At 54.0% G+C, this 69,351-nt stretch overlaps 2 protein-coding genes across 5 annotated transcripts; both read left to right on the top strand.

Annotated features, from left to right (window-relative positions):
* Positions 1 to 3,464: 3,464 nt before the first annotated feature.
* On the top strand, positions 3,465 to 6,398 carry IFI6 (interferon alpha inducible protein 6). 3 transcript variants are annotated; one of them, XM_075538688.1, is made up of 5 exons: positions 3,465 to 3,670; positions 4,192 to 4,289; positions 4,724 to 4,792; positions 4,888 to 5,040; positions 6,212 to 6,398. In XM_075538688.1, exons 2-5 carry the CDS (start codon positions 4,223 to 4,225, stop codon positions 6,316 to 6,318), a joined length of 396 nt encoding a protein of 131 aa, XP_075394803.1. In that variant the 5' UTR covers positions 3,465 to 3,670; positions 4,192 to 4,222; the 3' UTR covers positions 6,319 to 6,398. The 3 variants fall into 3 exon arrangements, 2 of the variants coding, with proteins under 2 accessions (XP_075394803.1, XP_075394809.1); XM_075538694.1 differs by having other exon boundaries at positions 4,888 to 5,044; XR_012781109.1 differs by having other exon boundaries at positions 3,467 to 3,670; positions 4,888 to 5,322.
* A 42,697-nt stretch (positions 6,399 to 49,095) lies between these two features.
* FGR (FGR proto-oncogene, Src family tyrosine kinase) lies at positions 49,096 to 59,139 on the top strand. Of its 2 annotated transcripts, none has more exons than XM_075538673.1 (11): positions 49,096 to 49,315; positions 49,888 to 49,990; positions 50,724 to 50,822; positions 54,292 to 54,395; positions 54,596 to 54,745; positions 56,087 to 56,242; positions 56,344 to 56,523; positions 56,927 to 57,003; positions 57,483 to 57,636; positions 58,294 to 58,425; positions 58,517 to 59,139. In XM_075538673.1, the coding sequence occupies exons 1-11, from the start codon at positions 49,096 to 49,098 to the stop codon at positions 58,723 to 58,725; spliced, it is 1,584 nt and encodes a 527-aa protein (XP_075394788.1). In that variant the 3' UTR covers positions 58,726 to 59,139. The 2 variants fall into 2 exon arrangements, with proteins under 2 accessions (XP_075394788.1, XP_075394777.1); XM_075538662.1 differs by having other exon boundaries at positions 49,870 to 49,990.
* Positions 59,140 to 69,351: the final 10,212 nt, after the last annotated feature.

The raw sequence follows: 69,351 nt of genomic DNA, 5'->3' as shown, positions 1-69,351 counted from the left end.
TACGTGCTCAGCTAGTCACCACAAGGTTGGTGGTTAAAACAAACCCAGTAGCTCCACAAGAGAAAAGACCTGCAAATCGGCTCCCTGTAAAGATGACAGTCGAGGCACTACGACGGGGCAATTCTATTCTGTCATATAGAATCACTATGCATCGGAAATGACAACTACAGTGCTGTTTGTCCGAGAGTGAAAGACAAACAGCATGAGGATACAGGGGCCTGCCACCTTGGTAACATTGTTAGGAGTGAGTGATTTGGAGCATGACAAGACAAATCGCTTCACCTGATAGTTAAGGTTTTGCATCAACTTGGCTGGGCCAGGATTCTCAGTGGCTTGACAATTAAGATATGGTAATGCCTCATCATGTGATCTAATATAATGTCATGATCTCCATGATGAGATCGGCTAGGAGCAGCCAATCCATTGAAAAACATTTCCTCAGGGGTGTGACTTGCTTCCAATATATGTGGATACTATGGGAAAGCTTGCTTGCTTTTTCCTGGGTCTGGATCCTGCATCTGGCTCATCAGCTGACCACTAGTTCTTTGGAGTTTGAGCCATCAACCTGTCATATTGCTGCTGACCTTGGGAGTCATCTTACCTGTTGACCTTGGATTCATTCACCTCTGCAGCCAGGAACCTGTCTTACCTGCTGATCTTGGGTTCATCAGCCCCTGCAGCTATATGAATCAGGAGAAGCCTTCATCTGACACCTGAACCATGGACTTGGAACTTGCCTACCTCTACAACTGTGCAGGCCATTTTCTTGATATAAACCTCTACACGTGTGTAAGCCACTTCCTTGTATCTATAAGCTTCACTCTTGTTTCTCTGAGAACTCAGCCTAAGATAGCCTATCACTTAGAAAGAGACAAAGTACTTGGTGGACCTCTTTGGATTTTGATTATACGCACTTACAAATGTCGCTCCCTTATTGGGTGGTTTGGAGGGATTCCAATTGTGAGCAGGGTCCAGAAGGTTTAGGCCACAAAGCAAAGTCTACTGCCACTTTGTGTCAAATGAGACAGCAGGTGCAATGTTGCTGGAGGTATCTGTGAAGGTTACGATGCTGTAGGAAGTCTCTGAAGGCTGAACTGAAAGAGCTACAGCGAGAATCCTTAGGATTTTACGGTAAGGCCGTGGTTTGTTTGCAAAGAAAGGTGCTGTTCCTGGGCCCCAGGAGTGACTAAGCCTCTAGACATTGTCTTGAACTGGGTGTTAGCAGACAGGTACTGTAGCAGTCCAATCTAGGGCGGAGGTGCTACCTTCAGACCTGCACTTAAAAGGATCCAGAAGGTGTGATTCCATTAAATGAATCCTGTTGCTCTTACCCCTCTCCATCGATTTCCATCTATAGCCTCACAGAAGACTACCTGGAACCAATTGATAAAGGAGACCCAATTCACCGGTACTTCAGTATGATATTTTGGCACCAGCTACAAATGGACCACTCTATTATAGCTCCAGTTGTGGGTAACCCTGCAGGACAGGATGATTCTCTCAGCAGGCAGAACCAAGAGAGTCTCTCATAAATTTTATCAGCCCTTTGTATGGAGGAAGCAATAGGCTGAGATACAGATCTACACGAATCCTTATTAAGAGGCAAACGTCTAAGTAGTTGGTCAGTAGGGTGGAAAGAACAAAGCTGGAAGCTCAGAGATAAGCAGATCTGTGGAAGAGATATAAAGGCCAATCCTACAGGAGTAGGAGCCCTGGAAGCACAGTGCTGGGCTGCTAACCTAAAGGTCAGAGGTTCAAATCCACCAGCCACCCTGCAGGAGGGAGATGTGGTGGTCTGCTTCCATTAAGATTACAGCCTTTGTAAGATATAACAAAATAATAATTTATAAATTTTCAAGGATTCATGAGGAAGGGGGTAGCGGGGAAGGAGGGGGAAAAATGAGGAGCTGATGCAAATGGAGAGCAGATGTTTTGAGAACGATGAGGGCAACGAATGTACAAATGTGCTTGACACAATGGATGTATGTATGGATTGTGATAAGAGTTGTATGTGCCCCCAATAAAATGATTTGAAAAGAAAGTAAATGTCTAGAAAATGATGATGGCAACATATGTACAAATATGCTTGATACATTTGATTTATGAATTGTTATAAGAGTTGTCAGAGCCCCCAATAAAATGACCTTTTAATTAAAAAATAAAATTACAGCCCTGACTCAAGTAGAAAGCCAATGGTTTGAGAGTGACGAATGGCAACAAACGTACAAATGTGCTCGACACCGTGGGTGAATGGATATGTGTGATAAGAGCTGTACGAGCCCCCAGTAACATGATTTTTAAAAGATTACAGCCCTGGAAACCTTCTGGCACGGTTCTGCTATGCGGCAGTCTACCTACAGTAGTGAGCGTAGAGGTGGGAACGAAGCACACAGATCCTTGTGTCTGGACGTCATGCTCCCTGGAGACCAATCACTGGAGAAGAGGCTTTACAAGCAGACAGTCAGGGCATCCCTCCTGTGGGTGTCGGACACCCCAGCCTCCAAACTTAGCAACTCCATTGCTTTGTGAAGGAGCACCGCCCACCCCAGGGTGGCAGGCTCACAGGTGAAGCACTCCGCTGCTCATCACAGGTCAGCTGTTTGAACTCCCCAGTCGCTTCACAGGAGAAAAGACCGGGCGGTCTGCTCTGGGAAAGACTCACAGCCTCGAAACCCTTTAGGGGTCCTAACCCTACCTTACAGGGTCCCTGTGTGACCAAACCAACTTGATGACACACCACACTGACACAAACTGCTTTGCAATTGACCCATGAAAGAGTGACCGAGATGGCAAGGAAGAAGCCTACAGATGGGCACAACCTCGTGGGCACTCTCTCCAACAGGGATCTAGGAGCTACCAACCACTAGCCAGCCTGCCACAAGTAGGTTGCAATAGGGCAGCCTTACTTAGGGAGGGCAGTCAGCCACCAGGTGGCAGGTTGAAGACATCAGACCCTTCCACTGTGGAAAGAGCAAGGAGTCGTCCTGCTGAGAATTGCTATGCCTTCCGAATGTGGGTTGGATTTCTTACCCATAGTGCCTCTGCAAGCATCCCATCCAAAGGCTTAAAGAATGATCGATCCACTACTATGGCCAGGGGTCCTATTGGATGGCATGACTTCTCTTTCCACACCCTGCACCTCGGGAAGCAGCCATCCCGAGGGAACAGTGGAATGGGTCCATTTCCAAAGCTTTCATCTCCTGAACTGCAAAATGGGAATTAAAAATAGTAAATGGTACTACTTCACAACGCTGCTGTGGGGTTGAAGAGAGCGAATGTTCAAGAGCGCCTTGTGCAAGCCCTGACATGTACCTCAAGCAGAGAGGATCTTAGGATGAAATGAATTGACACGTCACAGGCCTCCACCCCCAGGGGGGACTGGTGCTCCGGTTTCACTCAACCGACCAGGGCCTCACATGCTCCTTGGATGTGACCTGCTTGGAATATGCTTGTCTGTTTAGAAATTCCCAGTGTGCATTGCTCCTTTCTGCCTCTAGGCAGTGCCAATGCGCAAAGGGAAAAAGAAACTCAAACTGCAGTCAGTGGCTGGGAAATGAAAACTGAGCTCAGCTGCCTGGGCTGGGGGAGGGAATCCAGGGGTTATAAAAGTGGCAGCCTTCAGCCTGCGAGCCGATTCCTGGTACTTGCTCCATCCATCCACAGGCTTCAGGTAAGATTCTTTCTTTTCCCTACTAGGATGGGTGTCATCCACAATGGTGACGCCTGGTGCCCCACACCCTAAACGTATTATCAGTTTTAACCATGGAATAATAGATGCTGAATATAGTTGTGAATTATTTTCAATGTAATTATTTCTTGTATGCGCCAGGCAGCTTCTCTAAAGATTACAGCCCTGGACATCCTTTGCATGTACTCTGAGTCTGCGTCCACTTGATGGCCACGGGTTTGTTCGTTTGGTGAAGTGGTAGGGACACAGGATGGACAATTTCTAAACTCCCACCTATCCACTGATACACGCTCGATTAAGAGCCTCATTTTAAAGATAAAACTCAGAGACGTGAAATACCCACAGCAGCCGCATCTGGGAGGATTCACCAGGTGCAAGCCCCGTGCCCGCACAAGATTCCCCCATTCGCTCGGAGGGGCCGTCGGGGCTGTGAGGACTCTGGTCCCTGGCGCAGTTCCCCCCTCCCGTGGTCTGAGGACGTTCTCCCTCTCCCCCATCCCCAGAGCCCGCAGCAAAGCCCGCTCGCAGACCACCATGCGGCAGAAGGCAGAATCGCTCTTTCTGTGTTACCTGCTCTTCACCTATTGCGGGGTCGACGCAGGTTAAGAATTCAGGACTGGAGCGGAAGGCGGCGGACTCACCGGGAGTCAGGGGGTGGGAGGGGTGGGGGGAGCGATAGGGGGTGGAATTAAAGGGAGGGAGGCTTTGGGACAGTTTCGGGATCTCTGGTGTGCCTCGGAACTCGGGAAGCCGTAAAGGTAGACCGCACATGGGTTGCTGTAACCAGAGTCCCAGGTTCGAATCCCTTCTCGGCCAATTTTTCCATTCTTTCGAAATATTTTCATTGCCACCTATGCTTTGGGGAGGGGGGGAGTCTTTCCCTTATTTGAGAAGCTCCGCAATAGGAGAGCGGTTCCCCCTCTCCACCACCCCACCCCCACTTCTGGGAGAGTGAGCTTAACGCGGGCACAGAGTAGGGCGCCCCGGGCCCGTCCCCCCTCCCCACTCCACGTGGCTGGTCGGCTCTCCGCACAGGAAAAAGAAGGAACTCGGATGACAGTGATTCAGGAAGCTGGGGCGCCTGGCCCTACGTGATCGGAGGAGGTGGGTCTGGGGGTGGGTCTGGGGGTTGGGTTGGGTGGGGCGGGGCCAGGGGCGGGGCCGGGGCGGGGCCTGAGCTCCCTTTCCTCTCCCCGCAGGGCTCCTGGTTGCCGGGCTGCCGGTGGCGCTGGGCTTCACCTCCACTGGCATCGTCGCGGGCTCCGTGGCCTCCTGGATGATGAGCACGTCTGCGGTGATGAACGGCGGCGGCGTGCCTGCCGGGGGCCTGGTGGCAATGTTGCAGAGCGTTGATGAGTGGGCACCTGAGGCAGGGGCGCCAGCCCTTTTCTCTGGCTAACTCGGGCCCTCTTGCTATCCCCATTGCCCAGATGGGAACACTGAGACACCGAGAGGTTAAGTCATTTACTTAAGTCCTCGCCACTAGCAGGACCGGAGCCAGCATTCAAACCGCCTGTCTGATGTCGCAAGCCTTGCGCAGAGTGTGGAAGGCAGGGCTAGAGAACCGTGCGGCCCGTGAAAGCTAACATCACACCCCTCACCCAAGAGAAGCCCGTCCAACCATCACATTAGGAGTGAGTGCGTGAAATGTTTGACCAAATATAGCAGGCTAATTTTTAAGTTGATCTTTTGTCTGGCCTGCGAATGATCTTCTAAATAGCCAAATGGCCCTGGATGGAGAAAGCTCTCCCTGCCGCTGCCCAAAGGCCGGCGTCCTGCTGGTGCCAAGTCTCAGCCTGGTCAGTCATCTGAGTGTGGCATTCACGAAGCTGCTCCATCTCACCGAGGCCCAGTGACAAAGCAGCATGGTGGACCAAGCCAAATCCATCTGCCTGAAGGGGATGGCGGCAGAATGCTCCCTCTGCCTCTCTGCCCCTCCTCCTCCTTTCCCTCCCTCCCTCCCTGCCTCCCTCTTCTTTTTCTTCCCCATGGTTTTCACAGTTCTAGAGAGAACCCCCCCCCACACACACACACACACACTGTGTTTCTGAACCGTTCATCCTCTCTCAGTTGTGCACAAAAACCCCATGAACCAGCTCAGAGGAGGCCAGTGGGCAGAGGCTTAGACCAGCCCACAGCCCTGCTGTGAGGGGTGGTGACGGGATGGACCAGGCTAAGAACACTCTGGCTGTAAGATGGGCTCTGGCACGTCCGAGCCAAGGCTTGTTGGTGAGCCTCCCAGCACCCACACGGCGGGGTCTCCAACAACGCTGCGGTTAGCATCCTTAATAACACCGTGTGTTCTTTTGTGGCAGGCCTGAAGTGCCGTGCCACAGAATGAACCCTCCGGGAGGTCTCTTTCATCTTCGAAGCACATCTCTGATTTGAGATGGCAAGCGAGTGAGGGAATGAGAGTTGAAGGCAGCAGTTCCCTCCCCCCTTGGAGCCTTTTAGGATTCGACCAATGGTTTCCAGACATGTGGATTTCCAGAGGCCAGTGACCCTTCTGTGCTTGCTTTACAGGCGCGACCGGTGGCAGTACCGTCCTGGGCAACATTGGTGCCTCTCTGGGCTATGGAGTCTATAAGGCCGTCAGCAGTGGGGATGAGGAGAAGGAGGAGGAGGAGTAACCGAACAGCCGAGGAGCAGCCCCCTTCGTGCTCCTCAATGATCTAGCTGAGGAAACAAAATAAATCTCTCTCAGAAAACACTTTGTCTTTCGATGAATCCCTCTTGCTCCGAGAAACCCAACAAGATCTTGCTCTGGGCTGCTGCACCCCTCCCCCATACCCTCGGTTTCCCCTAAAACCCTCCTCAGCTTGTCTGAGGTTTAGCACCTGTTGTTCTCTTTGCCTGGAATGCCCTTCTGACTCATAGTGACCCTGGAGGACCGAGGAGAACTGAGACTGCAGCTTTTTACCGGAGTCCAAAGCCTCATCTTGCCCCTCTGGGGGGCGCTGGTGGTTCCGAGCCACTAACCTTGTGGTATGCAACCCAATGTGTAACCACTACATCCCCAGGGCTCCGAGTCACGGGGAAACTCCCTTTTGTCCTTCCAAATCCAACCTAGACGCGCCCTCTTCTGAGCTGCTTCCCCAGAAGAGCCCCTGCTGCCCCGTCACAGCAGGAGTGCTTGGGCTCCATTTTCTAGGGTGCCTTGGTCTCGCTCCTAGCTGCTTCTCTGATGAGGCAGAGAGAGAAACCAACTCTCCATTATCTGAAAAGCCACCAGAGGGATCTCTCTAAGATGGGGGATACAAAGCCAGCTCCCCTTTGTCCTGGGGAATGGGTGTGGACCACCAGCAAGTCTCTTCCTGGGAGAGCTCTGGGGACAGGATGACCATTGACACTTCAGTGCACCTAGGCCTTGATGGGACGGGAAGGATGACCCCGACCTTGTCTGGGACATTTGAGCTTTGGAAGTTTCAGTACCGGGTGGCCTAGGGTACCCAGCCCAGGGCAGGGGAAGCCCCAGAAATCCAGTAACACTGAAGGTGGGGTGAACCCAGCACTGATAGAGATTTTGCTGGGTACACAGCCTCCTCAGTGCTGGCTCAGCCCTCCTGGGAAGCCCTGCACAGTGGGATATGACTGTGAGTGAACTACAAACACTGCTCACAAAAGGGCTATAGTTTGGTCCCCTCCCCTGTCTGCTCAGACACACACATGCACACACACACACACACACACACACACACCATGCACTTCTAACTAGCCTTTCTTAGAATCCAGAAATTCCTCTACAGTTAAGTGTCGGTGTGCATGCGGTTCCATTCTGCTTGTTTGCATCCTTCGCTTTAATGTCAATTGTTTGCCATAGCTCATAGCTTGCCCCAGAGCCCCAGAGAAGTGGTTTGTAGCAAAGGTGCACAGGGGGACACTGATCCCCAAACCCTATCTCTGTGACTTGTGTCCCAGAGCAGAAGCTAGGGCTGAGTCCCCAACATGATGCTCACTCACCATTCAAGCCCGAGCAGATTCCAGCTTTGGCCTGGCTGTCCAAAGACAGGCGGTCAGCAAGGATTTCAGCTTGAGTCTCAGTCATCCCATCTCGTGGGGACCTGTTCATTTCACCCCTGGCTGTCTGACAGGGCTCCATCTCAGGGAGATACGTGTGTGGCACTATATCCAGTTTATCTCTAGACAGCCCTAGTTCTGGACACATACCTGGCAGGCAGTAGGTACTTATTCTATAGGCGGCATCAAAAAGTTCATGGGAAACAGAACAAAAAGTTCACGGGGTGTTTTGCATAAACTTTTTGAAGCTCCCGCCTATGTGAGAGTTGAGCCCAAGGTCAGCCTCCTTCACTCCCATCTGCGTGTTCCTTCCCTCTCCCCACTCCCCGGTCACCATGGGGTGGGCAAGACTGGGCCTCTTTTCTTCGAACCTTTCCCTAAGACCCTTTGCCACCCCAGGATGCCCACTCCAACCCCCTACCTTTGAGCCAATGGCTGGCTGTCATCTTCATGGAAGTCGACCACCCCATCTTCCTCTCATGGTGGGGCTGGTGGCCTTGAATATCAATGTTTATTTAGCAGCTGCATACTTTAACCACTGTGCCTCCAGCGCCTCCTCCCACCCCCCACCCCCCATTCTTGTCAAGTCAGTTTTGACTCATAGCAACCTTGTGTGTAACAGAATGAAATACTGCCTGGTTCGGTGCCATCCTCACAATCCTTGAGTGGTGCCAACAGTTAAGCACTCAACTCTTAGCCAGAAGGTTGGTCTTTCGAACCCACCCAGAGATGCTCAGAAGACAGGCCTGGCACCTGCTGTTGAGAGGGTCCCGCTTTGACTCTGCACACCCAGGCTGCTGGAAGTCGGGAGTGACCCCACGACATCTGACTGCCCAGAAGCACGCATCTTGGAATTTTCTTCCCTTGAACATCAGGCCAGAGAGGGGTGGCTGTGCCCTCAGGACTTGAGATCCGAGGCCCCAGCAACTCTCAAGATGAATGACCGGGAAGCCCAGCCTCTCTTTGGGCCTGTGTGGGAGGACTCCTTGCCTGTTTCTACAGCCATTTATGGGGTAGTCCTCTGCTCCTAGGAGCCCTGGACGTGGTCAGCAGGTCAAAACCACTAGCTGCTCTTCGGTGGGGGGGGGGGGAGGAGGGGAGGAGAGGCGGCTTTCTACCCCCACACAGAATGAGTCTCGGAACCCCACAGGGCAGTTAGCATGGACTTGGTGGCAGGGAGTCAGTCTGTGCCCTGTATCAGGCACTGGGCAGTGAGAGAGAATCAGCTCCCACTCACTGGGGGCCCAGTGCCCAGACAAGGAGCACCCACACAACCACTTCCCCCCTCGCAGCCTTCCCCTCCATGTCCTCTGGCCGATACTGCAGGAGGCAGCGAGGGGCACAGCTCACGCAACCAGAGACGCAGAGCTGAGTCTGGGCGCCCGCGGCCCTCTCGGAGCCCCAGTGTCCCCACCTGCAAGTGGAGGAGGTGGGCTGCACAGTCACCAGGCCCATGTTGTTCTAAACTCGGCTCCTGAATTCCCTCTGAAGGTCAGATCCTGGCCCTCTGAGGCTGGATTTTATTTTTGGGCACAACCCAAAGCCATCTTGTGGTGCCAAGTTTGGTGACGAAGGTAGGTGATGGCGCCGGGAGATGCCGTGTTTGGTCACAAATGAGGGTGACTGCAGCTAGCAGGCCAGCTCCTCACCACACCCTAAAAGGAGGTCAAAAATAGATCCTGTCACGGTGGCTGGCTTGCTCTAAAACCTTGAGATCCTCCGCCACATCTCTGGGCCTCAGTTTTCTTGCCTGTAGAATAGGGGAAGAGGAGGAGTTGGACTCTCACTCAGACTTAGAAGAACGTTCCTGAATGTTTAAGTTAGAGGTCTTTCTCTGGTGGCACTGTGGGTTAGGCATTCGGCTGCTAACGGCCGAGTTGGCAGTTCAAATCCACCACCTATTCCCAGGGCGACAGATGAGGCTATCAGTGCCCGCACAAACCCTATGCAGGGTCACCAAGGGTCAGAGTCCACGTGATGGCTGTGGGTTTGTTTGGAGTTGGGTTTTCCGTAATAAGCGCCTCCCCTTTATCTAGGGATTTCCCGTATTCTTTCAGGATCTCTCCGTTCTCATAACCTTGAAAGTCAACTCATTCTCTTTCCCCTGCAATGGCTCCCACATCCCTGAATGCTATGCACAAAGATGTCCACCCGGTGGCAGTCAAGGCCCATCCTGGGAATCTCCTCCTTCCAAGACTAGCACGCAATTATACACAGCCTGCCTGCCTCCCTGGGGCGGTGGGGATGGGCTTCCGAGAAGCGACTGAGATGAATTAGACTGGGCCCCTGCTCTGCTGTAGGGGGTCCAGAAACTCTCAGGAGGGGCTCCATCAGTTCCAGACCTTCAGGCCTACAGCCTTGGAAACGCCAAGTTCCTGGGCCTGGCATTGGAAGCCCACTGTGATCAGTTCCCATCTCTGTCTGTATTCGCAGCCCTGCGCCACAGGGATGGAAAGGAAATGAGAGGGGCACTCCATATACACTTCTTGAGAGAGCCGCAGAGCATGACCTGGCAACAGAGAACTGCTGGGGCCAGTCTGGAAGGGGCTTGGGGCCAGTGGAGAGCCTGGGTCAGCAGGAGCTGGTAGGAGCTGAGGCAGAGGATGCTTGTGGCTTCCTGTGAAGAACTGAGAAGCCACTTCCTTTAAGCAGATGGCTTGGGGGAAGGGGTGGGTATTTGGGGAGCTCTGGCTTCCGGACTTGGGGGGTGGGTCCTAGGAAGGCCAGATGGAGAGCCCCAAGGAGCCTTTCTTTCCCTCCCTCTGGGGTCTCCATGCAGTAGGCAGCTCAGAGGGCGGGAGGTAAAAGCTCAGAGGCCACCCAGAGGGCGGGAGGTAAAGGGACAGGCTACCAGGTAAGAACGAGGAGCATCAGTTAGTCTTAGAAACAGGCCCAAGTACCCTCGTCCAGCTCCTCAGCCTGATAACTCACCACCGGAAACCCAAACACTTGGTCTGGTTAATCCAGCCCACGCCTCCATCTCCAAACAGCAGCTGCAGAGAGGTGTCCTGTGCCCACCAGCAGTTGGCAGGGGCCCACTGAGTCCTTAGCTGGATGCAGATTAGCCTCACAGGCGGCCTCATCTTCATTCTTTCTCTCAAGATCTATTCACTGGATTGGCTGAAGCCAGTATCAAGGGAAATGCCAGTCCAGCTACGATGAATCATCACAAAACCCAGCCTGCATGTTTCCTGCTTTGTTTCTAGTTATCCACGTTTAGCTGGTCCAGCGTGGTGCCCATCCCTCAGCTCCCCCCCCACCACCCCTTACCCACCCCACCCCTCAACTACACCCACTGGAGGATGAGCTCCAGCCACTAGGGCCAGAAACAGGAGGTCAGAGGTCAGGACAGGAAAGCCTTCTGAAACCAACCTTGAGCAGAGAAGCATGTGCTTGGTTTGGAGGCCGCCACCCTTCAGTCCTGCTGCGTGATTCTGACCCTGTCTGAGCCTCCGTCTCACAACTGTCTGGTCAATAGCCAGTCCTTGCTTGCTTCTATCAAGGTGTGTGTGTGTGTGTGTGTGTGTGTGTGTGTGTGTGTGTGTGTGTGTAGGAGTCTTGGTGGAGGGCAGGATGTCTGCTGAAGGCTCCCCAGCTACAGATGGCAGTAGGATGGGATTGGTGGTGGTGGTGGTGGAGATGGTGGTGATGCCACAGGTGCTTTGGTCAAACACGAGGATGTGCCCACATCGGTGACCAAGAGTTCTTGATGCACCAGTGGGGTTCATCTTCGGCACCTGTAGACCAACAGGACAATGTGGTCCAGCTGCTCTAACTAGACTGTAAAGGGTCTTCCTTTTGCCACGATCACTCACTCATTCTTTCATTCACTCACTCTCTTGGCACCCACCAGCCCAAGACCATCCCTTCCCCTCACTTTGTTCCACTTTGCGAAAGGGCATTTCTAGGCCATGTAGCTACCCATGCCAGACACCTGCTCACAGGACTTTCCAATGATGGCTGTGTCTTCACTCCTCAGTCTTTGCTCAAATGTCACCTCCAAGAAGGCCTCCCTGACCACCGACTTTAAAGAAGCTTCTTTGTTTCTCTCTCACAGTGGTTCCCAAACCAGCCTGCACTGTGGAATTTGCCTGCCTTCATACAATCCCAGTGGCTGGGTCTGAGCCTTAGGAGAGTGACATTTAATTGGTTGGGAATAAGCCTGGACTTCAGAATTCAACATAAACAAACAAACCAAGAATCTCTGGGTAATCTTAATGTGAAATTAGTTTGGGACCCACTGTGCCCTCGCACATCATCCAGTGTTAAGTGTATGCTTAAAACCTAATATTATCTGATATTTCTTTATTGTCTTACTTGTTCATTTCCTCCACAGACACACTAGAATGTACATGCTATTAGAGTTGAGGAACTGCTTGTTGTTTTCGTGGCTGAACACCCTACACACACAGTGTCAACAACAACAATAGCTGTCGTGTACTGCGGAAGCCATCCTGCAAGAATGCGGTCCTCATAACCCGACCGGTCCGCAGCATCATCATAAACAGAGAAAAGATTGAATGTGTCAAGAATTGCATGTTACCCAAGTCCACCACTAACACCCAGGGAAGCAGCCGTCAAAAATCAAAGGAGGTAATGATTGCACCACTCTTTTCAATATGATTGAATTATTGAACACATGACATGTGATTTGTATGTCAACAAAAGTGCCAGAGAGAAATCAAGGAAGGCATTGCGCTAGGCTAAGTGGCACACAAGATTTCTTGAATGTTTTTAAAAGCAAAGGTGTTACTTTGAAGATTAAGGTGGGCCTGACCCAAGCCATGGTATTTTCAATCTTGTATGATATGCCTTGTATGCATGTATGCTGTCTTGTATGCATGTGCAAGCTGGATAATGAGAGTTGGATGACAATGGGATCCTCTTGTTAGAGGGAGAAACAAGGCGCGCCCGCGCACACAACCACACTCATACACACAGCCACGTGTCAGCTACTTGGTTCTCACTTAGGGCAAACCCTGTGTGCTACAGACCAGAACTGTGCTCCTTAGAGTTTTCAAGGCAATGACCTTGGGAAGCCAATTGCCAGGCCTTTCTTCTGAGGACTCTCTGCGTGAGTTCAAGGTGCCAACCTTTGGAATTTTTACCGTTCTTAATCAAGCCTGTCTGCCTCTGGAGAACGGGCTCGATATCCAGACGGGACTCCATCGCTAATTGTTGAATGGATGAATAACTTCATCTTGACCTCCCTCTGCTCCCACATTCAGCGCCTTGTAGAGTCTATTTCCCCCTGAATCTGCTCCCATCTTTACATACACCCACATTGCCCCTTTCATCTATCTAGTCCCTCCCTCCCTTCAGTTTGGAGGGTGCCTCATATGTCCGCCTAACAGGTCTCCCTGGGCCCACTCTTGCCTCTCTGCATCTTTTCATCTATCTAAAACAGAGAAGATCTGAAAAGACAGATTAGATCAAGCGACACCTATCCTGCCAGTGGTTGCTCTTCAGGCCCCTACTTTCTTATAGTGCCCTTCAAGGTCCTGAATAATCTGCTCCCCCAAAGCCCCGGGGCCTTATCTCACCTTGCTTTGCCTCCCCAATTCTTTCAGGTATACTGGACTCCCAGCTTCCCAGAGTTCCCCAGGTGCTTTCCAACCTTTGCCCAAGCGGTTTGCTTGAACCCTTTTTGCTGAAGGTGGTGGCTCAGCTATAACTTCTCCAGAGTCCCGAATCCCCCAATGAAATCGGGCAGTCGTATGTTATCTCCCTAGAAGAGGCCATGATCATAAGGAAAAACCAGGATGTTCCGTGTGAAGAGTCCTCTAGAATCTGAGCTGCCCCAGGACAAGCACAGGGATGGACGTTATTTATGACCAGCACCCAGTTAACACAATGCCTGCCGGGCACATGAAATGGGCACCGATAACTTTGAGTAAATGGACAGACGAAGGGAAGAAGAAGCGATGGAGAAATAAGTGTGCTTTAACATTAAGGTGCTCTGCCAGCAGTTATAACGTGATAAGGGACGATGCAACGTGTGCTCCATCATCGCGGCTCCAGCCCCAGAGTGACGCCGTGCTCGGCCTTCCCAAGCAAGACCACTGGGCGGGGCTTCCGGGGGTGGGTGGGTGATGTCATCAAAGGGGCGTGCCCGGAGCTCATCGCGGCTTCTGATTGGCGGCGGGTGGCTCTCGGTCGCTGCCGTCGGGTAGGCGCCGTGGGAGTGGACCGCGCCCGAGCGGCAAGGGGTCCGCGACGGCCGCTGCGAGCTGTTCGTGTGGCGCTTGCGGTTCCGGGCCCGCGGAGGGTCGCGCCCGGCTGCTGCGCCGGCCGCCGGCGCCGCAGTGGGCGGGCCCGAAGGGATGTGACCCGGCCTCGGAGGCGATCACCCGATCAACCGAGAAGGGCTATTTCGAGGCCTCTGACCTCAGCGAGGAAAGTCCCAGAAATACAGCCCCAGCCTCCCGTACGCTCGCCTGGCCCCACCTCGCTGTCCTCTGGTCCCGCCCTCGGGCCCAGAATTGCTGCAGGAGCAGGCGTCTGCAAACCTACTTTCGAGCCCCAGCTCGCTGTGACCCTGAACTAGAGCTTTCATTTCCCGGGCTCAGGCTTGATGTGTTAGCGAGTCGGTTCTGACTCATCCCAACCTCTCTGCCATGGGTCGGTGTGACTCAGCTGGTAGAGCTGCCCCAGTGGGTTTTCGAGGCTGTAAATCTTTACCGAGGTCGAAAGCGTCTTCTCGGAGGCGCAGGGGCGGTGGGTTCCAACTGCCATGTGTCCCCAGGGCTCGCAGCTACCCCCACTGACAACAGCATGAAAGAGCACACGCCTTCCTCACAATCGTTCCTGTGCTTGATTGAGCCAATTTTGCAGCCACTAGGAATCGGTACCTGCATTACACGCTGTGATGTAGTAAGTGTCCAGACCTGGACTTGCAGGTAGCAAACCCCCCAAATCAAACCCACTGTCGTTGACTCGGTTCTGACTCCCATCACTCAATATAGGGTTTGCCAGGCTGTAGATCATGATGGGTGCAGACAGACTCAACTTTCTCCAGGGAAGGAGCTCGTGGGTTTGAACGGCCTACTCTAGAGCCAAGGTAGAAGTGCCCCCTGTGGGTTTCCTGATAGTGTAATTCTTTATGGGAACAGGAAGCCTCGCTTGTCTTTCTCTTGCTGAACAGCGGATGGTCTCAAACTGTTCATCTTTTGGTTAGCATTCTAAGGTTAACCACTCTGACATTAGGGCAGGTGTTGGTAAAGAGTCATAGCTATATTTCTCCCTGGCCCTGACTCCCAATTGACTTGATCTATGACCTTAAGCAATTCTGTCAACCTGTGGACTTAGCTTCCCTCTTCCTCGGATGACAGAATTGTCTTTCTGGGTTTAAGCTTCTACAAGGGAAGACTTCTTGACTCATGGAATCCCATGACACTGAGCTTCCTGGTACCCAGCCATGTGCCTTCGCCCTCCTCACCTACTTTCCCCATGAGCCACCACCCCCACCCTAGGCCCTCCAGCCTTATCACTTCTCTGAATTTCCTCCCACCAGTGAGCTTCCTCATTCTCCCTGAGGTGGTTCTAAAGAGGTAGCTGTGACAAGAGGCCTGGGCTCCTATGAGATTTTGTGTGGGATCCCAGACAACCTTCCTTGATGTTCCTACCCAAGTGGGATCATTCTCCTGCTTAAAACCCTTCTATATGCCTCTCAAACCTCTCGGCGAGACCTGTCAAGCCATCCCTGGCTCTCTGGTCTCAGCCAAGTCCTTACCTCTCCCCCATTCCTTAGCTATCACCCCACTAACTCCTGTGGGTTTTCTTTCCTATCCACCAGATGTTTGCACCCACCACACAGGATGCCCCCAACTGGGATAACTTCTTTCCTGCCCCTTCACCTTTCCTCTGGTTTGCTCCTCTCCAGTGACCACCCTGACCCCTATCCAGATGGGGACCGGGCGTGACTCCTGACCTCACTCACTTTAGCCATGCCCCTTCTTGCTCCTGACCTCTGGACCAACTGTACTTTCTTGTCATTGATATCTATCTTCCCTATTAGAATGTAAGTTACTGGAGGGTCAAGTCGCCTTGTTTGTCACAAACAGTTCTCTGATGGCTATTGCTTGCCTAGGGTCACACAGCAAGGCAGTGGCAGAGCCAGGCCTGACTTCCATGGCTCACCCTTTCCTGTGTCTCTCAGCTGACAGAGTTGATCTGCTCTGGGCCCCCGCCTCTTCTGCTCAGGGTCAGGACATGGCGGCTTCCGTTTCCCACAACTGGATGTGGCGCCCAGTGGGGTCGCAGCACTCCCCAGCGGGGCCTGACAGGGTCATCCTTCCTCCAGCACCTGGTCCTTCCCTGAAACCACAGAGGGCCCAGTTATTTCGGAACTGGAAAATTATCCCTGACCTTCACAGGCCTCCTTGTGTCCGGACTCAGTGAAATGGCTCTTCTCTGCCCCAGGCCACTTCACCCTAGAAGCCTCACCTCAAATCCCAGGCCTCCTCCGGGGTCTCTGGGGTGGTAAACTCCAGCACAAACCACAGCCAGTCTGGCCCTAGAAGGAGTCACGTTCCTCCGCCTCCCACTGCCCTTGGAGGGGTCCCTGGTGGAGAACCAGCTCTCTTGCCTTCTCTCCCTCTACTGCCTGTGGCCTTGGAGAAGCCAGCACCCAGGGGACTGGGCCTCTCCTGCCTCCTCTGTCCTCCCTCCCTTGTTCCTCCCACAAATGTTTATCGATGCCTGCTCTGTGCCCAGCCCTTCCTTGGCATGTGGAGCTGAATAAGCTAAGTGCCTGTCCTTGCAGATGAAGTCCACAGTTGGGTGGGGGAGGTGGCCCCGGAAACCAAGTTACCACTCATTCTCCCTCCCCAAATCCTATTGCATTCCCTGCGGCTGCCCTCACCCCCGCAGTCAACCTTTGACACACAGTGGCAGCTGAGCAGTCCTGTTAAAAGGGAGGTCAGAGCAGGTCCCTCTTCGGCTCATCCCCTCCCATGGTTCCCGTCTCAGAGGAAAAGCCAGCGTCCTTGCTCTGACCTACAAGGCCCTGGGTGATCTACTTCATCGCTTCCCACTCTCCCCTCTGGCCACTCCATCCCGGCTGTTTTCAACATGCCAGCCATGCTCCTGCTTGGGCCTCTGCCTTTGCCCTTGGTCCTGCCTGGAATGTCTTCCCCAGGTGTCCACGGGCCTCCCTTGCTTCCTCAGGTGTCTGCAGGACCTGCTGGCAGCCCATCTGAAACCCACTTCTTCCTTCTTTCCGTGCCTGTACCCTGGTTTACTTGCCCCCCTTAGCGCCTACCAAATGATCTATAATCATCTCTTTATGGTCTCTTCTCCAAAAGAATATAAGAAGCCCCACCAGATTTCCTGAGATTCTCCATGGGGGAGGAGAAGGGGGGACGGCTGGGGAGAAGAGAAGACCAGGAAGGCTGTTGGGGGAGGAAGAAGGCAGTAACTTGAAGAAAATAATCAATGTCACTGAATTGTACATTAAAATTAAAAAGGCAAGACCAGCCTTCTGATTACTACTAGTAATATTTCCAACTTCAAGAATGAAAACCACTTCTTGGTGTGCAGGAAGAAGAGACAAGCAGACCAAGTGACTAGGACAGATAGTTCCAAAAGAGACCCAATTACATGCCACGACCACCAGCCGCAGTTGTGTCATTGAGCTGTCGTCCCCTGTGGGTTAGAGCAGAACCACACACAGGAGTCGGTATTTGACCTAGGGGCATCTCCAAGTGGAAGAGAATGGACTCTTTAAAGAATGATGTTGGTAGGGGGCCAGTCTGTCCCTTACAGAGGGCACTGCAGTGAACTTGAGATGGATCAAAGAGAGAGATGGATGGAAGAAAGAAAGAAAGAAAGAAAGAAAGAAAGAAAGAAAGAAAGAAAGAAAGAAAGAGAAACTCAAAAAGCACTAGAGGAAAACATGGGAGAATTTGTAATCTCATACAGGAAAAAGTCTAACCCTAACTCAAAAAACCCAAAAGCTATTTTTTAAAAAAAGATGATAAAGTCAACTATGTAGCAATAGAATCTCCTGCATGGATAAAAAGAACAAACACGGTAAAGCAAATCATAAGACAAACTTGGGAGAAATATTTGCAAATCAGATCACAGGTAGAGTTTTCTCTCACATAAAGAATTCTTGGATATTTTATTCAAAGAGCCAACAATCTAATGGAAACACAGACATATAATATGAACTGACAGTTCATAGGAAACCAAATACAAATGGCTCTTTAACATGTGGAAAGACGCACAAAATTCACTCAAAAGAATGCAAATAATAACTTTTAAAAACTGTACAAGGGAAATAGTATCGGTTGAGGGAGCCCTGGAGGGGCTGCTGGGTAAGCACTGGGCTGCTAACTGCAAGCTCATCGGTTCAAAACCACTAGCCAGAGAAAGATGAGCTATTTGCTCCTTTAGAGGTTTACAGTCTGGGAAGCCCTTTATAGCAGTGGTTCTCCATCTTCCTCACGCCGCGACCCTTTCACACAGTTTGTGGTGGTGACCCCCCCAACCATAAAATTATTTTTGTTGCTACTTCATCACTGTCATTGGGCTACTGTTATGAATCAGGCAAGCCCTGTGAAAGGGTCATTTGACCCACAAGGGGTCGCGACCCACAGGTTGAGAACCACTGCTCTATAGGTTCGTCATGAATCAGAATCAACCCAATGGCAGCAAGCTTGTGGGTTTTCTTGGTTTTAGTTTTGGTATTATCAATTTGAGGGGGGGAGAAAGAGTTTAATAACATATTAGGTGGGCAATTCTGAAAGGAAACAGCACTCTCAGACATTCTGGGGTGCTATAGATTGGTCTAGCTCCCAAAAAGAGCATTTTGAAAATTTCTATCAAAATGGAAAATCCACTCGGATATCCTATATCTGGGAATGTATTCTTCAGATAGACTTGCAGGGTGACAAATGAGTTCATCTCTGCAACATTGTTTGCAATAGCGAAAGACTGGAAACAACCCAAAAGCCCATTGGTTGAGGACTAGGTTAGGTATATAACACAAGGCAATAGAATACTACACAGCTCTGAAAAAGCATGAGGGAGATCGGTGTGTCCCGATAAGGAAAGGTCTGTAAAGAACATTAAGCTTAACAAACAAGGTACACAGATATAGAGTTGCTTCTTCTGCAGAAAAAAAAAAAATATATATATATATATATTCCTAATCTGACTGAGTGGCAGCATCAGCATGGATTAGGAGCCCAGACCCTGAAAGCAGACTACCTAGAGTAAATTTAGATACAGACTACCTAGAGTAAATTTAGATGAATTGTTCTGTGCTGGCTTTGGGCAAACAGTTTACCCCTTTATGCCTTGCTTTTCTTAGCTGCTGCTGTTGGGTGCCCTGGAGCCTGCTCTGATTCACAGGGACCGTGTGGACAAGAGAAGACACTGCTCGGTCCCTGGGAGCCTCCCAGTCTGAGCGATCTTTGAGCCCATGCTTGCAGTTACAGTGTCAACTGGTCCCCGGGAGGGTCTTCCTCTTTGTCTTGGACCTTCTGCTTTACCAACTGTGTTGTCCTTCTCCGGGTACGAGTCCCTTCTGATAACATGTCCAAAGTATTTGAGGTGCCGTCTCGCTGTTCTCGCTTCTAACAAGCACTCTAGCTGCAGTGCTTCCAAGGAGACTGGTTCCTTCGTGTGGCAGCCCATGGCCAGTTCAAAGTGCTGTGCCACCAGTGTCATCCAACCACAGCCTTCCTCTTCGCGCTCCCTTGTTCGTTGTTCAGCCTTTGCTTGCCTTAGTCCAGACACGTCCTAGTCCTCAAAGGGACATCTTGCTCTTTAACACCTTAAAGAGGTCTTGTGTAGCAAATTTGCCAATGCAGTATGTCGTTTGGTTTCTTGACGACTGCCTGCTCCCATGAGCATTGATTACAGGTGAAATGGAATTGACAATTTCTATATTTTCTCTGTTTCTCGTGGTGCTATTGGTCCAGGGGTGTGTGGGGGGGAGTGAGGTGGTGCACAGGGCGTTGTGGTCTTTATGTTGAATTGTAAGCCACACTGAAGGCTGTCGTCTTTGACCGTCATCAGTAAGCGCTTCAAATCCTCTTCACTTTCAGCAGGCCAGGTAGTGTCATCTGTATGTCACAGATTGTAGTGAGCTTTCCTCCAAGCCTGGTCCTGTGTTCTTTTTACCCGGGGCAGCTCCTCGGGTGATTTGTTCAGCGTGCATATTGAATATGGATGGTGAGAAGATACAACCTTGATGCACACCTTTCCTGATTTTATACCATAAAGCATCCCCTTGTGTTCCTGAACATATAGATTTCACGTGAGCACAATGAATTGTTCTGGAATTCCCATGCTTCTCAATGTTATCCATAGCTTGCTATGAGCCACAGTCAAATGACTTTATATAATTCAAAACAAAGCAAAGAAACACAAGTAAACCTCATTCTAGTATTTTCTGCTTTCAGCCAAGAGTCGTCTGATTTTAGCAATGATATTGCTTGTACTGTGTGTTAGTCTCGGTTGACTATATAAACAAATCCAGGGACATACATGTATGTATAAGAAAGAGCTTTATACCACAGAGTAATTGTATGTTAAGAAAACATGCCAGTCCAGTACAGATCAAGTCCATAAGTCTGATATTATTCCCCAAGTCCAATACTAGTCCATGAATCACTCTTCAGACTCACACAGGAAGATCACAGGCTACTGGGTGCAAAGTCTTGTGGATCCAATGGCATTGGACGCATCTCGGGCTCTGGCTGTTATCCAAGTGGCTCCATGTGGCTTGTCAACAGGAAGATGAATCAGAGAGTGTCCCACCTCCCAGGAGGAAGTGAGGAAGTTCCCAGAATCCTCATGAGAAGGCCACATCCACAAGGAGGCATTAGGCTGTGACCTGATTGGCAGGCTAGACTCCACCCCTTCACTCTTAATATTCTCACATTAATGCGAGATTATCTAACTACTACAGACCCTGCCCTCTTCTGAATTCTGCTTGACTTTAGGTAGTTCCTTGTCTATGAACTGGCATGACCAGGTTTGAGCTAGCTTCAGCAAAATGTTGCTTGCATGTGATATTAATGATAGTATTCAATAATTTCCATGTTCTGTTGGATCACCTTCCTTTGGAATGGGCACACATATTGATCTCTTTCGGTCAGTTGACCAGGTCCAAATTAAAAACTCACAACCATTGAGCCAATTTTGACTCGTAGCGAGGTTATAGGACAGAGTAGAACTGCTCCTGTGGGTTTTCAAGACTACCTCTTTACAGGAGTAGAAAGCCTCTCTTTTCTCTTGTGGAGTGGCTGGTGGTTTTGAACTGATGACCTTAAGATTAGCAGCCCAAAATGTAACCCACTATACTACCAGGGCTCCTCAGTCTTTATCTACCTTGGACTTATAGGGTTACCTTACAAGGATTACATGAATTAACCATTTAAAGAATTTAGAACAAGGTCTGACACATAACAGGCATTCCAAAAATGCTAAATAGATATATGTTGGTATTATGTATTAGTCTGGGTACATTAGAGAAACAAATCCACAGAAACTCAGGTATAAGAGAGAGTTTTATATAAAGGTTAAACGCGCACCAAGAAAACATCCCAACCCAGTGCTGCCCAAGCCCACAAGTCCAACATTAACCCATATGTCCAACACCAATCCAGAAAGTCCTCCTCCATCTCACAAAACAGACACAATGATGCCGACTGCAGGAGGAAAGCTGAGTCAGTGAGTATGCAAGCATCTCAGCCCTGGCAGGGGTCTCCACACAGCTGCTCCAGCACCCAGGGCTCCTTCGGGGTAGGTCCGTGTGGCTTCTCCTCAGGGATATCTTGCAGGAAGTGAGCCTTGTCAGTTGAAGCAGGGAACTGGCTAAGGCAGCTGCACCCTGGTCCGACCATCACAAAGCAAGAGACCGTTTCTTTAGGTCTCTACTCAAATGCCACCTGTGGAGACAGCACTTCCTGGGCTCAGAAAAAAAAAATTGCAATTGAAAAGCCACTCTAGACCCCTGATTTCCAACACTCGAATCTCCGGTCTGCTTTACTTTGCTTCAAAGCATGAGGACATGCTGTATCTGTTGATTGTCCCCTCCCACTTGTAAGTTCCAAGATGGTGGGGACTCTGTCTGCCATCTCCAGGACAGAGCCTGGCACTAAGCAGAGCTTCGATGAAGGAATGAGTAACATGAGATAGCAGTGGCATCTAGTGGCACGCCAGTCACTGTGACTGGAGGATGACTCTCCTGGCCTGAGTCATCCTCGCGCTCCCCTCCACTCCTGTCCCCCAGGAGCACCTCCCATGGGGCCCAATGGGCTCCTTCTCGCAGGGCTCCCCCTCGCTCCCCCAGCTCTCTTCGCCTCTCCACGTGGCCTTTACATCAGTTCCTGCCCCGGGCTGCCACACATCTCCTGCACTAGCCAGTGGTTCCCACGTGCAGGAGCTGCGGGACCCATGCTTCTCCCGCCCTCTGGCTCCCACTTCTCCCAGAGTCCTGCCCATGGAGCTGCCCCCAGGGACCACAGTCTTTTCTTGACGTTGATAAGGAATTCCAGGCTTCTTCCACATTTGTGAGCGAGTTCCTTCTGCAGCCAACTTGCTGCCATCCTTGCTGCAGTGAAGAGTGTGTCCCTTCACATTTCTCTAGGGCTGCCGAAGAAGCAGCTGGGACTGCCTCTTCCCAGAAACCCGGAGGGCATTTTCGGGATTCTGCGTGGACTCTCACCAGAGTCCCCGGGCCAGGCCTCAGACAGAACTCTGCGGGCCAGCTGCTTGGCAGGAAGGCTCTCCCTTGATTTGGCTTGGCCAATTTCAGCTGGGTGCACAAGGCTGCCGAATTCTTGGGACTCACCCCTCCCCCAAATCCGTCCACCCTTTCAGTCAGCCAGTTTAAAGTAAAATTCAGGAGCATCTACTATGTGTCTGCTGTCCAAGTCTTGCTTTCTCCATCTGTAAAATGGGGAGAAGAGTATCTCACATTTAATCGTGGTGAGGATTAAATGGGTTAATGTATATCAAGTCCTTGGCATAATACTCAGAAAACATGTTGTTTTATTCATTCAATCAACAATCACAGAGAGATGCTAGCTCTAGGCTAGGCTCTCTGGGGTCCAGCGAGAAAGGCAGCTATAGAAGTCGATATGTATTCCTTCTCCCCACTATCATGATCCCAATTCTACCTTACAAATCCAGCTAGACCAGAGGATGTACACTGGTACAGATAGGAACTGGAAGCCCAGGGAATCCAGGGTGGATGATCCCTTCAGGACCAGTGGTGAGAGTGATGATACGGAAGGGTGGAGGGAAGATGAGGTAGAAAGGGGGAACCAATTATAAGGATCTACATATAACCTCCTCCCTGGGGGACGGACAATAAAAAAAGTAGGTGAAAGGAGGGAGATGTCGGACAGTGTAAGACATGACAAAATAATAATTTATAAATTATCAAGGGGGAGGAAGGGGAAAAATGAGGAGCTGATACCAAGGGCTTAAGCGGAGAGCAAATGTTTTGAGAATGATGAGGGCAACGAATGTACAAATGTGCTTAACACAATGGATGGATATAGGGATTGTGATATGAGTTGTATGAGCCCCCAATAAAATGATTTTTTTTAAAGAAATAGATATTTAGAAAACAAAGTCCAAGTCACAGGGTATTGAAGACAAAATAAGAGCTCAGCACCCCACTTGTCTTTGCTGGCTGACCTTGAAGAAGATATATCCCTACATCTTCTGTCAGGGAGAAGATGGGGGTTGTGATGGGAAATAAGCATTTGCCCAGTCAGCCCCACTGCTTGTGTGCCTCTGCGGGGGCCTCTAGTGAGAGCCTGGACAAGCTCCTCCCGGTCTCCTCTGGATGGTGGGGATCCCCACATCAGGTGCCAGTGGCAGGGTGGTGTGAAGATGAGGGACAAGGGTGAGCAAGAACCCGGGGGGGCACTGTGCCTCTGTTCTATTTGGGAGCAGCCCCCCACCCCCAACCGGGTACTTCAGGCTGTGGAAGAAATGCTTTCTGTGCAGCTCCATGCCTCCCAGACACTGGCGCTCCTGGGCTTGGGCTGGTTGCTGCCAGGCACTGAAAGAAGCTCAGGGTCCAGTCCTTGCCCAGCATCATGACATCTGCCACAGGCTCCCCAGGAAGTAAGGCTTGCACCTCAGGACCGACGATTTGTGTACAGGCCCCATCTGGGGATAGAGACACCGTGCATTCCTGAGCATCAAGTCTGTGCCCAGGCCTGAGCCAGAAAGGTCAAGGTGGCTTTGGTCACGCATTGAGACTACTGCATTCTTGGGCAGTCTCCCTGGGCCTCAGATTCCCCATCCGGAAAGAGAGACCCTACAGGGGAGCCTTTCAGAATGAACCTGGGCCACTCTCTAGCTTGTGATCCAATTCTTAATGCCCTCCTCCTTCCTTCCGGCCCTGGAGAATTTATGGGATGGAATGATTCTTACCACTTTACCGTCTCTTTCTTTCAGAAGGGTGGGGGGGCTTGCTCTCAAACCGGGGCAGCAGTTGAGGGTCTTGCTGTGTCTGGAGAAGCACGAGGTTGATGGTGTTGGGGGCCATCGAGCCACCCCGACTCATAGCGCCCCTAAGCACAACCGAAGGAGACGCTGCCTGGACGCTGCCTCGCTTGGCGCCGTTGTACCCCTGTTCTGCGTGAGCCTATGGTTATAGCCACAGTGTCAACCCCTCTCACAGCAGGTCTTCCTCTTTCCCTTCACCCTGCATGATGGACTGGACGCTCCTGACAATGTGTCCAAAGTATGTGAGATGAAGTCTCGCCGTCCTGGCCTCTAAGGAGCGCTCTGGATGTACGAGCTTCTTCCAAGACAGATGGGGTTACCCTCTTGGCAGGCCACGCTCCCTTCTTTGGCAGCGCCACAATTCCGATGCATCCCTTCTTCTTCGCTCTTCTTTGGGCTTCTAGTCAAAGTCCAACTTTCCCAGGCGTATGAGACAATTGAAAATGCCGGGCTGGACTGGGGCAGGCACTCAGAGGTCTGCTGTCTTCTGATCCCTCCACCACTGTTTCCAGGAGCATTGATTGTGGATCTTGGCAAGACAGGGCAGAGCAAACAAGAATTGGCCCTTGGGACCTGCTGCCACAACAGCGACACACATTCTTCTACCTGCTGCCTACTAACACCCTTGCCTGCCAACTCAGGGCACCCTGGCTCCAGGACCTCAGACAAAGCCTAACGTCTGCAGCAAAGTGCAGGCGTCACTGAAGTGGAACAGGCTCCTGTATCCCAACAGGGCTCCCATGGTCAGGAAGTCTGCAAGCTCCCCGCCGAAGCAGAAGGAACTGGAGGTAGACTGCAAACAGACCCCAGAAAACAGAAGACTCTGTGCCCAGGAATGCCCCCACTTCAGCTGGGAGTCCCATTGTTTGGACAGGACTGCTGAAGAAGGTGGGGCTCGGGGCAAGGTTTTGTTTAGAGACAGCGACAGTCAGGTCAACCTGGCCTTTACCTGGATGTCCCAGGGCTAAGGCAGAATGCTCTGCACTGGTAGCACAGACTTTGAAAAGGTGGTGAAGGTTGGTCCCCAAGGTCACGGTCACTACCATCACTTGTAGCCCATGCTGAATGACAGCTGGTGATTGAACAGAAGAATGCTGCTCAGTTCGGGGAGCAGGAGAAAGTATGGGACTAGGCTTCAGGGATCCCCAGAGTCCTTGGACCGCAGGCTCAGGACAGCAGGGGGCTCCCTGGGGCAACCTTCAAGGCCCAACACCAAGCCCACCCTCTTCCCAAATATTCCAGCCCACTCTGTGAGAGTCCACTCCAGCCCATCCTAGGCACTCTTGCTCCCTCAGAGCTAAACCAGCCTCCTGGGAAGACTCCACCCTCTCTCTAACATTCTGTGAGAGCCCAGATCTTTCTGAATTGATGCGGTCTCCATGGAAATTCCGTATCCCCACTGTGAAAGACTCCAGTCTTCCCTGAGCTACGCCAGCCCTGATTACAGTACTCCCAGCTTCCTGTTCACAAAATGCCCCGGCCACACAGTTAGTCCATGGTAATGCTCTAAGTCCACTCATTGCCAGGAAGCAGATCCCAACGCAAAACAAACTGACGGGACAGCGCTGAAGTGTTCCTTAGGGTTTACGAGAAGCTATATCATTACGGAAGCAGACAGCCTCATTTTTCCCTGGTGGGGAAGCTGGTGGATGTGAAACACTGACCTTGCCGTTAGCAGCCAAACGCTTAAACCAATGTGTCACCAGGGCTCCTTTTTCGTACTCTAGTCCTCCCAACAGATGCCAGCACCATGATAACCCTGTACCCCACTTGAATGCACCACCTTGATGGATATCCTCTGGTCCCTCCCTTCGGTCATGCCACGGGGATGACCTGCCCCTGTCATGCATGGCTGTGTCCTGCCTGAGGACACTGCAGTCCTCCTGGAAGCACTCCTGCGGGTTTGCCTGCCCTCCCAGGCCTCAGATGGCCTCCAGATGTTAGGGGAGGAGGCTGGGAGTGTGCTAGACAGGCAAAACCCACTCCTCTAGGGAACCTCCCTCCAAAGATAAGAATCACCCTGGCTTAAAGCATGGTGGGCTTGTCATGTACCCCCTGGGTTGAGTCAGATACTCAGAGGAAGTCCTTCAGGATCAGCCTCAGCCCCCAGCCCATGTGTCCCATGTCGCTGCTCGGAGCACTTGCACCGTGGCTCTAGGGATCTTCTGATTAAAGGGCAGCTAGGCCAGGGCAGGGGCCAGTGGCCCATGAGCAGAGCTGGGCCCTCAGGCAGGTATAAAAGCAGGGAGCCTGTGTTAGTCTGGCAGACTAGAGAAACAAATTTATGGACACTCATATGTGTATAAGAAAGAGCTTTGGAACTGATTACAAGGATCCACATGTGACCTCTTCCCTGGGAGAGGGACAGCAGAGAAGGGGGGAAGGGAGACTCCGGATAGGGCAAGATATGACAAAACAACAATGTATAAATTACCAAGGGCATATGAGGGAGGGGGGAATGGGGAGGGAGGAGGGGAAAAAAAAGAGGACCTGATGCAAGGGGCATAAGTGGAGAGCAAATGCCTTGAGAATGATTGGGGCAGGGAATGTATGGATGTGCTTTATACAATTGATGTATGTATATGTATGGATTGTGGTAAGAGTTGTATGAGTCCCTAATAAAATGTAAAAGAAGAAAAGAAAAAAAAAAGAAAAAAAAAAAAAAGAAAGAGCTTTAAGTGCAAGAGCAGTTGAATATTGAGAAAACATCCCAGCCCAGTCCAGATCAAGTCCATAAGTCCAATATTAGCTCTCATGTCCGATACCAATCTCTAAAGTCCTCTTCAGACTCACAAAACACATGCAATGACTCAGATGTAGAATGATCAAAGGCCAGTGAGTAGAAAGTCTTTGGATCCAGTGGTGGTGTAAGCATCTCAGTGCTGGCAGGGGCCTCCACGTGTCTTCTCCAGTTCCCAGGGCATGGGGTCTATCAGCGTAGTGCCATGTGTCTTGTCAGTAGAGTCTCCAGGGAGTGAGCAGAGAAAGAAGGCGTCTCCCTCTTGAAGGAGGAAAATGCCAGAGTTCCCAGAATCCTCAGGGGAAGGCCATGGCCACACAGAGGCCTAATTGGCTATGATCTGATTGACAGGCCAGACTCCACCGCTTCACTCCTAATCCTCTCAAATTGACACCAGATTATGTAACTACCACAGAGCCTATCTGCCCTGCTCTGGGGACTGGCTTTGTACCACTCCTACCCCCACACCTCCCAGCCACAACTTTTTTTTCTTTATAACCATTTTATTGGGGACTCATACAACTCTTACCACAATCCATACATCCATCCATTGTGTCAAGCACATTTGTACATTTGTTGTCATCGTCATTCTCAAAACATTTGCTTTCTACTTAAGCCCTTGGTATCAGCTCCTCGTTTTTCCCCTCCCTCCCTGCTTCCAGCCCCACCCCCACCGGGCACTCCTTACCGGAAGATGAGTGAAGTCACAGCACGGGAAGTCCCTAACACAGCATGGCAGTATGAATGGGGTTCTACATCCAGAAGGAAACGTATTCCAAGCCAAGTCTGCTGTGTGATCTTGGGCAAGTCACTTGTCTCTCTGAGCTTATCAGTTCTTTCAAGGCTTAAATAGTGGTTATAGGATATATCTTTCACACTACAAAAATTGAGCACCTACTATGTGCTTTATACCCAACTAAAGATCTTTAAGGAGCCTTGGTGGCAGAGTAGTTGCAAGTTGGGCTGTGATCTGCAAGGTCAGCAGTTTGAAACCGCCAACAACTCCATGGGAGAAAAACAGGGCTTTCTACTCCTGTGAAGAGTTACAGGCTCAGAAACCCACAGGGGCAGGTCTACCCTGTCCTACAGGGTCGAGATGGATCAGGATTGATTCGATGTCAGCTTGTTTGTTTGTTAAAAGGTCTTTATTATTTCTTCTTGCTTCAATCAGCTTAAAAGGAGAAGGAGACAAGAATGGGAAGGAGGGGAATTTGAAAACTTCTTTTGGGAGCGCCTTCTGCTCCTGACTGCCTAATACACATCTACTACGTACAAGTTGCCTTCACAACCATCCTTGGAGAGAGGTATTACTGCTCCAGCTTTATCAAGGTAGAAACGGAAATCCAGAGTTGCTAAGTCACTTATCTAAGATAACATAGCCAGTGACTTCCAGGCCTTGAATTTGAACCTCACTGTCTGTGACCAAAAGAACCCTAGCGACTAGTGGGCTACACATTGGGCTGCTAACCCAAAGGGCAGCAGTTTGGACCCATCGGATGCTCGCCAGGAGAAAGATGAGGGCGCCAGCTCCCAGAAAGATTCATAGCTTCCAGAATCCCAAAGGGGCAGTTCTCTTCTGTCCTGTGAGTCCGAATAGTTCAGTGATAGTGGGGTGGGGGTGAGGTGGGGGAACGTTGGCAAGGAAGGCAGTGAGAGTTTCACCACAGTCTCCCTCCTCAGTCCCATGGAAAGACGAGCCCGCTCTGTTCCTGGGAGTCTGTCCCCGGAAGTCCCCAGTCCTGTGGAGTGCCAGAGACCCCGACTCCAAGCAGGATGTCTGGAAGTTGATAGGCCTCCTGGGGCATCTTGTCCCACCCTGTCACCTTGTCCGTGTACAGATCAGGAAACGGGCACAGAGATGGGCAGACTCTCTCTCAAGATCACACAGCCTGTCAAAGTTGACCTATGACTCAGATGAAGACTGTGCTATTGTTGTTGTTGCCATTAGCTCCCTTGCGTCAGTTCTAGATCACGACCATCCCTTGTACATCCGAATGAACTGCGGTTCCGACCTGGGGAGTCCTCCCAGTTGTTGGTCTGCTTGGGTCCAGGGTTGCAGCCGCTGTGTGTTCTGAATGCCTTCCAACCTGGGGCTCATCTTCCAACACCCTGTAGGGCAAAGTTCTGTGGAGCCACATGGGGTGTCCATTGGCTGATTTGTTGAAAGTAGGGTTCCAGGCCCTTCTTTTCATCTTAGTCTGGACACTCCGCTTCAACTTGTCCATCAGAGGTAGCCCTGCTAGATTGAAAATATCGGCGGTATAGCTTCCAACATCACGGCAACACACAGCCACTGCAGTATTACAAACTGACGACGGCGGCGGAGTGAGACTTGCCTGTCCATAGAAGGCAGAGTGCCACAGACTCCCTGGGGGACAGGCCAGAAGGGCGCAAAGTTCAGCACCCAAGCAAAAACCCATTACCCCCGGGGTCAATTCCAACTCACAGTTTGGGTCAAGCAGCCCTGGCAGCACACCGATTAAACTCTTGGCTGCTAACTTGAAGGTCAGCAGTTTGAATCCACCAGCTGCTCCTCGGGAGAAAGAGGTGGTAGTCTGCTTCTGGAAAGTGTGGTGACGTTCGATGCTGTAGAACTGGTACCTAGTCAAAGCGACCCTCTGTACAGCGGCACGACAGGGGGGTGCCACCCTTGGAATTGTGGTCGCAGCCATGGTGTCAATCAGCTTTCTGGAGGGTCGTCCTCTTTTTCACTGAACCTCTCTCTAATCGAGCATGCCTTCCTCTGCCAGGGACTCCTTCCTCCTGATAACCTGCTTAAAGGATAGGGGACGGAGTCTTGCCATTCTTGTTTCTAAGTAGGGTTCATGTAACTTCATCTAAGACGTGTGTTTGTATTTCTGGCAGTCCATAACATATTCTATATGTTTCCATATGTTCTCCCAGCACCGTAATCCAAAGGAATCAATTCTCGCGGCTATCTTAGCCATGGTTCAACCATCACACGCATGCAAGGAAGATGGAAAATGTCCTGGTTTGGGTCAGTCACCCTTTCGTCCTCAAAGTACAACTTTGCTGCTTCACCCTTTCAGGAGCTCTTGTGCAGCAGGTTTGCCCAGTGCAATGTGTCCTTTGCTTGCTTGACTGCTGCTTCCCAACGGGGTTGATTGTGGAGCCAAAGACAATGAAATCCTTGACAGCTTCAATCTTCTCTCTGTTGATCACGTTGCTACCTGCCTGTTGGTCCAACTGTGAGGGTGTGTATTTTATGCTGAGGTGTAATCGATCCTGAAGGCTGACATCTTTGGCTTTTATTAGTGAGCGCCTCAAAGCCTGCTCGCTGTCAGCAATCAAGGTTGTGTCGTCTGCATAGTGCAGGTCGCTAACAGCCCTCTCCCCTTTCTGACGCGGTGCCCTTCGCTGTGGCGTCTAGTCCCTGGAATCGCTGGCTCAGCAGAGAGACTGATCAGCACACTGCAAGGGTACAGCCCTGAGGCACGCCCTCCCCTTGTTTCGGTCACACATTGCCTTTTGGCCCTGTCCGAGGGTTCTGCTGGAGCACCGTGAAGTGCGCTGGAATCGCCACTCTTCAAAGGTTATCGGTAATTTGTTGTGATGCACACAGTCAAAGGTCTTTGTGTAGCTAATGCAATAAGCAAACATCTTTCTGGTTTTAGCCAAGCTCTATCTAATGTCAGCAATGATATCCCTTGTTCCACCTCCTCTTCGGAATCCGGTTTGAATTTCTGGCAGCCTGGAAACCCCCCTGGGGCTGTTCTGCTCTGGCCCATAAGGCTGCTGTGAGCCAGAATCAACTGTACCACTACAGGCAAAGTGGCCTGTAAGACTGAGCCTGGGTGGAAAGCAGGAGAGAGGGACTTCCAAGTGGGGAAAACTTGGGGCAGAGTTGGCATCAGGCAACCACCAGAGAGGCCGTCCCTTTCCTATGTGTGGCATTCTCCCCATTGGCTCACCTGGTCCCCCAAGACTATCCGTCCTGTCGCAAGCTCTTCTGACACTTGCAGGCTGGCCTCCTCCGGAGCAGAAATTCCGCCTCCGGCCTCCCTGAGCCTCACCCGCAGGTCAGTGCTTGGAGGTTGGCAGGATGGGTGTCCTTAGCACAAAGGCCGTGGGTCTCCACCTTCCTGTTGCCTCGACCCTTTCAGACAGTTCCTCATGGTATGGGGACCTCCCAACCATAACATTATTTTCGTTACTACTTCATTACTGTAATTTTGCTACTGTGATGAATCATCATGTAAATATCTGATAGGCAGGGTGTATTTTCATTGTTACAAATGGAACATAATGAAAGCCTAGTGATGAATCGCAAAACAATATGTAATTCTATATTGTTTTTTTTAATTTATTTTAATCATTTTATTGGGGGCTCATACAATTCTTATCACACTCCATACATACATCCATTGTGTCAAGAACATATGTACATTTGTTGCCATCATCATTCTCAAAACATTTGCCATCTACTTGAGCCCTTAATATCTGCTGCTCATTTTCCCCCTCCCTCCCCACTCCCCCCTACCTCATGAACCCTTCATCATTCATAAATTATTATTATTTTGTCATATATTACACTGTCTGATGTCTCCCCCCGCCCTCTTCTCTGCTGTCCCTCCCCCAGGGAGGAGTCTATATGTAGAGTCTTGTAATCAGTTCCCCCTTTCTACCCCACATTCTCTCCACCCTCCAGGCATCGCCACTCTCACCACTGGTTCTGGAGGAGTCTTCTGTCCTGGATTCCCTGTGTTTCCAGTTGCTATCTGTACCTGTGTACATCCTCTGGTCTAGCCAGATTTGCAAGGTAGAACTGGGATCATGATAGTGGGGGGTGTAATTCTATATTGTGAAATATTTATTTCTAATGACAAATAAATGAAATTGTGTCTTGAAGCGTGGGGTAGCATGGGTAACAGTCTTCATGCTGGGTACTCGTATTCAGGCACATCTGCATGTGGGAGGACGCGCCTGGAGACGGATAGAGGAACGGTGTCTCGGTTCCTACATATTGGAAAGATGTGTTTTCCAATGGTCTTAGGTGACCCCTGTGAAAGGGTTGTTTGACCCCTTAAGGGGTCACGACCCACAGGTTGAGAACTGCTGCACTAGAGGCATGGCTCACAGAACTCTGTCAGAGGCTTCACCTGGGGGCTTCATCCTACTCAGTTTTCCAAACACCCCCCCGCACCCCCCCCCCCCCCCGGGCTCCTTCCTCTGGAAAGCAACCTTTCTTCTGAGGTGGGATGGAGTCCTTCCTTCCGCCGTATTTGCAGCCAGCAGTAATCAAGCCACCTCCTAGGGCCCGAGCTCTTGCAAGATGTTGGATTAAGTCTAGTAATTGAAAGGCTGGAGGTTCGCCTCTCCCGAGGCGCCTTGGAAACTCGGCCTGGAAATCTCATTCAGAAGAAGCAGCCATTGGGACCCTATGGAGCGCAGTTGTACACTAACACACACGGGGTCCCACGCGTCGGAGACGCTCAGTGGCAAGTGGTTTCATGTGGATCAAAGTTCACAATTGCATTTGGCGTGGTGTCTCGTTTGGGCTCCTCTAACATAAAACCACCTACTCATCCAGCCTTTGCTTTTATGACAATGTAGCGTTCAGTGGACTAGCCAGTTGTCTTACGGAATGGCCCACCCATGTGGAGGAGTCTTTTATCTTCTCCTATTACTCCTGTGGTGGCGTAGTGGTTATGAATTGGGCTGCAATCCTCATGGTCAGCAGTTCGAAACCACCAGCAGCTCCTCAGGAGAGAGACTGGGCTTTCTACTCCCGTAAACAATAAGCATCTCAGAAACGCGCAGGGGTCACTATGAGTCAGCATGCACTTGATGGCAGTGAATTGGTCTCGTGAGGGCGGGGGCAGGGAGGGTAGCTCCTGTAGGAGCGCAGGATGGTACAGTGGTTATTCTTTGGACTGTGACCCACAAGATAAGCAGTTCAAAACCCCCGGCCGCTCCTCAGGAGAGTTTAGGAAGGAGCGGCAGTCTCAGAAACCCACGGGGCAGTTGTGCTCGGTCCTGTACGGTCACTATGAGTCAGCATCGACCCGATGGCAGGGAGTTTGGTTTTGGGTTGGCACCTCCTGTAGTTGGAAGGTGTGTCCATAGCAGGGTTTGCAAAAATTTTTCTGGAAAGGGCCAACGAGTAACATTTTGATCTTGCAGGTCATACGGCTCTACTACAACTGTCCAGCCCGGTCAGTCGTGAACGCAGCCGCCACACACACGGAAATCAGAGAGTGCTGCGCCCGGATACAGCTGCAGGTGCAGACACCACACTGTTCCTTTAGCCTTGTTTCCACAAGTCACTAAAAGATCTTCCTTTGGTCTTTTTAACCACTTAAAGGTTTCTAAACCATTCTTAGCTCATAGCAAACACACTGTCATGGGTCCATTCTGACTCTTGACCACCGTGTAAGATTGGGTAGAACTGGTCCGATGGATTCTGAGACTAACTCTTTTACAGAAATGGAAAGCCCCCTCTTTCTCCCCTCGGAGCGGTTGGTTGATTCAAACAGCTGACCTTTCGTGAGCAGCCCAGCGCACAGCCCCTGTGCCCCCAGGACTCCTACCTAACTCGCAGAAGAGCGAAAACAGGCAGCAGGCAGGATTTGACCCTTCGCCTGCTGACCCCTGGTCCAGAACCTCGATTCGAGGGCAGCTGAACACGTGTGGCAGGAATTCCGCACAGTGACAGTGTCCACACTGCGTCAGGCATGGCCACCAGATCTCTCCTTTGTCCTTTTTGCAAATATCAACGATCGGCAATGCTGCCTGAGCGCTGTGTGAACGTGCCGCTCTGTAAACACCTTTCACAGCTGTCGCATCCACGACGAGTCTTGCCCCAATCAATCGATTCCGTTTTCCTAAGCCTCACCTTCTATCCTTATTAGCTGGTATTCTCCTTCAAAGAAGAATTTTCCCTCATCAACTAGGCAAGAACTACAATCCCTCCTTTCGAAAAATAAAAATAAAAGGTAAGACACATGCTTAACATTAAGCGACAGCTTTGCGTTTTCTTTTAAATGAGTGAGTGATTCTGGAACATGTTTGTATACTGAGAGGGTAATTCACTGGAGAGGGGAAGATGGATGGCGCAGGAGCTGGCCTCACAGCAGGTGTGAAGCCCTCCAGAAGGTGGGAAGACCTGGAGTCCGAAGAGGGGACAGGGAGAGCAGGAGGAGGAAATGCTGTGAGCTGGTGAGCTGGGAGAGACGGAGGGCCAACTTGCTAAGAAACATACCTGAGGACTGCTGGTCTGGTTCTTGTTTTTTTTGAAGCTGCGGGTTGGGACCCCAGTTGAGGTCCTGCTCCACACTCAGCGAAGTGGGTGGTGGAATTCCGGCAGGCCTGGGGCGTCACCTCACAAGGTGTGCAGATGCAGGGAGGGTTTCTCTGAGGAAGGGGCAATGAAGGTGAAAGAGAGCCAAGAGCAGAGGAAGGGCGTCTCAGGAGGAGGGCCGGAGGAGGAGGGCCGCAGGCAAGAATTCCGTGCATTCTGCTGTTGTGGTTAGGAGCCTTCCTTCCAGTGGGGTTTGAACCCAGGGGCAACACATAGGGCCTGGTCCTGTGCCAGCCTCACCATGGCTGTTTGCATTTGAGCCCATTGCTGCTGCCTGTGTCTCTGCTCTGGGAATTGAAAGCGGTCAACACGGCTGGAGAGGAAGATGGTCCGAGAGGAGGCTGGAGAGGCAGGCAGGGGCCATGGCAGGTTGTTCAGACTGTATTGTTTCTTCTGATGATTTCATGTCTCTTATGCTGAGGGAATGGGAGCGAAGCCACTTGAGCGTTTTAAGTGAGCGATTAACATGATCCATGTTGTCTTTTCAAAAACAGAAGCAATGCTGTTCTTCCGTTCTTTTTATTTTCCGTTCATGGATTCTGAAATTTGTTGCTTTAATGCATACTTCTCCTTATACTTTCACTGGGCTGTTTCGCCTGTTGATGCCTTTGTCCCTTCAACGATGCCTGCCTTCTATGCCCTGAGCGCCAGCTGTCCTGTGCCAGACGCTGTGGGGAGGGCCTGGGGGCAGTGGGGGGTGGAGGCGGCAGACATGCAGGAGGTGGGGTCACTGTTAAGAACCAGACTCAGCCCTGCCCTTTAAGGAAAACACCCTCCCACACCCCTCTACTCCAGGAACTAGCAGTGCACCAAGCAGCCATCTGGGAGGGCCTTCTGAGGAGGGCCCCTGGGTGTGAGGCCTTGAAGGCAGACAGAGGCAGCATGCTGGGGAGCTGGGGGTGCTCTCTTTCTCCAACTCCCTAGCAGGTAACAGGCACAGAGTATGGTATACGATTCAGGGGGCGGGGTATGAGTGCCCTCAGAGGAAACCCAGAACTCTCTGAGTGGGTCAAAGGAGGAAGGCTAGTCTGTTGTCATCCATCTAGAATAGCTTGGACCAGAAGGATGCCCATTGCCTGCAGGAGACCGTTGACCTTTTATTACCCCCACCCTTTTTAAAGCACCCAACTCCTAGTCGATCTCTGTACCCGCTACTGGCTCTGTGGCTGTGGGATTAGGCGTTCTCCTTCCAAGACTTGACCTAGGGTGTGCATCAGTGCCATCTATTTCTGTGCACAGCAATTTGTCTTGTAAATGCCTAAGACCACCGTTGAAGCGCCTGGTCTACACCCTCTCCAGTCTTTCTCCGAGAACACTGCACACTGCCGTGCTGAACCACTGGGAGCGCCCCGGGAGGCAGAAAGCAGCCTCTCTCCTCTGGGTCCCAAAGGCTGCCACTGACAGGCAGAGACGGATGCCCATTGACTGTGTGGACCAATGCCAGTCCAGGGTGCTTAGTGGTGAAGAAGATGCTGCTCAGCCAAGGGGGGACCACCCGTCCAGAGCCCTCGCCCACCATCGACTGGCTCCCCTGTGCCTTCCTCCTTGTGCCTCCCATTTTCCGAAGGGAAAGTCATTTGTACCTGTCTTTCTACTACCCGCAGACACACTGGAGCACACCTGAAGCCTCCCCTCTGCCCTACCTAGAGGCACCGCACACCCCCTTGCGTCTATGTAAACGCCCCAGTTGTGGGTTCCAAAAATGCAGCCATCCCATTCAAAGCCTGCAGTCACACACCCACTTAGAAGGTCAGTAGTTCGAAGCCATCAGCGACCCCACAGGAAAAAGACGAGGCTTTCTACTGTGAAAATGTACAGGCTCAGAAACCCAAAGATCTTACTTTGTCCTGCAAGGTCACTATGAGTCAGGATTGACTCGACTTGGGGTGAGTTTGCTGGTTCGGAATCGTTTCAGAAGCAGACCACCACCGCCCTGCCGTTCTCCTGCATAGGACCTGGGGTGGGTACAAACGGCCCCCTGGTGCTCCCCGCTGTGCCTCAGTGGCTTAGACACTGCGCCCCCAGACGGCTGTGGTTGTTGTGAGGTGCCACGGAGTAGGCTCCTACACCCAACGACCCACAGCACAACAGAACAGAGCACCGCCCACTCCTGCCCTCACCGTGTTCCTGTGCCTGAGCCCAGGACGCAGCCACCGACTCAGACCATCTCGCTGAGGGCCTTCCTCTTTGTCACCGCCCTCCTCTTCACGGCTGGCTCTGCTTCTCCAGGGATGGGTCTCTCCTGACAACACGTCCAAAGAGTGTAGGGTGAAGCCTTGCGTCCCTTGCCTCTAAGGGGCATGCCGGCTTACTTCTTCCAGGGGTTGGCACTACTTCCACGGGAAACCAGGAACTGTGGGGCAGGGCTCTTCCTGGTTTTGTTTTGTGTTTTCACACTGGGGGAAGGGGCTGACGCACCTTCTCGGGGCAGTGTCCTCCGGGAGGGCTGATTCCTTTGCGGAGCACCTGTCTAAGGGACGGGTCACTGGCTGGGCCCACCCTCCTCCATTCCTGCCCCAGTGCCCACACCCAGGGCCACATAAGGGGACCACCATGGACTCCAAAGTGGCTCTGGGGACAGCGACCTGCGGTCAACTGGCTGTGAAACTTAGGTACAATCCTCTGGACCTCAAGTTTTCCCAGTCAGAAAAGGGGCGGGGGCGGGAAAGCCAGACCTCACCTGAAAGCCGCTGCTGGGCTGAAGAGCTTCTCCTTAGGGTGGGGGACTTTGGGGAGACTAGGGGGAGCGCAGGGGGGCGGGCGGGTCTGGGAGTGAGGGCCCCACCCCACCGGGGGCAGCCGGCTGGGGGGTGGGGGCGGGGGCGTGCCTGCAGCCCTCCCGCCCGGTCCGCCACCCAGGCAATAAGAGAAGTAAAAGGCGGCTTCCTCCTGCTGCGCAGAGGGGGCGGCGGTCAGAGGCGGTGACACCCTGCAATCCCCCAGCTCGGCCCTCACCGCGGCTGGGTGCCTGGCTGGCTGGACCGGCATCTACAGGACCAGGTGGGTGTTGAGATCCGAGGGGCGGAGAGGGGCGGGGGGTGTAACGTAGGAGGGGGGTCTGGGAGGAGCGGCCGAGGAGGGGTCCCAGAAAAGATTTTGCGGCGCAGGCTGAGGGGCTTGTCCAGAGAGACGGTTAGAAGTGAGTATGGGGAAGGGAGGGGAAAAGAGAAGGCCCGAGTAAAAGCATCTTGAAATGGATGGTGGCAACACATGTACAAATGCGCTTGCTACAATGGGTCTGTGGGTTGCTATTAGTTGTAAGAGCCCCCGATAAAATGATTTATTTTTTAAAAGAAGAAGAATTCAGTAGGGGGCTGAGAGTCGGGGAGAAAGTCTGAGGGCACCCCCAAAGGGATCTAGGGGAGAACCCGGGGCGACTCTGGCGGGGGCTGGTGGCAGTCTGAGAAACCTGCGGAGGTGATCTAGATGGGGGGCCTGGAAGGGCCAGGGAGGCAGTTTGCCGAAGCAGGTCCGGAGAATCACCGCCGGGGTCCAGGAGACCCCGCTGTTCCAAATCGAATCCTCAGACACCTGGGCCGGATAAAGCCCCACCCCTTGGCAGGATGGGGGAGGCGAGGCAGCTCCCCAGACCCCCAGCCCGGTACCGATGGCCGGGCTCCGCACTGCGAAGGGACGGACGGACTCCTTAGGGTGCTGGAGGCTCAAGTCCCGGTTTCCTGGGGAAGTCACGCCCTTGGCAGGGATGGACCTCCCTGGGTGCCTCCCACCCACCCTCTCCCGGCCCGGTCCCACCGCACCCCACCGGTCCGCGGAGGCAGCCTAGGGCCTCATCCCCTTCGGATGCAGGAATTGCTAGGCGCCCCGACGGAAATCCTGCCTTTGACCAGGTTTGCCTGGAGAGGCTGTCTCCAAGGCAACAGGCAGGCGGAGTAGGCGAGCCCGGCCCTTGGCAAGCGCTGGGCTACTGGCTGGTGCAGCCCTTTTGGTGCCCCTCCCGGCCTCTGGTCCCTCCGTCGGGAGCTGACTTCCCAACGGAGTCGGGGGTGGGGGGTGCTGCTGCTCAGTATCGGGGAGACCCGCCTCTTAGCAAGGCCGGGCAATGAACCACGTGATTTTACGCAAGTCTTGCGGCTTCTCTGGTCCTCCGTTTCCTCCTTTGAAAACATGGGGACGTGAACTGTGCCCTGTGCCCTGTGCCCTACCCATCCCCCTCCCAGACCAGTGGAGAAGAGCCGGTCAGGTCGCAGCAGGTCGCAGCTTGTGAGTTCAGGTGACCACTCACTGGTCAGTGAACCATTCCTTTACCTTCTCAAAAGCAGGGAGAGGAACCAGAACGCTTGGGTCCACAAACGGGGCAAGGGGGACGGGGGCGGGCAGGGCCCGCACCTAGCTGATGTCCAGCAATACAGAAATGAACATCTGTGTGCCTGTGGAGGGCCCACACTGGGAGGAGGGAGGTCAGCAGTTTCCACAGCTGTCCCGCACAGGGTGTGTGTGTGTGTGTGTGTGTGTGTGTGTGTGTGCACGCTACATCCATTTGGCAACCTCTCCAGCGGATCCTGAGGCCATTGGCATTCCTCTCTCTGTGCAGGGCTCTGTTCCCATTTTACAGATGAGGAAATAGAAGCTTGAGGGACAAGCGCTGGCAGGACCTGCTGTAGGGACCCAGCCTGAGTCCAGGGCCTCTTGTTCCTGATCTGATAAAGAAAGTAGCCAGAACTGAGATCTGGGTCCCCATCTTTTACCTTCTAAGTCCCACTTGGCCCTCTGGAGAGAGGTCGGGTGGGGGTGGGGTGGGGGTTGAGGGTGTGAGGGGGGATGGAGGACTTTATGGTTCACTCTTTTTGTGTAGTGGGGCGAAGCTGCGAGTGAGTGTTTGGATCATTGCACACAGTAAACATGTGTGGGGGTGCCTGGACGGTCCGCCTGGACGGCCCCCTGGGGCTGATGTAGCAAAGGAAGTGGCCAGATCTTGGAAGGCTATGTATGAGTGTGTGTGTGTGTGTGTGTGTGAGAGAGAGAGAGAGAGAGAGACAAAGTCTGGCGCAACAGATAGGCTGACCTATCACTCCCCCACCCCCTGCAGTATGCACCTGGCTCCACCCACTGGGTGGTGGAGTCAGACTGGACAGTGTCTGCCCAGGCACCGGGCATTCTGGGATTGAGGCCTCTAGTGAGGATAATGTTCAGGGAGAGGAATGGGGGCTCAGTAAGCGCACTGGGGTTCCATGAGAGGTCTGAGGGAGGGCAAGCAGGGAGGATATTTGATCAGGGTTGTCAGGTCTTGGTGAGGGGTGAAGTGGCTGTCACGTCTTTGACTTGCTCTCCTCCCCACCCCTCCAGTCCTCACCTGCCTCCTGGCCAGTCCAGGGTCAAGGGGAGAAGTCGGAACTCTTGCAGCTGGTGGTTTTCTGGGCTGCCCCAAGCCAGTCCCAGTTCCCTTGTGGTGAAATCCCCTGGGCCTGGGACCAGCTCAGCCCTCCCTCCCTCACCCTGGGGACTTCTCTTTCCCTCTGCTGGTGCAGCCCTGCCCCTTGACCTCTAACTTCTAGCTGCCTTTCCCTCCAGGGAGAGGAGAGGGCATGGAAGTTCATTGAGCACCTATTGTGTTTGGGAAGCTTTCCTGGTGGAAGTTCATTGAGCACCTAATGTGTTTGGGAAGCTTTCCTGGGAGGTAGAGATTTGTATCATTGTGGTACCAACAAAGAGCCCTCACCTCAAGGTCTCCTGTTCCCTGGCAGGCTGGGGAGAATGCCAGTCCAAGTCTCTCTCCCGATTCCATTGACACACCAACATCCTGAGAGGGCTTTTGGAAGTCTGCCCTCCTCAAAGGATGGATGAGAGGGAGATAAGGCATGGCAGAGTTATCTAGTGCTGCTGCCACAGAAATACCGCAAATGGGTGTTGTTTAATAAGCAGAAATGTATTCTCTCTCCGTGTAGGAAGATGCCATTGAAGCAGTTCTGACTCACAGCGGCCCTATGTCCCACCGCCAGCCCCGCGCTCTCCTCACAATTGTTGTGACGTTGGGGCCATGGTGGCAGCCTCTATGGCAGTCCGCCTTGTCAAGGGTCTTCCTTTTCCCCATAGCTGTACTTTCCCAGGCACGGTGTCCTTCTCCAGGGACTGGTCTCTCCTGGTACCATGCCCAAAGTACTTGAGACGAAGTCTCGCCATCCTTGCCTCTACGGAGCATGCTGGCTGTACTTCTTCCCAGACAGGTCTGTTGGTCCTCTGGGCAGTCCATGGGACTTTCCATAGTCTTCTCCACATCACAGTTCAAGTGCATCGATTTTGCCTTCATTCTTCTTAGTCAGTGTACAGCTTTCACCTGCCTGTGAGGCACTTGGAATCCCATGGCTTCGGTCAGCTGCAACTCAGTCCTCAAAGCAACACCCTTGCTTTTCAACACTCTTTGTTTCTACACGGGGAGGCTAGACGCCGGCATCTCGTGACCGTTTGAGTGGAGGCTCTCTGTGGGCTCTGAGGGAAGGGCTCTGTCTCGTCAGCTTCCGTCCTTGGTGACCGTCAGCATGCCCCGTCTCTGCTCTCTGCTCTCGGTCAACTCATATCTCAAATCTGCTCAATTCATATCTCAAAAGAAATGCATTTAAGACCTGCCCTGATGGTGCTGTGGGAGAAGATGGGGCCGCTAACTGCAAGGTCGGCACTTGAGACCACCAGGCAGTGGAGCCCAGAGGGGGAAGGACGAGGCCAGCCCCTCCTGAAAGAGTGGCAGGCTCAGAAGCCCTTGGCAGGTTGCTATCAGTCAGAATCCACGCGACGATGTGACAGCAGTGGTTTTGGTTTTACGGTGTCTACACTAAGCCTGCTGGTGAGTCGGTGCAAATACGCCTTACCAGGAAGGCTGGTGAGACTTTGTCTCACCTACTTTAGACATGGGGTCAGGCGAGACCAGTCCCTGGAGAAGGACAGCATGCCCGGTGAGGCAGAGGGCAGCAAGAACGGGGAAGACCCTCGATAAGATGGACACGGTGGCTGCAACGAGGGCTCCAACGGCAGAACAATTGTGAGGCTGACACAGGACAGGACATCGTTTGTTCTGTTGTCCACTGGCTCCTGGGAGGAGCCTACTGCAGGGCCCTTGACCACAACAATGACAGCACTGACACATTAGCATAATAAAGAAAACCAGTTCCCAAGTGGGATTCTCAACATAAGACACAGGCTGGACACACACACACACACACACACACACACTTCTATCCATAACAAGGCACTTCTAAATGTCCTCTGTCTTGTTTCTTTTTATAAGGTGCCCTGGTAGAGTAATGAGTTACACTGTGGGCTGCTCACCACAAGGTTAACAGTTCAAAACTACCAGCCGCTCCATGGGAGAAAGATGGGGCTTTCTACTCCTGTAAAGACTTACAGTTTTGCACACCCACAAAACCCGGATTTGCAAACCCTGTCCTATAGTGTGGCTGGGAGTCAGAATTGACTCGATGGCAGGGAGCGTATCTTTTCAGACTAAAATGCTTGAAGGAGGAGCGATCTTGGTCTCTGCACGTGTGCAATACGTTTTGAATTCAGCTCTGAGCGTATCTTGACTAAGTAAATGAGTTGAAAAGCACCAAACCTATCAAGGAATGAGGCAAAAAAAGTGCAGATTATTAAAATAGCATCACTTAGGCAATATAATTTGCGATTTGCATATTCTCAAAGAGAAAAGGATTGTTAAATGTAAACACTTCGAACTCTTGAAACACATGTGTTCATGTTTAGATGACTTGAGATGTACTTTTGATGATGCTTCTGGAGAATGTTAGCATTAATTTATATTGTCAACTCTCCTTGTCCCCATATAGAATAAAAGTGAAGTTATCAAATATTAGTAATTCAAAGGGAAGGAAGGATGGGTGGGCCAGACTCTTATGTCCAGGAGTAGAAGTCGGCACCACCCTGGGGTGGTGGAAGGTGGCTCCCTACCAGGGGGCCAGCTGCCATATGGCAGAGTTGGTAGGAAGGAAGTGTGACATTCACCTGACGGGGACAGCATGACCTCTCGCTCAGGCTTTAGAGAACGCAGTCACCTGGGTCCTAGTTTTGTGTCCCTAATCAGGCAGTGTGACCTCAGGAAGTCACTCACACAAAAGCAGCAGGATGTTCCTCTAAGTCACAAAGCTGGGGCAGGCTCACATGGGGAGGAGGGGTGGACATCTAGGGGGGCATGTCAAAGGAGGAGGACCGAGGTTCGGGGCTGAGCCTCTGCTCAGCACACCATCTGCTTTTGACTTTCATAGGATTCTGGGAGCTGGCTCCTGTCAGCCGATGCTGGAGAGCCGTATTCAGAAAGCAAACCTATGTTCCTGAAGGATCCTGACCTCTTGTGGCTTCTCTGAGCTGTTTCCTCTCTGGTGCTACCTAGCAACCAGGTTAAGGTCTGAGGAAAGAAAGGCCTAAAGTCAGATTCTGTGCTATGGAAATCACCCCCTCCCTGGGCTGTAATGAAGACTTCAGGAAGTTTTGTGTTTGTTTTTATAAAATAATTTTATTGGGGGCTTGTACAGCTCTTATCACAATCCATCCATCTATTGTATCAAGGACATTTGTACATATGTTGCCATCATCACTTTCAAAACATTTTCTTTCTACTTGAGCCCTTGATATCAGCTCCTCATTCCCCCACACACACACCACTGCCCTCCCTCATGAACCCTTGATAGTTTATAATTTATTATTACTTTTTCATGTCTTACACTGACCAATGTCTCCCTTTACCCACTTTTCTGTTGTCCATCCCCCCTGGGAGGGGGTTAGAGGTAGAACATTGTGATCAGTTCCCGCTTCTTCTCCCCACCTTCCTCTTCCCCTCCTGGTACCTCTATTCTTGTTATTGGTCCTGAGGGGTTTATCTGTCCTGGGTTCCCTGTATTTCCAGCTCTTATCTGTACCAATGTACATCCTCTGGTCTAGCTGGATTTGTAAGGTAGAATTGGGGTCATGATAGTGGGGGGAGGAAGCATTAAAGAATTAGAGGAACGTTGTATGTTTCATTGGTGCTATACTGCACCCTGACTGGCCTGTCTCTTCCTTGTGACCCTTCTGTAAGGGGCTCTTCAAGTGTCTACAGATGGGCTTTGGGTCTCCACTCCGCACTCCCCTTCATTCACATCAATATAATTTTTTGTTCTGGGTCTTTGATGCCTGATACCTGATCCCATCAACACCGCATGATCACACAGGCTGGTGTGCTTCTTCCACGTGGACTTTGCTGCTTCTCAGCTCGATGGGACTTGAGGAATTCCGGCGCATAGAATGAGTAGCAAGGCCACTGTGAGTGGTGTAGTGGGCTGCATATTGAGCTGCAAACATAGGTTGAAATCGCCAGGGGCTCCACAGAAACATGAGCTTTCTCCTTCCGTAAGACGCGACAGCCTGGGAAGCCCACAGGGCCTGTGCTGCGCTGCCCTGCAGGGTCGCTGTGCGTCAGAAGGCACACCATCGCAGTGAGGTTGGTGTGGCTTTTGAGAGTGTGCAGCACACAGGACCGCTAGCATAGTGGTTACACGTGTAGTGCTGCGATCTGCGTGGTCTGAGGTTTGAAAGCACCAGCAGCCCCGCAGGACAAAGGCTGGCTCTTCTATTCCCGCCAACAGTCTCCGTCTTGGAAACCCACAGGCGGCTTGCTGAGCCAGAGGTGGACTGGAGGGCAGTGAGCACACAGGAGGTGCTCCTTAAAAGGACAGATGTTGTTGCCCGGACTCAGATCCCAAAATGGGACGGAGCTTAACTCCCAACGCAAACTGATTGCAACGCCTTACCGGCTGTGTCATCTTGGCCAAGGTCAGTAGCTCAGTGCCTCCCTGTCCCCATCTGTAAAACAGGAGCCATAGCTCAAGGTACTTCACAGGACTGCTAAATGAAGGCATGCATGGGATGTGCTTGGCACCCTGCCAGGCATCAGGGGCCCCGGTGGGGTGGTGGGCTATACTTCGAGCAGCTAACTTCAAGGTCAGCAGTTTGAACCCACCCTGGGGAGGAAGGCGAGGCGTTGTGTTCCCATGGAGATTTAACAGCCCTGGAAAGGGAAAGGGGCAGGGCAGCCCTGTCCAGCTGGTTGTGTCTGCTGGGCCCTGAGGAGGTATTCAGGCAATTAGCATGTTTGACTGATAGTTCCTGGCACCCAGAATTGATGGGAAGTGTTTGGGGTTCAAACCACAGGAAGAGGAAGTAAATCCTGGGGGCTGTTTTCATGCAGATGCTGGAGAAAGGACTTCCAACCAACCTCCTCTCTCTGCCTGTCTCTCCCTCCCTGTCTCTGTCTGACTTTGCTCTTTTCTCTGTACCTCTCCTCTCCACCTCCCTCTGCCTTGGTTTCTTTCTAGCAACGATGAGCTAGAAGCAGCTAGCACTGACTCCTGGGAGCTGATGCTGCGCCTTTCTTCTCAACCAACCTAGTGTTCGATGAAGTCGCTTCCGTAGCTGGAAATCAACCATGGTGGGAATATCGACACCGCCGAAATAAGCAAATACGGGAATACACGTCAGGCCTTTAGGGTTCATTCTCTTTCTGTGAGCTGGTTTACCAGCGCGTTGTTTTATTTGCCGTTCTCTTTGCGTCTCGTTCTGCCTCTCTGTGCTTTGGTTAGCTCTCTCAATCCCTTTTGCTTTGTTTTATGGATCTTTCCGGGCCTCTCTTTACAGAGCTGCAGGAGCCTGGGACCTGGAGAGTAATTGCTCTGGGCCGTGTAGACACCGGACACTTACACCCTCTCCCCCACACCCCCAATCCTGATCCCTTCAGCATGGCTGGTCCACTGAGAGCCAGCCAGTCAGAGCTCCTGGGCCAACCAGCCTGGCTACGGACCACTCTGAAAGCTGCTCAGCTGCCTGCTGGCCGCCTCTCCACTTCCTCAGCCCTCAGAGGTCTGTGCTTCCTTCTCAGGGATGGTCGACCTCTGGCTTACCCCCAGTTCCAGGCACTTAGAATTCTGGATTCCTCTTGGACTGATAGAAAAGCATATGGCAATGTGTACTGGAGTCAATGACTTTCCTAGGGGGTTCGGGAAGGGGGAGAGGAGCACCCTGGTTGTCACTGTCAGAGAGGGTGACACCAAAATGACTGAGTATGGAATTTTTGTGTGGTTATTTCAGCAGAAATGTATTACTTTTTATAAAAAATATCCCTGTCATTAATTATAAATGCAAAACCATTTCTTATAAGCCTCAGTTCTTTTTTTTTAATTTTTTTTAATTTTAACAATTTATTGGGGCTGATACAATTCTTTTCACAGTTCATACATATACATACATCAATTGTATAACGCACATCTGTACAGTCTTTGCCCTAATCATTTTTTTCTCTTTTCTTCTTTTACATTTTATTAGGGACTCAAACAACTCTTACCATAATCCATACATATACATACATCAATTGTATAAAGCACATCCATACATTCCCTGCCCCAATCATTCTCAAGGCATTTGCTCTCCACTTAAGCCCCTTGCATCAGGTCCTAAAGCCTCAGTTCTTATATGTCAATATACTTACAGGACTCAAACTCTCTGCTAATTTACTTCTTAAGCCTTCTAGTATGCACTAGTAGAAGCTCTAGTGGTGTAGTGGTTATGCAGTGGGCAGTGATCCCCAAGGTCAGCAGTTCAAAACCACCAAGCCCCTGGGAGGGAGAAAGACAGGGCTTTCTACCCTCATCAAGAGTTTAGTCTCAGAAACTCACAGAGGCAGTTCCACCCTGTCCTATAGGGTCGCCGTGAACTGGCCTTTAGTGGATGAGTGAGTGTGAATATGCGCCGGACAGAGCTGTCATTCTTACCCACTTACAAGGATGCTTCAGATCACGGGCCTCGTCTGTACGCGCTGCCAGCACTGTTGCTCTTGTTGCTGCTGGACTCTGGAAGGGGAGGGCTGACACCTGGAGTTACTGGCACAGGTGACACCGACTCTAGTGACAGCACTGACGTGAATAGCATTGGAAGTGGCAACATGGTACCTGTGTGTATAGAGGCTGTATACATCTACAGTCTATGGAGGGGATCTCGGTACACAGGAGTCACAAGAATGCCAGTGACTGTCGGTGTCTGTGACTGGCAGTGGAGAGAAGGGGTTGAAAGCTCTTACTCAGAGCCAAGTGCCAGAGAACATCCTCTGGGGGACCACTCTTTGAGTCCGTTTCCTCCATACTAACCTCAAAGGGTTGGTGTGAGAATGAAACGGACATTGGATGTCAAATAGACGCCTGGCACATCGTTAGTGCATCCGTTATGCTTACAGAGAGGCTGTTTGCGTGTGCACGTTTCTGTGTGCAGATGGATGCATGAATGCGCGCACGTGTGTGTGTGTGTGTGTGTAGGTGCGGGAATCAGGAGAGACCAGTCCCTGGAGAAGGACATCGTTTTGGGTAGAGAAGCCGTGAGAAAGAGGAAGGCCCTCAACGAGATGCGCTGACCCAGTGGCTGCAACCGTGGGCTCAAACGCGAGCCCCAAGTGAGGACAGTGCAGGACCGGACGGTGTTTCCTTCTGTTGGGCATCGGGTCGATGGCACCCGACGACCAGAGCATGCTTGAAGATGCATGTGTCTGTGAGCCTGCACAGAGGAGCCGACGTCTCTGGATGAGGGGCTGTGTCCCGGGAGTGTGCTGGAAGGGTGTGTGAGACTGGTCAGGAGGTAGGCTGCGTGTACCATTTGGAGACCTCTATGTTCACGGTCGCCCTGATCGTCTCCTCTCCATCTCTCCTCTCCTCAGCCTCTGAGTTCCCTTCAGCGGGGCTCCGAGAACCCCACTGCCCACCTCCGTGCTCTTCCCGGGCCCTCACCACCAGTAGCCTGGGCCATTGCAGACACTGGATTTCCGCTCTTAACCCCCCCACCCCCACCCCCGTGGAAGATCTTGGGGGAGGGGGGAAGACCTCAGTCTTGGCCTGGTGAGCAAAGGCTATTTTCAGTCAAGCCTCTTCCCACAGCTCACCTCGCACTTTACCACATGGGGGAGGTCCCCCCCCCAGCCCCTGGGGACATACCCTGAAGAAGAGTGTCACTGAAGGGAAAAGGGGTTGGCTGGCTAGGGTGGAGGCCGGGCTCGGGTGGGACGGATCCGCTGGCCAGACACTTTGACCTGGTGCACAAGGAAGGTTTCCTGGGCTCTAGAGGTAAGTGATTCTGGGTAAGGGGGTGCAGGGCCCCCGAGGAAAGAGGAAGAGTCCACAAGGGAAGTAAGGAGGCCCAACAGAGACGTCTGGTCTCCAGGGCCCCGGAGCTCTCTGGGGAAAGTGAGGTTCGGTGGGTCAGCCCCACCCCACAGCTGTCCGTTTCCCTCATATCTTAGGAAACAAGCCCTCTCCCCGGCCGGCCCCTCTATGGGTGTCGCAATGGCGGTTTCTGACAGAGGGTGGGGAGCCTTGCTCAATGACCTGTCTGCACTGTCGCGCGAAGGAAGCAGCCATTAGGAAAGGCTTGGCTTATTTGGAGGGCTCCCCTGGGGACCCTGATGGCCCCAGCTCCTGGCCTGGGCCTTTCTCTGATGTGGGGACAGAAGCGGTGCCTCCGGAGGGTAGGTGTGCACCTCTACCCTGTCACCTAGCGTGATGCTGGGGCTGCCTGCCGGGGCTGGGGGCGGGGGTGAGATAGGGAGGGATTGGAGGGGGGCTTACTCAGCCTGGGCTTGGAGCCAAGGCAGGGTCTAGGGAGGGGCTGAGTTAGGAGACAATGACCATGCTGAGCATGGTTGTCCAGAAATCCAATTAGTGCGATGGGTAAATACAAAACGTGGGCTTCTGAGCATGTCCAAGAGGCCTGTGTGTGTGTGTGTGAGCTTGCGCTGGTGCGAAAGTGAGTTTGTGTTGGTGTGTGATGGTGTATAAAGCGTGTGTGTGTGTGTGTACACAAGCAACTGGGCTGGTGTGTCAGGTGGCCGTCAGCGTGAGAGGGCTGGTGTGGGTGGCGTCTCCTGCAGGAGGGTGAAGGGCTGAGTGTGCCAGGGACGGCGGGAAGGAAAATCAAGTGGGGAGTCATGTTGGGGCTGAGCCCAGGCCCTCTGGCTTCCTGAGGTGGCGGCAGCCGGGCAGCTGGCTTGCAGAAACATTGGCAAGGCCTTCAGCTGCATCCCCTTCTGCCTTGTCCCCAGGTCTCAGACTCCTCCCGAAGACCATGCCACAGCCCCACTGACCCAGGAGTAGGGGCCTGAGGGGTGAGTGGAGAAATTGAGAGCGGAGGACTTTCAGGGTCAGGAAAGTGGGTGGGGGTGGCCTTCTTGGTCCCCACAGTTCCTCACAGCCCCCTCCTCCTACACAGGCCTGTTGCTAGGTAACAGATGGGGGGAGCCAGAATGAGGCAGCTTGAGAGGCCGGAGGCTGGACCCACACGGGAAATGGCCTTGATCCCCCTCTGCAGGGAATCTCCAGGTGCAGGCACACAGCTCTCGAACACACACACACACACACACACACACACACAGCTATTCACATAGTTACAGACACACAGATGCAGATCCCGACTCCTGTAGATCTGCTCACACAGCAATACACGCACACTCGGAGGTGTCTGTATACCCACATGTCCACAGAAGTACACAAAGACCCCTGCACATGCACTCACGGACACACACACACAGCCACAGCGTGGCACGCCCACAAGCAAACTTGCACACACTTAGCGACACACCTGCGCAAGCCCTGTGCAGGAGTCACAGACACGCAGCAGACGGAACGTCTGACGCAGCACAGCAACAAACAGCCCATGGGCGACCTGCAACCCCAGAGCCGTCGACTGGACAGGGTGGGAGAAGCGCTGGGGAGACAGTGGGGGGTCCCAGCACACCCAGGAAGCCTGCTGTGTACACGTGTGTACGAGAAGTGTACCTGGCAGTAAGGCATGCTCCCATTCTGTAACAGAGCGCCTGGGATGGGCTGTGTGTCCTGCAAGAAAGTGGAGCCGGGGGCCAAGGAGGACACTGGCCTGGACGGAGCCTTCAGGGACTACGGGGCTGCAGAGCGCTATGGCCCTGACCCCACTCAGGCACAGCCCGTGTCCTCTTTTGGCCACACCCCCAATCTGAACAACTTCCCCCCTGTGCCCACCTGCCCTGCCTTCTTGGATGGCAGCACCATCAGGGGCATGTCAGGTGAGTCCCTGTGGGCTGGGGTGGGCCGGGGTGGGTGCATAGGATTGAGGGCAGTCTGCCTGGACCCTGGGAGGAACTTGGGGAGGGTGGCTGGGCCTTTGTCCTTAGGAGGCTTGGGGGAGATGTGGGAGAGGCAGCCCAGCTTTCAGGAGCACACAGTCAGGAGGTCTGTTCAGCCAGCCCTGGCCCTGAAAAACATCAGTCTGAGTTGGGGAAGAAAGCTCTGTTCTCAGGGGCCTCCTGTCTGCCTGAGAGGAGGGCTCAAGTGACAGAAATGAGTCATAAAGAGGACCCTCTTGGGGGCCAACTCCTAGGTGAAGTCTTCCTGGAGGAGAAGCAGAGGGGCGATCTGGGGTCCTCAGGGGGGAGGCGTAGGCTGTGTTCCATGTGTCTTAAATCCAAGGTGGGGGGGTCAAGCTGATGAAGCCCCAATCAGGCAGTCTACTCGACTTGAGTCTCGAGGGTACCACAGCCGTGGGCTGGGGGTGAGGCAGAGCCCTCGCTGAGGATAAGGACTTGAGGGCGCCCTCTGCCCTGTGCCCTATCCTGCTGAGTGACGCTGCCTCTGACAGGGACTGGGGTGACCCTGTTCGTCGCCCTGTATGACTATGAGGCCAGGACAGAGGAGGACCTCACCTTCACGAAGGGCGAGAAGTTCCACATCCTGAACAACCTGTAAGTGACCAGGCCACCAGCTCGGTGCGCCGCCTGGGCTGGGCGCCGGACTTGTGGAAGAAGCCCACCGGGTCCCAGTTCTCAGGAAAGTCGGGGAAGCAGACACACACACACACACACACACACACACAGTCACATGTGTTAATCGAGTGACGGTTACCAAATGCGGAAAGCATGAGGGAGCGTGGGCGCAGAGAAATGCCCAACATGGTCCCCAGGGTGGGAGTGGTCAGGGCAGGTTTCTGAGAGACCTGGAGGAGGAGGTTAGACAACAGGGATGAGACAGAATGAGGCTGAATACTGGCTTCTGGGCACTGCCGTGGTCCCGTCTCAGCGGTCAGCGACCAGAAGTGTGAGGTGCAGAAAGAACAGCAGAGGCCAGAAGTGGGGAGGAGCAGGGTCTCAGGGCTTGTGTCTGAGGTCTCCGGATCTTCTAAGAAGGAAATGTGAAGCCGCAGGAGGCTTTTCAGGGGGGAAGTGACAGTTGTTAGCTCTGTGCTAAGATTCCTGACCCCCAGCTCACTGGAGGAGACGGAGGAAGTCAGGAGGCCCAGATGTCCCCAAGCAGCTCCCTTCTGCTGGGAGAAACCTCCCTGGGCAGCTCAGTAGCTGTGGGCAAAGTAGAGAAAGGCTCCTGGGTCCATGGTGAGGGTGGGCAAGGTGAGTCGCTGTCAGCCCTGCACGGGGCTTGGGCCTGAGATTAACCCACTGACCACCTCCTTCTGGCTTGCAGTGAAGGTGACTGGTGGGAGGCTCGGTCCCTCAGCTCTGGACACACTGGCTACATTCCCAGCAATTACGTGGCTCCTGTGGACTCCATCCAGTCTGAAGAGTGAGTGGGGATGGGAGGGAGGCCAGACCTGGGACAGAACCCTGCAGTCTGGGATCCAAGGCTGCCTCTCGGAGCCCCACTCTCCTTCTTGTAAGGTCATTGTGAGAGAACAAAAGAAGATAACCGTGAGACTAGTAACTGAGATTGCTCTGATATTGTAGGCTCAGTTTAAAGTACTGCCCCGGATATTCACCAAGGCACAACATATTGTGATGTCTTGCAAAACGGGAAACCGAGGCACAGAGACATGAAATGGCCTGCCCAAGTTCATCTAACCTGGAAGCAGGTGGAGCTGGTATAGGAACCCAGCCAGTCGGACTGCATTTGCTGAAAAACAAAAAGCAAAGCCCCCCGCTGCCCAGTTGATTCCAACTCAGAAGAGCCTATGGGACAGGGTGGGGCTGCTCTGCAGGGTTTCTACACTTGATCTTAGCCAAAAGGCCGAGAAGCAATTACTCTGCAGGGTTTCTGAGGCTGTAAACCTTTATGGGAGCAGGAAGCCTCATCTTTCTCCTGATGAACAGCTGGTGGATTTGAACTCCTGGCCTTGTGGTTGGCAGCCAAACGCGTCACCCACTGCACCACCAAGACTCCTTATTTGCTAATCCCACTAAAATCTGACTTCCAGACAGGAAAAAGTTAAGGAGCCTGTCTACCCTTGTAAAGTGTTACACTATCAGAAACCCCCCGGGGGCCCTTCCTACTCTGTCCTATAGACTCGCTGTGAGTCGGAAAGACTCGATGGCAGTGCGATGGAATTGCTTCTGATTCAGATAGACCTCATTGTTGCTAAGCAGAATACACCCTGCCCCTCAGCAATAACAATGGTGTGTGCGCTTTACAAACTGTGTGCTCCACAAAGGAGTGAGCACCTCTTAGAATGAATTCTCTTACAGAGGCAGGGGATTGCCTTTCAGGGAGCCCTTCCTGAGGTCAAGGGATCACAACAGGTGCTTTATGTGTGTTGCGTCATCGAAAGCTCGCCGTCACACGATTGACGCTCCTCTTGACCCATCTTACAGACGAGGAATGGGGGCTCGGAAAAGTTTTTTTATTTCTCTTCATGTGTGCAGACATTGATGGGGGAGAGGGCACTGGGGACATTGCCGAGTAGGCCAGGATTCAGTGACTGCTTTGCTATCGGGCGATGGGGCATGAGGGGAAATCAAGGATGATTCCAAGTCTTCTTGGAGTGACCGGTGGGCAATGGGGCCACCATTTACTAAGGTGGAGAACACAAAAGCAGGTCCAGGTTTGAGGGCAAATCCTGAGTTCTGGGGGCCGGGCGCCTTGTTGGCCGAAGGCTCCAGGGGAAGAACACTCAAACAGATGAGGCTGCCAGGGATTAGAGTGTACTTTGCACAAGGGGTGCCCAGCCTTGCCAAGTCATGCCCTTGCACCAGCCCCGAGGAAGGGACATCACCTGCAGGCAGGCACTAAGCCCCTTCATGTGTTTAATGTGGCCCCGAAGAGAGCGTTAGAATTCATCAGAGGTGCCCATTAGAGGTGCCCGGGGGTGCAGGAAGAGGGAGGAGAATGGAGAAGAGATCAGGCCCAAGACCCAGCTTGGGCGAAAGCGGCCCTTGAAGAAGCCAGGGGGAAGGAGGAGGTGAAATCAGGCAAGGCTGAGTCAGAACTGCCAAGACGCTGGAGGGGAAGTTCTGAGGAATGAGAGAGGGAGTGTCAGAGGCTGCTGGCCACTGGATTTGGCAATGAGGGTGACCTTAGTGAGAGATTGCCTCCATGCAGAGTGGGGGTGAGGGTATGGGGGGGTGGGGAGAGTGGGAGGTGAGGAAGTAGAGACCCAAGTGTGAAGGGAAGGTGTGAGATGAAGCTGGCTGTGGGTGGCAAGGTCAGGTTCAAAACCATTTTCTTTGGAAAGAAAGGGATGTGGGCCACTTTTGAGACTGGTGGGATGGAGAGGCTGTGAGGAGGGCTGCTGGGTGGGTGGGTGCTCCCATGGGTGGGTGGGGGCTCCCAGAGCGGAGGGAAGTGAGCAGAGCTAGAGCTGGGTGACATGTGACGCCTGTGCCTGGGAGGCTGAGAGAAAAGGAGTGGTGACGATGCTGAGGTAGGGGTGGTTTCTGGGGGTTCCTGCTTCGGTCCACATCTTGGGGGCAGGGTCCCAAAGCTCTGAGAGGTACGCAGTACTGTGGTGAAAACGCAGGTCCTAGCACAGACAGCGTGGGTTCCTACTCTGGCAGCACGGTGGTTCCAGAGAGAGTGGCACGACCTTAAGCATTTGTTTAGCCCCTGGTAGCTCAACTTCCTCCCCTGGGGCAGAGAAGCAGCCTTGGTGGTGGTGGTGCAGTGGTCTAGCACTCGACTGCGAACCATAGAGCTGCCGGTTCAGAGCCCACCGGTGGCTCCGTGGAAGAAAGATGTGGCAATCTTCCTCCGTGAGAGATGCAGGGTCCGGGAAACCCTCGGGGGCCCTTCTACACTGGCCTCCAAGTTGGAACTGACTGGGCAGCAGTGCTGTTTCCATTTCCTCACTGGCAGATAGCAATAATACCTAACTAAACAGAAAAGCCCCCCACACAAGAAGTGCTTCTCTTGTTATGTCAATTGTTCAGTGAGCTGTTCAAATGGGATGGGGGCAGGGCTGGAGGCTTTAAAAAGCATCATGGATCACAAGCCCACCTCCCATGCCTCCCCTGGTGGAAGGACCATCCCAGAGTTTTCCAAGCCGGTCACGTCCCTTGATTTGGGGACCGCCCCGTGCCAGTTCCGTGACCAGGTGACATCTTGAGTGGTCTCCGGCGCCTACGGCCACTTTTTCAGCTCGCCCAGGGAACACGTGCCCCCAGCTAGAACCTCCATACCCCCAGAAAGCATTCCCCAGACAAAGCAGGAGCACTTGAGGCCAGAGGATGAAGTTGAGATTTAGGGCATCACCCCACATGAAGGGCGTGGAGGGAGGAAGGGCCCCAGTCAGAGGGTGGGGGTGTAGAAGGCCGGGAGGGGGCTGCTCAGGAGGCGGAAGAGGACCGTGGGAGTGGAATAGAGGAGGGGACTGGGTGATTTCGGGGTGGTTGCCACGAGAGGGGGCGGCAGGGGGCTTTAGGTAGAGAACTGCTCAACCTGCCCTGGGGGCTCATCACTTCCCCTCTCTGAGCCTCAATTTGCTCCTTTCTAAAATGATGCGTAGAGCAGCCGAAGTGAGATGGACCAAGGGCCCATGGCATCCTGTTATGGCCACTCAGTGACGGAGGTGCTAGAATTCGAACACGAGACCAGCCCAGAGCGAATCGAGGAGAAGACCAATCTTCTGGGCCCCAACCTGTACTAGGCCTTGTATAATCGTATTTTCCAACTCTATGGGCCTCGTGACCAGCCTGGGAGGCAGGCCCGTGAACCCCATTTCACAGAGAAGGAAATTAAGACTTGGCTTGTGAGCTGACTTTGCCCAGAAAAGCAGGTGGCTTGTGAATGGACAGCTCTGATTCTGGCCGGTTCTTCCCAACAGGTGGTACTTTGGAAAGATTGGGCGGAAGGATGCTGAGAGGCAGCTGTTGTCTCAGGGCAACCTGCGGGGGGCCTTTCTCATTCGGGAGAGCGAGACCACCAAAGGTGGGTTCAGTGTTGGGGGTGGTGGGGGGCAGGAGGAGTCCCAGAGTAATGGGGCGGGGCTAGATCTGCCGGGTGGGGCCAAGGCTGGGACTGCATTAGACTAATGGACCCGTGGCCTATATCTGGAGCCTTTGGAGCCCCTTCCAACTCCCAGGCTGGGAGGGAAGGGAAACAGGCCCTCAGGTGACCCCTCCCCACAGGCGCCTACTCCTTGTCCATCCGGGATTGGGACCAGATCAAAGGCGATCACGTGAAACATTACAAGATCCGAAAGCTGGACACCGGCGGCTATTACATCACCACACGGGCCCAGTTCGAGTCGGTGCAGATGCTGGTGCAGCACTACATGGGTGAGGGCCGGCCTTCAGGCTGGTGGGCGCTTCAGACCCCCAGCTAGCCCGGTGGTGTGAGGTCCAGGTGGGGAAACTGAGGCCTAGAGAAGGAAAGATCCTCTTCAAGCAGCAGGGGCTACTGGGACTAGAATCCCCAGCCTCGCCTGCTCTGTGGGATTCAAGAAAACGGGCACCTAAGGCCAGGTGGCGACTGCTAACCTCCTCTCCGGGAACTCCAGGCCAGGATGGGTAGAAGCCTCACTTTGCTGAATGTTGAAGTTGCAGGTGCATCTCGGAAATGACCTCTGTCCTAAGGTCAGAGCAGCCAACAGTAACCCAAAAAATCAAAACCAAACTGACTGCGGTCGTGTCAATACCAACTCATGGCGACCCCCCCTATAGGACAGGGTAGAACCGGCCCTTTGGGTTTCTGAGATGAGAACTCTTTATGGGAGTAGAAAGCCCCATGTTTCTCCTGCAGAGCGGCTGGTGGTTTTGAACTGCTGACCATAAAGTCACAACCCACTCAGCCACCGGGGCTCCTTAGTCAGAACACCAGACAATATAAATGACAGTAACAGAGTAAAACCCTGCACAGCGCACTTTCTATGTGTCAGGCCCTGTTCTAAGCTCATTGCATGTAGCTGCCCCTGTGAGTCACCGAGAGACTACGTAATTTGTTCAGGACACCCAGGTTGTAGGTCATGAAGCCTCTGCTAGGTGCTAGGCCAGAGAAGAGGGGCAGCCAGCCTGTGCCAGAGCCTGCCAGCGTCACACGCCCCACCCAGGCCGGAGGTCAGGATGGGAAGCACCTTCGCCCACCCCTGAGCAGGTGGTGACCGAGGCTGATGAACAATTCTGGCCACCCGCAGGATGAGAGTCCTGTCAGAGGGAGGCTGGGGCTACTGTCCTGGCACGAGGTGAGGGTGAATCAGGGAGAAGCAGGCAGTTCCAAAGCTGGCTGCCGAAACCAACTGCCACTGAGTCAAGGAGGCACAGTAGGCCTAATGTCTGCAGGCAGGGGGAGGGAGCGCTCTCAGGCGTGTGTGTGTGTGTGTGTGTGTGTGTGTGTGTGTCTCTCTCTCTCTCTCTCTCTCTCTCTCTCTCTCTCTCTCTCTCTCTCTCTCTCTCTCTCCATGGACCTGCCCCCATCTTCTCTGGGACCCCACTCCTTCCTGGCGCCACTCCCTCCTTGGGCATGTTGGCAGACTGCCTGCTGCCCAGGCCTGGGAGCTCATCTGTGACCCAGTTCCGTGACACTCGTCTTGGGTGGGTGCGGCGCGGGGACGGGGGTGGGGTGGGGGCGGGGGTGATAAAGGTGCCGGCCCACCTGTGATCTTCATCCTGAACGCCCCCCAGAGGTGAACGACGGGCTGTGCCACCTGCTCACGGCGGCCTGCACCACCCAGAAGCCGCAGACGCTGGGCTTGGCCAAGGACGCCTGGGAGATCAGCCGCGGCTCCATCACGCTGGACCGCAGGCTCGGTACCGGCTGCTTCGGGGACGTGTGGCTCGGTACGGAGGTCCCGAGCGCCGGGCGGGGGCCGGGGTCCCGGCTGCTGGGCCGCCGGGTCCTGACGCGACGCGCCCCCGCTGCCCGCCCGACCGCCCGGCAGGCACGTGGAACGGCTCCACCAAGGTGGCCGTGAAGACGCTGAAGCCGGGCACCATGTCCCCGAAGGCCTTCCTGGAGGAGGCGCAGATCATGAAGCTGCTGCGGCACGACAAGCTGGTGCAGCTCTACGCCGTGGTGTCCGAGGAGCCCATCTACATCGTGACCGAGTTCATGTGCCACGGTGGGGGCGGCGCGCGGTCTGGACGGGGCGGGCCTGGCCCTGGGGACAAGGCGTTTCTAGAGAGCCGTGATCTGTGCAGGGAGTCTGGATGGGGCCAGGCCTGTGGGTTGGCTGTGGGGACGCCCCCGCCCCCCAGGTTAGGTAGGGCTGGGGTCTGGAGGCGGAGGGGAGAACGTGTTGAAAAGGGTGTGACCAGGGCCACCAGGGAGGAGAAGAGCTGTCCTTTGAGGTCTGGGGGTCTAGGACAGCGCTCTGGGCTGGGGAGGAGGGCTTAAGTCAGAGGGCAGGGAGTAGCGCCATCGGAGCTAGACCAGGGGAGGGAGGGGAGGGAGGAGCCCAGCCAAGGGAGACTGCCCTAGAGCTGGTGTACCGCCTTGATGTTTTTCTGGGCTCGTCTTCCCAGGTAGCTTGCTGGAATTTCTTAAGGACCAGGAAAGCCAGAATTTGAGCCTGCCCCACCTGGTGGACATGGCAGCCCAGGTGAGTGGGGACAACACTCCATCACTTCATTGCCCAAACACCCCAAGCAAACTCCGGGCCGGTGAGTGGCTTCCTACCCACATCACCCTGGAGGACAGAGACGAGCTTTCAAGGCTGCACATCCCTATGGGAACGGAGGGCCACATCTCTCCTCCTGCAGCGCTGCTGGGCTGGAACCGCCGGCCTTGAGGTTAACAGCCAAGCACCAAACCACTGTGTCACCTCTGCTCTTGTTAGCTAGCTCCCCAACCTCTTCTTTCCTATTAACCTTCTACCAACCCCTGTGCCCTCACACACCGGATGTGTACCTTCCCTCCCTGGAAATGAGTCTTCGCACCCAAGCACCCAAGCACCGGTGGCTCTGAGCCTCAGGCTTTCCATCTGAAGATGGGGTGTTTCAAATGGCCCCCTGCAGGGGCCCTTCTAGCTCCCCTAAGCCAAGACCACGTGTGCTTCCCACCACCCCGCCTGCTCCCCAGATCGCAGAGGGCATGGCCTACATGGAGCGCATGAACTACATCCACCGGGACCTGCGGGCAGCCAACATCCTGGTCGGGGAGCGACTGGTGTGCAAGATCGCAGACTTTGGGCTAGCCCGCCTCATTGAGGATGATGAGTACAACCCCCGCCAAGGTACCCCGCCTGCCTCACCCCCACCCCTCCTCCAAGAGCTCCCCAGGGCACCCACATACTCAGGAACCCTTCCCAAGACCATCTGGGACCCCCATCCGGATGTAGCAGCACAGGAGGCAAGGTCTCGTCATGTCTGTGAGCTGTCTTTTCACCTCTGTGAGGTGAACAGGTTCAGATGGCAGTCGGCCACCACGTAGTGACCCGAAGCACCTGCTCCTCCCAGGCCAGCAGCCAGCAGAGAGGCCGGGATGCTCTGGGGAGGACCTGGGCAGCTCACTTAGCCCCCTTGGGCCCTCTCCCTTCTCCTCCCGAAGATGGGTATCATAGTAGTGCCTAGCGCAAGCAGGTTGGGGGAGGGTTAGATTTATTAAGGCATGTGGAGCATTCCAAACTGTGCTTGGCATGTCGGACAGTCTGTCCAGGGATTCGCTGCCACTATTACCAGAATCACATCAGTGTCCGTAGGGGCCCGGCACCGTGCTGGACACATAGTAGGCCCTGCTCAGGCACCGGTTCCTTTCTGCTCAGCCCAGAGATACCTGTGCCTAGGGCCCCCAAGACCCCCCTAGGTTTGAAGATGCCATTTTTTGTCCTCCTAATCCAGCTTTTCCCAGCGCAGCCTCACCAACTTCTCCCACCCCATCCCCATCTCTCCAGGAGCCAAGTTTCCCATCAAGTGGACCGCCCCTGAGGCCGCCCTCTACGGCAGATTCACCATCAAGTCAGACGTCTGGTCCTTTGGGATCCTGCTCACAGAACTCGTCAGCAAAGGCCGAGTCCCCTACCCAGGTTGGCCGTGGGTTGGGCAGTGGTCTTGGGAGAGGGTTCCCTCCTGGCTTTTCCTTTGAGGTGTCCTGACTAATGGAACCCCAACTTGCAGGCATGAATAACCGGGAAGTGTTGGAACAGGTGGAGCATGGCTATCACATGCCGTGCCCCGTAGGCTGCCCGGCGTCCCTCTATGAGGCCATGGAGCAGACCTGGCGTCTGGATCCAGAGGAGAGGCCCACCTTCGAGTACCTTCAGTCCTTCCTGGAGGACTACTTCACCTCCACAGAACCCCAGTACCAGCCCGGGGATCAGACATAACCTGCTTGGGCCTCTGCCACCTCTCTGGGGGTGGCCAAGGCCCTGGCCCAATGACCAGGGCTCGGGTCCCAAAGCCCACAGGCTTTGAATCCTACAGAGAAAGTTCTAGTGCATCAGAGAAGAGAGGACACCATCCATCACCACATCGGGTCACCTGTTCACTTTACAGATAGGTCCGATCAAGACTCAGAACGCATCCCATTCCCCTGTCGGCCTCCAAATACCCTCCCCTCACCCCCTTTCTACTTAGGCCCCTTTAGGCCTCTAGTGCCTCTCTCCCCAGATGCTTAACCCCTGTCTAGTTATTTATAAAATGCTGTTTTTCTGCCGCCTTGTCATATCCCTCTGGCCCGCCCCAGAATTTGCCTCCTAGGTTCAATTCTTTTGTGTCTGTCAATGATGAAGATGGGACGTGTCTGCCGGGCCCCTTTCTGCAGGTGAATGTTGTGGTCCAGGCCTCAGGTGCAAGTTTAGGACTGAGCGATAGCTGGGAAATTCACCACCCTCCTCTACACATGTGTGTATATTTCTTAATTTTTGTAAATAAGGAAAATGACCCTATGAACCCTTGAATCCTGCCTTTCTTTGGAACCTGCTCTTTGGGGCACAGAGACCAGTGGGAGGTGAGCGGGGGTGCCTGGGGGGGGGCTACGAACAGATGGGGAGGTGGGAAGTGCCCTGTGGCCTACCACATACAAAGTACCCATGGTGTGGGGCTTTGGGAAAGCTGAAGGTCTTGCTTCTTGTCCCCATGTGAGTTGAGAACCAGTGGATGGAGGCAGAAGACAGGCAAGTGCAGATGAAGTTGTTTCTCGCTGCTGATCGGGTTTTTGGGTTGTGTGCAGCGGGTTGTTCATTCTCTACCTGACTTAGGCTAGGCAGACACACACACACACACACACACACACACACACACACACACAACAGGCCAGTCCTCTTGCCAACAAGGGAAGGGAAGAAGACCCCAGTGGAGGTTCACAGCTGACGAACTCCTTGAGAGAAGACAGTGAGACGGGGAGGGGGTCGCCTCTGAGCCAGTCTCACTCAGTGCATCTCACCCTGGGCAGCTCTGTCGCAGAGGGGGCTTTTGGTAAAAGAATAGGGTAGTTGTGTGAGGTACAGCCACTGGAAGCGATTCAGACTTCTCATGGGCGAGGACCAGAGAGGCTCAACACCTTCCTGTAAGGAGACCTGCCCTGTCCCATAGAGCCCCAGGTGAGCGAATCTGGCAGCGCAAGTTCTTCCCCCAGGAAACAAGAGGAACCGGAGTGAGGGTTCCCGCTTTGTTCACAGATCCTCAGAAAATGAGTGTTGATTGCCTGGCTCACTCAGAGACTGGGCTTGGAGAAGGATTCTGGGATCGGGGAACCAGCAGTTGTCGAGTGATTGCTAGGCCCGGGCTCCGTGGAGGGTCTTTTACCAGGCAGGACCCTGGGAACGCACACTGTCACCCGGAGGAGTTCACAGGCTGGGGGACAGTCGTCCTAAGGACGTCAACCCATCGCGGTGGTACCTGCTGGATGCCGGATGCACGTGCAGCTGCTTTTCATTGCACCCCACCCCAAGTCTGGTTCCATGATTGACAGGGAACAGAGGTTCAGGGGTGATGTGAATGGATGGGGGTTGCACAGAGGTGTGTGGCAGCAGAGCTGAAGTTTAAACCTAGGTCTCACACCGAGGTCCAGGTCCTCCCCAGACGTCCCTGCCTCCACCCTTTGAGAGGACCCTGCTTCTGTAGAATGATCAATTCCTTGGGAAACCCCCCTCTCCATGCCCCTGCCACTGCCGCCACCACTACCAAGTTGAGTGATTTCCAGAAAAGTGGCCAATGCAGACCAAGAGTTCCCTGTGCTGGAGGTGGCCCCATGGGACTGCCAGAGGGAGAGAAGTCAAGTGACGCTTCAGAGAGACTGTCACAGAAGGGAGACCCTCAGGTCTGCCAACTCAAACTCTCAGGGACCAGGCCTCCAACTCCAGAGGACCATGGCCAACCAAATTCCTAGTCTCATGTGCCAGGCAGAGGCCGGCGTTGACACCTGGAGTAAGTGGGTGATCAGAGGAGCCCTGTTGGCAAAGCGGTTCTATGTCGGCTGATAACCACAAGGTCAGCAGTTCAAAACCACCAGTCTGCTCCGAGGGAGAAAGATGAGGCTTTCTGCTCTATAGAGAGGTGCAGTCTCCCAAAGCCACAGGGACAGTTCTACCCTGTCCTATAGGGTTGTCATGAGTCAGAATTTACATGAGGGCAGCGAGAAGAGGATGATCAGAGTACAGGAGCGTGCCCTCCCGAGACACACACACACACACACACACTCCCGAGCTGGGGGATGTGTACCCGTTACTGTCTTCAAGTCTCAATCTGCTCCTCTGTACCATGGCAGTCAATGCTTAGTCAATTGCCTCTCCTTCCCACCACCAGCGGTTCACTCTGCGCGGGCACCCCGCCATGTGCGCTATGTTGACAAGCGCGCAGTCTGCACGGAGCCCAGGGAGGGAGGCCTTCTGTTCCCCAGGGCCACCCCCTGGTCCATGGTCACAGCAATGCAGTGGCTCAGCAGGGTGTGCATCAGGGTTTGAATCTGCCTGACCCAGCTTGCCGCTCTACAGACAGGAGCACGCCCATTAGGTTTAATGAAGGCCCAGCAGGGCAGTGAACCATGGGGAGCTCACCAGCCTCTCCTGACCTGGAATCCCTGTTTCAACAGGTCCCCCTTCTTTCCCTCAGGTGCAGGTGGGAGAATTCTCCCTTGCACCCTCTTTTTTTTTTTGCCCACATCCTTCTGTTCGCTCCAGATAGAGCACAATGCAATTGATTAGGCGCTGAGTTCTCAATTTCAATCACATCCTCGCCCTGCCTCCCTGAGATTACCCGCAGGTCACCTTGATTGCGGTTTGCACCCTTCACAAAACTCTTAGGTTGCTCGCTTGCTCGTTGCAAAACCATCTCTCGCCTCATTCACTCCCCCACCTGCTTCCTCTCCTCTCTCTCTCCATGAAGGTGTGTTTTACTGGCTTTAGCTCCAGAGGGCAAATGGATTTCCAAGTTCATGGTGGAGGAGGAGGACATTTAATTTTCTAACGTGCACCACCTCAGGGAAGCCTCGCCCTCACCTTGAGGTGGGGCAGAAGTGGGAGCATTCCATTTTACAGAGGAGGAAAGGAAGGGTTGGAAACGTTCCCGCGCTTGCCCACAAGGTCACACAGGTGTGGATGGCAGAGCGAGGACTTGACCTCAGGGCTCTCTGACTCCAAAGTCTCAAGGACCCCACTGGCCCATTCCCTGTCTGGTGGAGCAGCATGGGGAAGCTCGATGCTGACCGAGCCAGGCTCAGGGAGGACCCAGGCAGGTGGGAAAATGGGGTAGCTGTACATGCTGAGGAGCCGAGCCCTTTCTTAGTGGCATACACATTGACTGATGTCACCTGTCAGCCTGCCCAGGAGGCAGGACAGCAAACCCTACACTCGCGGGCAGTGTCAGCTTGGGGACCGAGGAAGGCTTCTCAGGCTGTGAAAGAAGAGTTTGTCTATGGAAGCCACCAGCTGGGGGAGGTATTTCACACTGCGGGGGGAGCACTTGCCCCCACAGGTCTGGTAGAGAGGGCCCATTCACTCCAGAGTGGGGAAGCCTGAAAAACAAGGCGGAGGGTTGGAAAGATGAAACGGGACCGGAGGAAGACTCTTGGGAGAGGAATCAAGTTATGGGAGAAAGCCCGAAGAAATCTGGGGGCCTAGGACCCATTTCGAGAGTTTCCCAGGATCCTACTGAGCTTGAGTGAGGGTCCTAGCTCACCCTCACCGGGTTCGTGACACACCTACTAAGGTAGAAGGTGATGTCTGCGCTCCCTCTGGTGGACTGAGTGGGCACTACAACCTGAACTACTGAAACCTCCGCCACGGGATTCCAGGTTCGGAAGGATTCCTGCCTGGGAGAACTCAGTCTAATGGTAGTAGCGGGTGAGGGGGGCAGAAAGTGACAAGATGGGGTGTGTGGGACAACAGGGGAGACTCATCACTGTCAGTTGGACAGTAGGAAATCAGAAAGACTTCTCAGCATGCTTGAGGGGATGGTGTTTATTTTTTTTTAAGAGTTAAATTTTCCTGGTCAACAAGGGATTACAAAAATCTAAACTCCCTGCCATCAAGTCAATGCCCGACTCAGTGACCCTAGCGAACTGCCCCCTTTGAGCTTCCGTATCACTCTGCATACGGGAGTGGAAAGCCTGGTCTATCTCCTGAGGACTGGCTGGTGATTTCAGACTGCTGACTTTGGGGCGGCAGCCCAGACAAGGGCTTAGGATGGCGGAATTAAGCATGCAAGGCTCCGAAGGAGGAAGTGGGACTGCAGGGAATTGTTCCGGGAGTGTCACATTGGAGAGAGGTGGTAGTGACTAAGGGTCAGGTGGTCTTTATGTCTGCCCCACACGAGGCAGCGACCCTGGCTGCCATTGGATGAACCTGAGAGAAGGGGTGGTAGAGGTGAGAGGGACACTCCTCTTGGATGCCAAGACACATAGCTTGGGGCAGGCCTGGGAACCGGGCATATGGTGACACCTACAGCTGCTTCTCAGTGGAGCTCAGGCTGAGAGCCCACAGATAAACCTGCCTTAGTATCTGTTCAGACATCTAGCTCAGGGCCACAGGCAGACACTGCAGACCAGACGTGCACCCTCGACACAGGCACAGGCATCTAGGAGGCAGGAGCCTTGCACACCCTGCCGGACGCAGGAATTCTTACATGTGGTGTGGCTGTCAAGGGCTCTCTCCCCACCCGTTTCTGTCTCCCCCAGGGTCCCTCACCACCTCTGGAAGGAACAAAGCTGACCTTTACCCTCTGACCTCTGGCCTCTCCTCCCACACCCCCTGCCCAGAGGGAGGAGCTGTTTGAAGTCTGGGCTGCAGCTGGGGTTTCCTGTTGCCTGGAGGAATGTGGGAGGCCTTGCAGGGGGCAGGGGAGAGGGGCCAGCCCAAGAGGAGGGATAAAGGGGGTCTGGGGCCATAGGCCCCACTGTATTACAATAAAGGGGGCTTCCTGCTTGCAGGGTCTCTGGGCTCCAGCTCTGAATTGCACCCCCATCCAGGGGAGGAGCAAGCCTGAGCCACCGTGGCTCCACTCCAGAGGGTCGCTCGCTCCTGGATCCAAGGTCTCAGTCTCTCCTTCTGTGGGCTGGGCCGGGCCATGCTTCTGCTACCCCACTTCCCCTAAAAGGCCAACCCCAGAGCTGCTTGCGCCTGAGAGGGAGGGCAGAGCCAGTTCAACCCAAGACTCACTTCACTCCTCCGTGCTGGGCCTGAGTCCCTGCTGTGGCCTCTAGTATCATGATCATGATTCAGTAACCCTCCCTCACCTCATCCCCCACCCCCTGCCAGTTCTCATATAAACTTCCCCACAGCCCAGCTTGTGGCCAGGGGAGGGGTTTGCACCTCTGTTGTTTACATGTGGAAACTGACCAATCAAAGCAGGATCAGAACTGGTCTGTGTGGTTGGATCCTCTTCTACGTGGTCTTCAAACCCTTAGGCGCCACATCTTTTCTCTGGACACCTCCATTCCCCAGTGCCTAGCTGTCACAATGCTGCTTAGAGACATGTGCTTTGGACATTTTGTTAGGAGAGACCACGGCCTGGAGAAGGACGTCCTGGTGGGTTAAGTAAAGTGGCAGCGAAAAGGAGGAAGACAAGATGGACCGACACCATGGTCGAAGCAGTGGGTTCACGCAGGCTTTCACTCTGTGGCCCAGAGAGAGGGTCGCTCGGAGTCAGGAGCAACCAAGTCAGCTGCACCCACAACAACAGTTAGGTCACCTTCTTCTAATGCTAGACGTGGTTGGTGGGAGCTGAGCCCCGAGAGAGATCATGCAAGCTCCGTTCCTTTCCTCCAAACCAGCCAGCGGTGATCCGAAAAGGCTGTCTCGCGGCGACCGGAGCGAACGCTAACATGGAGCGGAACCACTAGGTGGCAGCAGCAGCCCACGGGAAAACGGCTTGAGTTGGTGTGGGGAGACACCGGCCCGCGCGCCCCTGCCACACACGCTACTTGGAAAGGGCTGGAAGGGAGACTAGCCTCCACATGACAGGGAGTCCGCCTCGCCGTGGTTCAGACACCACTGGCCCCGCCACTTCCCACGGAGAACCTGGGCCTCAGTGCCCTGGTCTCTGAAATGGAAACGCTCACAGCACCACCTTGTCACGGGCTGCGGCGGGACTCGGGAGCGCCGCAGTCCTGCCCGCCGCCTCCCCCGGCAAGCGCCCTCTGCAGCGCACGTTGCCATCTGTGGGGTGGGCTGGGCAACAGATGTGACCTGCAGAGGACGGAGGTGAAAGTGCTGCGCCCAGCCCCCCCCCCCCGGGCCCCACATATCAGCAGGGATCCGAGTCCTGCCTCCTGAAGCCCGATAGAATGCGGGCAGGGGCAGGGTTTTTCCGCCCTCGCTGCCCTTGGCCTTCTAGAAAAACAAGTCTTTTGGAGGGGCCAAACCAGAGCTCAGAAATCAAGGGGAGGGCCCCAGAGCAGGGAAGGGACACAAGTTGGAGCTTTGAGGTCTCTCCAGCAGCCCTCTCGGGCACCCACCCTGGAGCTTCGCTCAGCAGGGGACCTTTTCCGAAAGGAAGAAAGCCCCAAATTCAGAGAGCTGGTCCCTCACCTATTTAACCGGGCGCCTCAAAAAGTCGCAGCCCCTTTGGCTAATCCTCTGATTGCCCATTCGATTTCCAATTTAGTCTCAGACCCCGCCCCTTAGCTCCCATCCGCAACCTTCGTGCGGACTGGAGCGCCCCAACCCCCTTCCAGTCGAAGGAGACCTAGAACGGGGGCACAGCCCTAGCCCGTGGGGACGATCAGCGCCCTCGGGTAAACCAGGGAGTGGACTCCCGAAGGGCCCGGGGGCGGCGGGGGGCGCAGGATCCCCGGCGGAGTCCGGCCGCGCCGTCGGAGCGGCAGGCTCGGCCCCGCCCGCTCCGCGCGCCCCGCGGCCGGGGCGGAGACTACAAGTCCCGGCGAGCTGTGCGCGCGCTCCCCCCTGGGGTTCCGGATGGTGAGCTGCGAAGGTAAGGCGAGCTCGCAGAGGCAGCGGCGGCGGCGGCGGAGACGGAGAGGCAGGCAGGCAGGGCGAGGGCGAGAGACGGAGGGAGGGAGCGAGCGAGCGAGGCAGACCAGACAGACAGACAGGCGGGCCGAGCGAGCCACCCGCCAGGCTGCGCTCAGCCCCGCTCGCAGCGGAGAGAGCAGAAGGCAGGAGGAGGGAGGGGAGGAGGAGGAGGGAGGGAGAGAGGGAATCCAGCTACCACCACCCAAAGCCAGCGTCTGCTTTCTGTCCTCATTTCCTTTTCCCACCCAGCTCGGAGAGCAGAGAAAGGCAGAGGGAACGAGAGAGAGAGAGACAGTCAGAGAGACAGACAGACAGAGCGGGAGGGAGGAGGGCGGCGGAGGAGGAGCAGGAGGAGGACTACGCGGGGCGCGTTCCCTCCCAGGTTTGCAATTGGGGGGTGGGGGCGGGGGTGTCCAGGGCTGGGAGAGTGTGTGCGCGGCAGGGCGGGGGGACATGGGGGGCCGAGGGGGCGAAGGAGCGATCGAGGTGGGGGGGTGCCGCGGGAGCGGGGGCCGTGTCCAGCGGAGTTAGCGGCGGAGAATGTGAGCCCAGGCGCGAGCCATGCTGTCAGCGACGGCGGGCGGCTCAAGGCTCCTCCGCGCCTCCTCTCCCCAGCAATCGGGTGTCCGCGTCGCTGCCGCCGCTGGAAGACAGACGCCCCCCAAAGCCCCTCGCCTGGCTCGGACCCGAGGAGCCGGCAGCCCAGCACTCCGGTGAGTGGTGCCCCTCTCGCAGCCCTAGCCCTCCGTTGGGGACCGGCTGGCCGGGCTCTTTTGTGCAGCGCACCAGGGGGGCCCCGCGCCCTCTCGGTGCCCCCGGGTCCGGCCAGCCGGACTCGGAGGCTGCGGTGCCCATGGTGCGTTCGGTCTTTGTTTCCGCCGGGGCCCGCGGCTCGGCTGGGCTCGGCTCGAAGCCTGGCAGGCTGCGCCGGGAGGGGGAGGGGGAAGCGGCCGGGGAGGGGGGAACGGGGAGGGGGGGGTTCTCGGGTTTCCTGGCCGCCCCGCGGCTCCCCCGGCTCGGGGGCGAGGTGCGCGCCCGGCTCTGCCGAGCGCGCCCCCTCCTCCTTCCCCCTCCCTCCGCCTTTGGATTTAAAACTGCAATTTGCTCTCCAGCTTGCTGGGAATGTGGTGGTGGGGGGGGATAAAGAGGGGGACCGTGGGAGCGGAGAACAAGGCTGGATTTTAGGTTCTGTGGTAAGGAAAGGGGAGACTGCAGAGGGAGGAGCCCCTCCCCTACAACCCCTAAATCCCTAGGTTCCTCTGGTGCTTTGGGAGTTGAGGGGCGGGGACCTAGTGACCTGGAGGGGGTGTGGGGTGGAGGAGGGATTTGGGGGCTGCCAGGACTGAAGGGGTTGGGCCGCGTGCCCGGTTACCTGGTGAACAAAGTCTGCTCACTTTTGCATAAATAAATAAATAATCGCCTATCAATGCATTTCCTCTAGGGCTCTGATTGAGTCGGCCCCCTCTTCCCCAGGGGGTAGGGTGCTGAGTGACAGCTGTCAGCCCCCTGGGCCCGGAGCTGGGGGTGAATTGCTGAATTCCCCGGCTTTCTGGCTGAGGACGCCTTCCCTTGCTGGGTCCGGGTCCCCGGGGCAGAGCCAGAGGGGCAGGGGGCTGGCTCTGAGTCTAGGAAATAACCTTGTTTCCTGTTCGACAGGAAAAGGGACAGCAACCAGAGTTTGAGGCTGGGGATGAGGGCTGACTAGGTATGGCGGGGGGGTGGGGGGGGGCTGCTCCCCAGCAGCCTGACCCCTCAACCTCCTGCCAGGCATAGGGGCCAGCTGAAGGAGGAAGGATGTGGGCCTTGCTGGCCGGAGGCGGGAGCTGGGGCTGTCCCTGAGGCAGGCAGCGGGCACTGCGAGGGAGGAGGGAGAGAAGCAAGCGGGGGCGGGAATTCTCTACCGCAGACCCTGGGGGCCAGGGCCAGATGTGGAGGGGTGGGGAGTCTGCCCTCCCTCCCAGCTTGGGGGCCCTGGAGCTGTGCTGGGAGGGGCTGAGCCTGGTGCCCTCCGTTCTGCACCGGTGCCTGACTGGCAGGGCCAGCTGAATTTGAGCCCAGGCGGCACTCTGGGAGGCAGGGCCGTGCTGTACCAGCCTGGGTCCCTGAACATGAGCAGGGACCCTTGGGGGGCCTGTGCCTGTCTGGCTGGGCAGGCGTTTCCCGCCGGACCAGTTGGTGTCAGGCGGGACTTGGCCCCAGCTCCCTGGGCAGAGCTCAGGGTGTGAGGACAAGCTTTGCCTCCGGGTCAGGGTGGCCACATTTTCTCCGCTGCTGGCGCTGGCCGGGCAGGAGCATGTGCCCAGGCCTGGGCAAGAGTCCTGCCAGGAGCATTTGGGGTGTTCCTATTGTTGGCTTGTTCCTGTTCTCTGTGGCCCAGCATGTGTGGCAGAGTGAGCTGGGACTGTGAGGGCAAGATCACTAGTCTGCCTCCCACCCCCACTCCCATGTCTGAAGGGTAGTCTGGTTGGAGGGTGCCCAGCTAGCTGCATTGTGAGGCTGAGCCTGGGGAGTCCCCCCCAGGTGGCATGTGCACACCGCTTGCCATCGCTCTCCTTGGAGCAGATGTATATTTTTATAGTAATGGAAAATCTAACTGGATAGTAAGTTAAATTCTTTTTATTTTTTCCCCCTTGCTGTGTCAATAGTTAGAGTAACCCCCAAAGACTGGGGAACTTCTTGCCCCAGAGTGCCTACTCTCCAGAGATTAGAGAGACCAGTGGGCACCAGTCCAAACCAGTGACTCTTTTCTCTCTTGTGGTCTGGTGTTGGTGCTGGTGCCCAGGTGGATAGCCATTGCCCCCACCCGGGCACCCCCTGATGCCCCAGGGTTATTTATTATCTGTCCTCCCCCCCACCCCACTCCCACCCCATCATCTCCGTGGTCAGTGCATAAACTGTGCCCAAGCCCTCAGGGACATTCCCCTGGTGGGCGCTCTCCCTCCCGCCTATGCTCCCTGCCCACGTGCTGATATTTATTTTCTGTAGTAAAATCCATTTTTAATGCCGTTACTTTTGAAATAATATAGAGAGAAACAAATGTGATGTGTTTAAGTTGCCCTCTGTGAGTTTTTAATGTGATCTATGGCTGAGGTAGTGATGGAAGGAGCTGTTGGGCTTGGAGAAATTTGGTGTCATAAAGAAAAAGAGCTTGCTGCTTATTATGGTTACTGGGCTTGGGGGTCTGGGGCAAGGTCGTGGGGGCAGGGAGCCCCCAAACCCCAGGTGCTGTGAATGGATAGCTTTATCCTCTCAGTTTGGGAATGCCAGGATTGTAAGATGGTTCTGCATTGCCTCTTAGTCTCTGAGGGAGCCTTTGGTGAAGGGGCTGGGATGGGGGGGGCTTTGTCCACCCCTCCCAACTCCACGTGATCAGATCTTGGCAGGGGAGGCTCCTGGACCCCCTGCTGAGCTCGGCAGAGGTATACTGAAGAGAGGTTGGGCTTGGATTCTAAAGACGATTAAGGGATGGGGTCTTCACTGATTATGATGGCCCTGCCAGAGGCTTGAGGGACAGACCATCCTGATGGGGGGACCTGCTCTGGA

Source organism: Tenrec ecaudatus, chromosome 1, assembly GCF_050624435.1.
Source record: "Tenrec ecaudatus isolate mTenEca1 chromosome 1, mTenEca1.hap1, whole genome shotgun sequence".
Taxonomy (NCBI): domain Eukaryota; kingdom Metazoa; phylum Chordata; class Mammalia; order Afrosoricida; family Tenrecidae; genus Tenrec; species Tenrec ecaudatus.
This window is presented reverse-complemented; position numbering and strand designations above follow the sequence as displayed.

Excerpts from the sequence above, each read along its gene's own strand:
- IFI6 (XM_075538688.1), top strand. The coding sequence starts at position 4,223 with ATGCGGCAGAAGGCAGAATCGCTCTTTCTGTGTTACCTGCTCTTCACC. Across the intron at positions 4,290-4,723 it reads CTATTGCGGGGTCGACGCAG|GAAAAAGAAGGAACTCGGAT; the intron begins GTTAAGAATTCA and ends CTCTCCGCACAG. Across the intron at positions 5,041-6,211 it reads GGCAATGTTGCAGAGCGTTG|GCGCGACCGGTGGCAGTACC; the intron begins ATGAGTGGGCAC and ends CTTGCTTTACAG.
- FGR (XM_075538662.1), top strand. The coding sequence starts at position 49,096 with ATGGGCTGTGTGTCCTGCAAGAAAGTGGAGCCGGGGGCCAAGGAGGAC. Across the intron at positions 50,823-54,291 it reads GACTCCATCCAGTCTGAAGA|GTGGTACTTTGGAAAGATTG; the intron begins GTGAGTGGGGAT and ends TCTTCCCAACAG. Across the intron at positions 57,004-57,482 it reads TGGTGGACATGGCAGCCCAG|ATCGCAGAGGGCATGGCCTA; the intron begins GTGAGTGGGGAC and ends CCTGCTCCCCAG.